The sequence below is a fragment of the Mytilus trossulus genome, chromosome 3 (assembly GCF_036588685.1).
Source record: "Mytilus trossulus isolate FHL-02 chromosome 3, PNRI_Mtr1.1.1.hap1, whole genome shotgun sequence".
Classification (NCBI taxonomy): domain Eukaryota; kingdom Metazoa; phylum Mollusca; class Bivalvia; order Mytilida; family Mytilidae; genus Mytilus; species Mytilus trossulus.
The window spans coordinates 77,638,508-77,710,596 of NC_086375.1; the positions used below are offsets into that span (position 1 = coordinate 77,638,508).

Here is a 72,089-nt window from a genome sequence, read left to right on the forward strand (position 1 = left end):
CAAAGACGATCACTAAGACGCTTGATGAACATAAATAGTGCAGGGATACAGGCGACCCCCTCTATCTGGCAAATGACGTCATAAAGGCGTGTATAATTGACGAGTTTTTGCCGGTGACGGATTTAACTGGCCACCCGCTGATTGATACTTCGACATTGTGTAGACAAGATTGAAACAACAGCAGGGGTCCAGTTAAGTGACGGATGAACTCGAAGGTTCCTTACCCAACTTTGCATTCCGGGTTTTTTTTTTATTTTTTTATTATTGTTACATTTCCATGTAACCGTAGCCAGTGTCTATATCTTTAAAATAAAAGTTAAAATTAAAAAGTTATAAAACAAAAAAATAAATTTCATAAAATTAAAAAAAATAAATGAGTAGACATCCTCACATGTGACCTTGTATTCATTTTCACAATAACACGTACGTTACAGTGCTTTAGCTTTTCTTAAAATAATTTGGTAACTTGCAGTAGTAATAAACGCATGTGGAAATCCTCGGGTGTTTACTTCAAACACATGGAAGCATTAAACTTAAAAGGCTGTAAAGGTCATACGTTGAAAATACAACAAAGTTCCTCTATTTTATACGTAAGAACAATCTAAAACTAAAGATTTGTTAGACTTATACAGCTGTAAGCTTTTAAAGCCTTCAGCCACATGGACTTGTCTTCAGGCTCTGTTTCATTTTAGTCACAGAAACAGGCATCCTCGTTCAAAAGGGTCCAAATCCATATACCCTTTTTCGAATCATTTAATTCACAGCATTTAAAGGTTTAAACTTCCTTTTCTAAAGAAGTTACTGTAATATTTTGTCTGTCTATGAAGAAATAACTTCAAAAACGTGATGCACATAGCGTCACTGACTTTTGCGGTATCTGGCCTCACGGTCATAAAACTTTCGAGCATGATTTTTGTTCTCAGACTCGAAATTCAACCAATCAAAATGCTGGATTTCATGTTTCGAGCATGATTTTTGTGCTCCGAGCACTGAGCAAAGTTTTATGCCTTCAAGGCCAGGTCTGTTAGTCTGAGATTTCTCTGACGTCCAACGTCTGTTATGCCAGACAAGCTGGGGCCGTGGGACGTCAGAGCATGTCCATATAAAAAAGTGGATATTTGCCCACCCAAAATGGATGTTCTTCATCGCCTCTGGAGCCGTCTGAGGCTGAGGGCCTTGGAATTATATAAATCGGGCATCAATCTCTTCATTTTTCATTTATCTTTTCATATATGTAAGTTTCACCTACCTGCCAACCTTTATTTTTCTATATTTTAACAGTTTTTACAGAGACCCATCGGTTTCGCGACATTGTTTGCACTCAATTTACTTTCGCACCCTACATGTTCACCCCTGAAGTCTGTTCGCACCCTACATGTTCATGCCCAATTTTTTTATTGGTTACAATGATAACAAACTATTCAACACATAATAAAACGCTGTAAGAATCCCAATTCCTTTTGAAACAATGAAAAAGAAATATTTATAGATACACTATTATACCAAAAAATGATTAAGGTTTTATAAACACATAAAAAATGTTGTCATAATCTCACTTTATTTTTGAAACAAAGAAGAAAAAATATATATATATATATAAGTCATGTAAGTATAGATTAATACACTAAACCTAAACTAATACCGAAACATGATTAAGATATAATTATCCAACACACAAAAAAGAAAAAAACTATACCAATACACTTACTATGTTTACCATTTATTCAAAAATGTTGTCAGATTTGCACTTAATTGACTAGAAACAATAAAAAAAAAACTATTTATTTCAATACACTAGCCAAAACATGATTAAGAATTATCCAACACATAAATAAAATACTTGAAATATTGTTGTCAGAATAACACTTAAATTAAAAACAATGATATTTTTTTTTAATAGCAATAAACTTGCCTTGATACAAAAAAAAACTTGTCAGAACTTCATATTATTTGTATATAATGATATATATATTTATAGCAAAACACTTACCAAAACTTGTTAGAATTGGGCACGAATGTGTAGGGTGCATACAGACTTTGGATGCGAACGTGTGACCGTGTAGGGTGTAAAGTGAAAGGGAGCGAACGTGGATGGGTGTGAACGTGATTGGGCGCGAACAGACCCGGATTCCACTTTTGCACCCTACACATTCTATCCTTTTAATTGGTTTTGTCTGAGACATATATAATACAGTATTAATATATAAATTATGTGTCTTTGGTTTTGTGTTTGATAATTTTGTAATGAAGTTTTAGTAAGTGTATTATATTTTTTTTTAATTGTTTTCAAAATATCAGGAAAATATGTAATGGAAATGGAGATACCTAATTGTGGCCGATTTTTATTGTCAGATTATAGTTGATAAAGAAACAATTTTGAAAGGGACATGTGTTAAATATGGACTGGCTAATATCGTAATATTTTTTTATAATAAATTAAATATCAATAAATGTAATTCAAACAAAGTTTTAAAGTGATTGTAGTGTATCCAACTTGTAATCTGTCACTTCAATTTTGTTATATTTCCATTCAATATATAACAGAAGGTTACTGAGTGCAAACAGTCTAGTAAAAAAATGGTGCAATTGCATTCCAAAATTCAAAACTATTATAGAACACTTCACATCAAATAAATCTCACTTATTTTGGTAAATTTATAAGACAAAATATACATTTACTTTTTGATATAACTGGGTAATTTATTGAGTAGTTCATATAGATTTTTCTATCAGACACTTCCAACATCCATAAATCTCACAAAGTTCAGAATTTTATCAATTTTATACTGAATTTTATACAAAAGTATCAGATTCATTTCCTGTTAGATATACTGTTCCCAGAAAATATTAAAGTGAGATTCACTCAGTCTTCACGCTTAACCACAAGTCTTACAGCATTGGCTTGTAAAACTGCTTTCCAGCTTGTTAAATTCTTCCCCACAAGCCAACAGGACCCAACTAATATGTTAAAAAAAATTGAGCTTCTAAATCTGGCTTGTGAACTCAAAAGTTAAGCTTGAGAGCTCAGATTGGGACAACGTATTTTTTGTGTTGAATAAATGTTAATCATGTTTTGGTTAATGTATTAAATTGAGAATCTCACAATGTGGTAGATTATTTATAAGTGCACCACAATTTGGAGGTTATTTCTTTCTAAAATGAAAAAATCCATAATTTATCATAATATGCAAACATTACTTTATGATGGACTTTTGAATTGGTACACCATATACTTTTTCATTATAAATTATTTTTCTTTATAATTATGAAACCCACTTTACAATTGTTACATCTTTTTCAATAATTTATTTATTCAAAAACATGCTGTTGGGAATGTATGTGTCATTTTGGTCTCTTTTGGACAGTTGTCTCATTGGCAATCATACCACATCTTCTTTTTAATATGTGTTGTGAAAAATCAGGGACCTTATGTCCCTGAATTAATACAGTACATCCTTTATCCAAATTTTATTTTTATCATGTAGAATGATGACAGAGGATTTAAAAGGAACGCCGCTTGGTAAACCAAGACAGCTGTACAGAGCAGTGTCATTTGAAGATATTCCAAAAGGGGCCATTCCACTTTCAAAGATTGAACTGCTAACAGTCATGAGAAGAAGAATCGCAAAGCATGAAAACAAATTACAAATGTACGTAAATATAGAAATGCATGATGAGTAATATGTAACTTACAATAAAGAGCACATAGTCTTTCAGAAAGGTTAAGGCAGCTCATATAATTTACAAGTAAAACTTTTTTGTCCCAGTTTTGCATTGATTTGTAAAAGTACATGGTTTATATTATTCCAAGGTTATGCTAATAATATTGTGAATAATGCGACTAAGTGAGATAACCAAATTACAATAATAAGAACTTGCATTCTGATATAAGATACATTGATTTGTCTGCAGATTTTTGTGGGATCGCAATAATTTATTTCCTATTTTTTTTATTTTTCAAAAATTACAATAATGATGGCACACATTTATTTCTGAACAGCAAAGGAAACAATTTAGAGTGGGGTGCCCATATTTACCGGGGACACAATTTCGCAGTTTTATGAATTTGAGGTGTAAAAGTTCAAAGGATGGCTGAAATGGAAGAAATATGCAGATAAATTATATTTTATTAACAAATATGTTAGATTTTTAAACTTAGACAAAATTTCGGCACTTACCACAAAGGACCGAAAAACTGACAATGATTTTCGTCCAAATTCCTGAATCAAAAATACGATTTCAAAGAAGTATTTCTTTGTTTTAAAATTCTTTAAAATTTGCCCTAAGTTCTTTACACCTTTGAAATGTCTGCTTTTCATCTATAACGAAATTGATTTAATAAATATTGTTAAAAGCTGCAGTTATCTGGTTTCAAATAGATGTGTATAAACGGCAAATAAGTGTAACCCTTCAACATTACAGCAAGAAATTTCAAATAGCCTTTAATCTAACTTTTCAGATGATTTTTTTTTCAAAGAAACATGTTTTCATGCTAAGGATATTGGGCTTTTTAGGTTTTCTTCATATAAAGTTATCATTAAACTTCAAAAACATAAAGACCTGAACATAAACTGCAGAAAACATGAAAAGTTATGGCGAAAATGAACACCCCACTCTACAAATAAGATAACATAGGAGATGAACACTGGCAAAGGTCCTGAAATGTCATTGACAATTCGTGGCTAATTCAAGGTGACTGTGCCCATGTTTGGTATGGGAGGACTGAAAACTCATTTGAATCACAGTACTGAGGAATATTCAAGTTCTATTGAAAGGTAGTAAATCATTCAGGAGGATTTGTAGTTGTAAAAGGCAAATGTACAGACAATCACAATACATATTAAATTCTTGTCAACCTGTGGAAAAAAGTTCACAGGACAATTTCGTTTTAAAATATACCACTAAAACTTTGAAAACTAAGTAAAAAATTCTGAATTTTATAACATGTAAACTGATAGATTTATATTCAAAGGGTGTGATAGTAGTCATTTACTAGAATAAGTCATATAGATATTCACATCTATTTATATGGGTTGCCTTCTACCCATTAGTCTTGCTATTTGCTTTCATAGATATCATATAGGCCTCTTGAAAATGTTACTCAAATCTGGTAACATTTTAAGAGGATTCCAAGTGCAGATGGCAAACAAAGTTAAAAATACATCAAAAAGCACTTTACAGTGTATACACCCCTGTTGAACTAAGCATTGGGATAACTCCCTCTACACTTCTCCTTCATGAATCATGGGTAAAATAACATGGCAACTGTGATTCCTACAAGTAGAGCAAGGGTTAACAATACTACATCATTCAATAATTTCTATTTCTTAGTATTCAATGTTGTATCTCACACACAAATCACTTCTAGTAATAAAAGATTTTTTTATTTTACCAAGGTATAGTTTAGAATGAGACCAAAACAATGAGAAAACATTGAATCAAGTAAGACAACTAAAATGTAAAAATTAAACTTAACAACACTGACTCCGGTTTTAATGTTTTATCACATGATGTTCTGAAAGGGAGGCAAATCCTGTTTCTGCATGCTGCTGCACTAATTTATAACTAGTTGTGTAAAAAGAACATTAAATTGGTAAAGGGTATACGTATGAATAAACATGTGAATTTTGCTAATTTTATCATTTCAGATGGCCATTAGCATTTAACCATATTGTTACTGGATCAACTGGACTTGCGTCTGCACTAGTTATCAATCACCATTACCGTAAAGTGTTCAGCCTAAAAAACTTATCCCTTGGACATACATATGGAATGACAGGTTTCATCGGAGCTGTGGTTCCCTATGCTTTACATAGTCAATTAGTTACTGAACCAATTCTCAAAGGCTATAATTCTTGCTCTTTATGTTTAGGCACACGTGCTGGAACCTTACAAATAGTAGGAGGTGTCTTGTACCCTATAGTTATATCATCATTATTATGCATTATACATGCTAGAAATCATTATACATATTCTGTGCCTAGTATCTCACAAGGATCTCTGGTGTTCAAAATGATTAAAACGACATTTCCATTTGGAGCCACATTAAGTGTGTTACTATTTTCTAATTTTTTAGTTGGTGTACTTTTAACTGAGAAGGAGATGGATGTATATGAACGAGTTTTTGGTCACAGTTTTGATCGTCCACCAGAGGAGGGAGAATTAGTGACTGATCTTAAAAAATAGATTTTTATAGTGTTAATGAATGTTAATGTATTTGTTTCAATAAACAGTTTACTTTTATAATGTTTACGATACGTTAGACCTATAAAAAAAGTGTTTGGCTCCTCTGAAAACCTCTAAACAAAAACTGTTATTGTATCTATCTGTAAAAGCTATTTAAGGAGGTTCGCGGGTATGAGATTTTCAGAAAAAAATTAAACTTCTATTTAACATTACAAATTTTATTAATTACCTTCAACAGTTGTTACTTTATCATATGGTACAAAAATTATTCCAAAAAATCAAATCGTGTTGACCCCAGGTGACTTTTAAAATGTTGTTATCATTGAAAAAACTCTAAATTATCTCCCTTTGGTTCAAAAATGCTATTTTTTGGCATTAAAATTGAAATATCTTTTTTAACTCATTGGTGACCTATATTTTTTATTGATGTTTTCAAAAAGCTGTACATAAACTAAATAATTGTAAAATTTAAGCGTTTTCCATAATTAAGTTTTTTTTTTATTTCGATATTACTGCTATTTCTCATATTAGTTCAACAGAAAAAAAGGACATTACAAAAATGTATGCTTCTTTCGACGGCAGATTGTTAACGTAAATGAACGGTGACCCCATTTTTTTGTTTCATTTTTCTATTAAGGATAAGATAAAGTTCATTTATAGAAAAATATAGCGAAATCTTATATTGAATAAAAAATTTCATTTAGACCCGCGAGCCCCCTTAAGGGTGCTCAATACAGACATATTTTTTTACCTCTTATTCAACAACTTACAACAATAGTAATTAATCTAATACAGCTAATAAAAAAATAATTATTAACAAGGAAAAATAGAAAAAAAAGATAATTCTTTCAATTGGTTATAATTTCTGCTTATGAACATGATGAAAATTATTATCAAATTTGTCATAAATCAATAAATTACTAGATTTTGATATACACATTTGAATGATCAGTTCAAGAATTTCACAAAATCCCTGATAACTTATTATAACATATACACCATACATGTGCATGTGCATGTTCTCCATACGACCTCTCAGAGAAATTATATAGATGTTTTCACGACCCAAGTGTCTTAATTGTTCAGAAACAACTCCTTTCATCAATCAAACTATTAACTTCCAGTGTTAATGATCTGTAGTATAATTGTCTAACAGTAACTTATGTTGGATTTTCAAACAGAATATGTTTGATATCTTCTGAATGGTTTGGCACATTTCCTTTATAGTTCTAGACATAACTGTCCATGCCCTTTATTTCATTGCCAATTCTACTGCACCAGATGTACATGTCAACAAATATGTATGGAATTTCTCGCTGCATTGAAGACCTATTTGGTGACCTTCTGCTGTTGTCTGCTCTGTGGTCGGGTTGTTGTGTCTTTGACACATTCCCCATTTCCATTTCCAATTTTTGTCTGAAGTGATACTCAAGGCTAAAATCGAAAAGCCAAAACCTCATACGAAATGCTGACTGAATAAAAAAGGACCAAAAGTATAGTCAAATAAGGTCATGTAATCCTAGATTTTCATGAGGGAGATATATTCCTTAATTCCTTAATTTAAAATGATGTCTAAAGTATTATTAAAGGCAGTGTCTGCGCGTACCCGCATGCGGGTACGAATAGTCAAATTGCCGTTTTAGGCTGCGCGTACCCACATCCGGTTTTCTAATAAAATGCCATCGAATCGGGAATGAAACGTGAAATATGTACAAAAATTATTGATAGTATGGGAATTTCGTGTAGAACGAGTGAAGAATATGAAAAAATAATATTTTCAAATTATATTTATTATTTAAAATTAAAAGCACAATGATGGAAAATTAAACTGTACAGTCCCTGAAAAGAAAAAAAAGAAAAAGAAAACTACTAAAATCAGAGACATATATATTATATGTCTCTGCTAAAATTAAAGCTGGAGTTTATAAAAATTCAAGAAGCTAGTTATAATATCAATTTAAACCAATTACAATAGATTCATGTCACTAATTAAGATTTGTAACATATGATTGTTTTGGCACAGATTTCAACCCCGGGCTGCACGTTTCAAATGTTGCCAGCCTACGTTCACGTTTCATTATTCATTATTACTTGCTTCTTTAATTTAAATTTTAATAAACTCATGCTTTAATTTTAGTAGTTTTATATATTTCAAAATTTCAGTTTCTGTTTTATATTTTACTTAAAGATTATTTTAAAATATCTTATGGGTATATTTTTAATTTATAACAAAATTAATCTTTAAATTTGCATTAAAATTTTATAATAGTATTAATTTCTATCATGTTTTTCTTTTACAGGGACTGTTTTCCATCATTGTGCATTTAAATTTGCAATGATTTCTATGTATCATTATTTAATAAATACAATTTGAAAATATTATTTTTCATACTTTTCACTCGTTCTACACGATAAGCCCATTCAATCGATAATTTCCGTAGATATTTCACGTTTTATACCCGATCCAATGGCATTTTATTAGAAAACCGGATGTGGGTACGCGCAGCCTAAAACGGCAATTTGACTATTCGTACCCGCATGCGGGTAAGCGCAGACACTGCCATTATTAAATGTCAGTTCGTTCATCAAAACTCTCTGATCGTTAAAATTTAAAACCATTTGTACCGTGGTAATGACACTTGATAGTACATGTATTTAGTTTAAACATATTTATTTATAGTGGATTGGGAAACAAGTTTTGCAACTTATATTAATCCCTTTCCACTTTGCGGGTGCGAGTGCTGCCTTGTAGCGGCATTAGCCTACTCTTTTTCGAAATCTACAAGGGTGTCTTTTACATGCAAGAGATATGGCTCTCTCTTAACACGGGTTAGCCATTTATCGTCCGCTTCCGACGGACTATCATCGTTTCCTTAAGACCATACTCGCAAATGGTGTCAAGGGAGAGCCGAAAATTCAGTACATGTATTCCACAGGCACTCGTCTCAGAAAATTATTCCTATATACTAGTACCTCTATATAACACTATATAACGGTAAATAGGATTATTTTTTTCTGAGACGAGTGCCTGTGATGTATTCCCAACTACTAGAAAATATGTGCCAACGAAATATGTTTGATATCGTTTGGATATATATCGCAAAGCTGGCAGATGTGGTCTGGGCATTCTATATTAAACTTGCACTATGTTGTTTGTGGCATACATATCACAGCGAGCATCTTAGCAGTTTTGAGTCCTATCTTTACTTCTGACACCATTTACTGATTTAGCATAAGATGTTAAGACTAAGTGGGCTGGTGGGACTTACAGATGACAAGTTTATTAAAAATTTTGTATTTGAGATGTAATTACTTATTGGCAACTTTGAATTCAGTTTCAAGCAGGTCTGTCCATGTCTTTTGAATTGTGCATTTGCACTGATGTTTGAATGCTCATCTTCATGGCTTTTCCTGCAATAAAATATAGAGTTTCGGTAACCTGTAAAGTTCAATTTCTTGATCACTAACAAGGAAAATTGTCATAGTTATCACTAACTCGAATAATTCTGCGCCCTCTAGCGGCATATAGCCTATCGAGCAATGTAGCAATCGGATTAGACGGAGATCAGCGGAATATAACGACTGACATTATTCGGGTTAAGTTATTACCTACACTGCTTGTTGTCTCAACAACAGATTCCCTGGTTTGTGACAGATAAATAAGTCCCGGTAAAAGCCACATACATATTCCGATTGCCTTAATAGTTCTATAAAACACGAGATCCATATCCTTTATAGTTCTAAATATATATGTACATGTCATTTATTTTACTAGGAAAATTCTGTGTACCAAGGACTTATATACGTCCCTGTGTGTACTGAAATAGATAATTTCTCGGATCATTTAAGAATTGAATGCTTCTATTTTGTAACTTCATTGGGGTGTAAAAGCGTTGACCGAAGTACATTTTGTATGAAGCGCGGAAACTAAAAATGTGCACACGGTCAACGCTTTTACAACCCTATGACATTACAAAAAGAAGCATTCAATACTTATAATTACATTTTTTATCAAGGATCATGAAAACACGATTTTATTCAAGTTTTTATTTAATTTACATGTGCACTTTATTGTGGGACCTCGTGTCATCATGAATGATAAATTTTATTGTGTAATGCAATTGCTTAAGGAATAACACGAGATTGCAGTGTAGCCTATCAGAATAACGTATTATATAATAAGATTTCAAGATTTTATTCATAACCTCAGACACATACTTGTGTACAAGAGGACAATATATACAAACATTTTAAGATAATACATAGCGAGACAGGACAAACGAAACACAAATACATAGTATAATATAAAAGACAATTGGTATAATTAGATTAAGTATTTTATAATTTACTTTGACACATATCAACAAAGGCAACAGTAATATACCGGTGTTCAAAAATCGATTAAGAAAAAACAAACCAAAAACTCCTAACCAATGGAATGTTCAATTGCTATGTTTCAACTGATTTTATCACAGTTATATTAATCTTTCATAATTTTATTAAAATATGGATGTTTTTACAAATAAATACACTAGACTTTTTTTCCTAGGAAAATTGATATCACATATTTTTATCTTGATTATTGCTTCAAATTCAATGTAACTCACACATGCACCAGCTCTTCTGAACCAGATGTACATTTCAACAAATTTGTATCTAAAGTGATACTCGAGTTTAAAATTTAAAATCCGAAACCATTACTGAAGAGCTGTCCTAACCAAAAAAGGACCAAAAATGTATGTTCAAATACAGAGCTTTGCATGAGGGAGATATATTCCTTAACAAAATATTCATTGACCTACAAACCATACATTTATGTGATTTTTGAGAATACAAATATCGATCCCCCAAGATATATTTGCTTTTAGAGCATTTTTTACATTTATGTAGGATTTGTTCAGAATAGCAATTTTCGGGAAATATTGTGCAACTAACCTTTTTATTTTTTGTTTCATTTGGGATAACTGTATGATGTCATTTAAGGTTCATATGATCTTTCTGATAATTTTATCGCACAAGAACCAGAAAATTGCTTTTTGTTTAATTATCGCAAAATTTAAAATGTTTATTCTTGACCGTCTTTGACCTGGCTTTAACGGAAATTGCACTGTACGATTTCTTTACGACAGGGTAAAACAGACAGTACGGATAATAAACTTTCGAATAATATATAATACAGCGGTGTGTTAGGTGGGTGCATTAAAGTCCTTAACCAAGAGGCTTTTTGAAAAATGTCACTCACCTATCTGACATGATCAATGAAACGTCTTTTTTGTGACCAGCGAGGCATTTAATGTTTAAATGTATATAAAAATCATGAATAAAATCATCACAGTTGGCTGAATACGTTGTATCGTTTTTACAATCGTCTTTATATATTTTTTTTTAAAATGCATTAAGTATGATATAAAAATTTGTCGCTTTCGATATACTAACATTGAGATCGGTCCATAAAGTCAATTACAGTAAGCTAGCATTCCAAATACTTTATAACATAATTAAGCATTATTTTTTCCATTTCGCGATGAATGGCGTGTATTACTGAACCTTTCGTATCACAGCGTAACAGCCCTGGATATTAGTGATGTATCAAGGAGGTAAGTGAATTTTTTAATCTGTACATGCAAATAAATCAATGACTATAGTTTATCTTTAAAGGACTTGAAGGTACTTTAAATCGTTTAATTGTTTGGACTATTTCATCACTTTGTGTTTGAAGTTTTTCTCTCACTGGCAGAACAGGATGAATTTTCAATAAACAAAATTGTTCAATTTAAAATTATTCCAAACAAAATGGAAAATGTCGTGCGTGACCCATCTTGTTTCTTTAAAATTTATTTGAGAGATGAAGTAGAAAAACTTTATGTTCTGACAGATACTATAGGGTCTTTTTCATAACAGGAGACGTTTCCTTCATTTTAGAGTTCAAGCAATTCCTCAGTTTTTGTCAAGCCTGTGATTTTATAGTATTTTTTTTTTTATTTTTTTTTCACAGAAAAAGATTTAATAGAATGATTACAGTACATTTATACAACAACACAAAAAATAAAACCACCGTGACACACATAAATACACATCCACGCTAATTACCCTGATATTATTAACCAAGTTATTGACAAAACGCAGTTGTTTTTTTTAATTTTTTTTTATCCAACATATATAATATACAACAGTACAGTTATCAAACAGAAAGTTCATATATACATGTATATATATGAATGTAATAAAATACAACCTATCAGAAAATGTATAGAACTTGAAAATAACATTTTGTTGGGATTTTATAATTGCATCTTATTAAAAAGGACATACAAAAAAAAGTATAGATAATTAATAAATAAAAGAATTAAAAGATGATTAAGAAAAAGATAAAAAACAAATATAAAAAACAAATATAAAAAAATTCAGTTTGATGTCTGCTAATTTTGTATAGTTGCTAATCCACCAAATTATCCTGTAAAGCCTCTTGGTAAATGCACCAAGCTTGATTAAACTTGTCAAAACATTTATTTTTGACTGATACCTTCTTCTCCAAAATATAATGATGCTTTATTTTTTCAATCAATGCTGTTAAACTTCATTCTCCTTTAAAATATCATGTGTTATATATATATTGTTTAATCCAGAGAAAAATATTGTTTTGAGGGTCACCTTTGTACATTCGTGATAAATTTCCAAACAAAATATATCCTGTGTAAATGGTATACTAATGGTATACTACTAAATTGTCTATTTTACTTACCAGCACACTTGGTACAATTAAAATCCTGATAATAAATTGTTCAAATAAGGCCTTCGAAAATAGTGGAATGAATTACTTTTGGAGTGTCAAGAACTCGTTGGAAGTACTTGATAAATTGCTTGCTTATATTGGTGATTTTGAATCTGTTCAAAGTTTTGATTTTTCTACCCTGTATACCACATTGCCTCACATTCTCATTAAGAAAAAATTCACACACCTAATCAAATGGGCATTTAGAAAATCAGAATGTGAATATATATGTTCAAACTCTTTTAGGTCATTTTTAGTAGCAATAAACAAAAAAACTATGTTAATTGGACATGCTTTGATACTATATATGCCCTTGGATTTTTACTAGATAACATTTTTGTTCGCTTTGGGGATTCCGTATATCGTCAGATTATCGGAATTCCAATGGGGACTAACTGTGCACCACTTATTGCAGACCTGTTTTTGTATTGTTATGAGTTACAATTTATGACAAAAATAAGCAAAGACCCATCGAAACAACATCTGATAAACAAATTTAATAATACTTTTAGATATTTGGATGATATTTTGGCTCTCAATAATGACGACTTCAGTATGTATATTAATGAAATTTATCCTGTTGAGCTTACTTTAAATAAAGCTAATACTGACAATGACCACTGGCCTTTCCTCGATCTTGATATCTTTATCACTAACGGAAAGCTGAATACTAAAATTTATGATAAAAGGGATGATTTTTCATTTCCCATCGTTAATTATCAATTTTTAGATGGTGACGTTCCCTTGTCACCATCTTACGGTGTTTATATATCTCAACTTGTACGATTCGCTCGTGTATGTAACAATGTTTTAGATTTTAACGAAAAAATTCATGTATTACTGAAAAATTATAACACCAGGGTTTTTGATATCACAAACTAGTCAAAACATTTGCTAAATTTTATCATCGGTATAAGGACATCATTCGTAAATATAGCTCAACATGCAGACTTCTTATACGTTCAGGTATTTCACATCCAATTTTTTATGGAAATATTCTTTATAAAGCACAAAGGTGTCAGTATTCACCTCAGAAACTAACAAAACCTTTGAATAGACCTATTAAGAAGGGATATTTACGATACTGTTGTCAAGTCATTAAAGATTGCATATTTTAGCGTTAATATTGAGTCACTGATAAGGTCTTTGAATCGGAACTAACCACATTTATTCTAAAACAGTTGTTGACATGACACGGGTTATGTTCTTCTCATATATGTTATGATGGTATGATACTAAACCCCTAACGGGAAGGATTGTGCCTGATGTTCATATGATGAAATCATAATCTTTCAGTCAGTTTAGTTGAAGTCTGGAGCTGGCATGTCAGTTAACTGCTAGTAGTCTGTTGTTATTTATGTATTATTGTCATTTTGTTTATTTTCTTTGGTTATATCTTTTGACATCAGACTCGGACTTCTCTTGAACTGAATTTTAATGTGCGTATTGTTATGCGTTTACTTTTCTACATTGGTTAGAGGTATAGGGGGAGGGTTGAGATCTCACAAACATGTTTAACCCCGCCGCATTTTTGCGCCGGTCCCAAGTCAGGAGCCTCTGGCCTTTGTTAGTCTTGTATTATTTTAATTTTAGTTTCTTGTGTACAATTTGGAAATAAGTATGGCGTTCATTATCACTGAACTAGTATATATTTGTTGAGGGGCCAGCTGAAGGACGCCTCCGGGTGCGGGGATTTCTCGCTGCATTGAAGACCTGTTGGTGACTGGGGTTGGTGACCTTCTGCTGTTGTTTTTTTATTTGGTCGGGTTGTTGTCTCTTTGACACATTCCCCATTTCCATTCTCAATTTAATACCATTCTGGAGAAACCACATTTCAGTTTGCTCAATAAAGTGTTGTACATAATAACAGTCCCACAGTATATGTTCAATTGATTCAAGTTCAATCTTACAAAAAGTACAATATGGGTTTTGCACTATCCCAATTTTGTTTAAAAACGTATTTGTTGCAAGAATTTTATGATTAATTCTATACTGAAGCCATTGTAGCTTAGTATTTTTTGTAATAGCAAATGGTAGTTGAAAAATCTTTTTCCAGTTTTGATTTTCTAAAACTAAAACTGCTTCCCATCTTTTTACTCCTGTAGGAACAGTGTTGTTTTTGTTTAGCACCAAATACATATCTTTATATCCCTTTTTGCTTTTGAGAATGGTCTTTATAACTGATGGTATGAGATTCTAATTTATAATCTCCCCTATTAATTTTTTTGGAAGTCTTAGTTAGCATAGAAATTATGCTATTATATTTCATGATGTCTATATCCATCTGAAAACACTCCTGAAATTGATAAAAATTTAGAAAGGTACCATTCTCCCCAACAATATAATTTACATGTAGAATACCCTTACTATGCCAGTCTTTGAAAAACACTGGTTTGTTGTCAATTTGGAATAGGTTATTCATCCAAATTGGACTGGAAAGAAAATATTCCCAGTCGTGCAAATTCATTTCTTTTTCAATTACCATTTGCCAAGCACCCAGTACATCTTTCCAAAATGTATTCTTAATACTTTGCTGTAGTTGCTTTACATAGCTATTACCACAACTAAATAATCTATCTTTATCAACATATGTACAGTAGTTGTCGTTTGTTTATGTAATATATACGTGTTTCTCGTTTTGTTTATATAGGTTAGACCGTTGGTTTTCCCGTTTGAATGGTTTAACACTAGTAATTTTGGGGCCCTTTATAGCTTGTTGTTCGGTGTGAGGCCGTACTTTAACCTATAATGGTTTAATTTTTAAATTGTTATTTGGATGGAGAGTTGTGTCATTGGCACTCACACCACATCTTCCTATATCTAAATATGACAAAAATATATTTCGCCATTTACAATCGTTTTTACAAATTCTTCTTATCCAAGTACATTTCAAAGCATTTATAAAAGCATGTGAATTAATCATTTTTAAGCCTCCATCACAATAATCTTTTTGTATTACATCTTTTTTCACTCTATGAACTGGTGAGTTCCAAATAAACTTATACATAAGTTCATTTATCTGTTTAATAATATCTTCACTTGGATTAGGTAGTGACAATATTAAATGATTTAAAATTGGCAACATGAGTGTCTTTACAACAGTAATTCGACCAATAACAGTAATGTTACGTCTATACCATTGTTTGACTAGTCTTTTTATTTTTACAATATTTTCATCATAATTGATTTTAACTAGTTTTTCTAAATCAACATCAAAATTAACACCCAATAATTTAAAGGATGTGCTTCCCCAAGTAAGATTTTGATATGTGCAAAGTGTCTCGTGCTGTACTTTTTACTTCCAATCCAAATTACATGAGTTTTGGAATTTTTTTTATTTAAACCAGAAATTTTAGCAAACCAATCTAGTTCCAATAATGCCTCATTTAAAGATTCTTCACTACCATCTAAAAGTAGTGATGTATCGTCAGCAAACTGCGAGGGTTTGTGTTCAACATGAAGAACTTTGATTCCATTTATATTTTTGTTATTTCTTATTTTTAACGCTAAAATTTCAGCACAAACAATGAAAAGATAAGGCGATAATGGATCACCTTGCCTACAACCCCGTTCAACAGTAAAAAAAGTCTGAAAGATTCCCTCCCAGAATGACTGCTGAATTAATGTTTTGATAGAGCACTTTCACCCAATTTATAATAGAATCGCCAAAATTAAAAAAAATCAATACATTTAAAAGAAATTCCCATGAAATGGAATCAAAGGCTTTTTCAAAATCTATCAACAATAAAAGGTCTGGTATATCATTATCTTCAGTATATTCCTGATATCATAGATCAATCTTAGATTTCCCCAATATATCTTCCACTCATAAAACCTGTCTGATCAGTATCAATAAGTTTAGTCAAAACTGTTCTAAATCTTCTTGCTATAACCCAAGAGCCAATTTTATATACAGTATTAAATGGATGTCTACGAGAAAACCATGCAAAATTAAAAAAAAAATTATGAAAGGGGTTGTGGAGTTTTCATTTTTAAAAGCAAAGATATAGGGCGCCAGTTTTTTTTAAAATGTCTAGGTTTGTTACCCTTTGGAAGACATGTAATTATCCCCTGTTTTTGAGTAACAGAAAGTGCCCCTTTATCATAACCTGTATTCAAGGATCTTACAACAACAAAAATTAAGTCGGGCCAGAAAAATTAAAAAAAATCACTTGAAAAACCATCTGATCCAGGCGTTTTATTGCTTTTCATTCTTTTTAAAGTTTCACCAGATTTTATAGTATTAGACATCAATTACTTTGTTAAATTTTCATGGAATTTTATGAAATTTAGACCGAAGTTTGTTTATAACCAAAAAACAGTATCCAGAGCAAACTTTTGAAAATATTTATTTTAATTTTCCCGTATTTTACTGATAAATGGACTTAGATTATTTTACAGTTAATATTCATAATCAGTCTGAGGTAATCGTTTCGCAGTCATCAATAACTTTGTCAAACCTTCATGGAATTTATGAAATTTGGACAGAAGCCTGATTATGTCATTAATGACCAAAATTCAGTATCCAGAGCCAAATTTTGAAAATATTTATTTTAATTTTTCCGTATTTTACTGATAAATGGACTTAGTGTTGGTTTCTTTTTACAGTTACAAGTACATACAGTTTGGGGTTAAAGTTTGTTACATATCAATTACTTTGTCAAACCTTCATTGAATTCTATGAAACTTTGGTAGAAGCTTTTTATGATTAATTAGAGATAATGTCTGAAACTTTTGAAAATATATTCTTTCATTTTCCGTATTTTGCTGTATATCATATTTGTTTTTCGTTCATTATTTTATACATAAATCGGGGCGTTAGTTTTTCTTTCTTTTTTATAGCTGACTGCGGTATGGGTTTTACTCATTGTTGAAGGCCGTACGGTGACCTAAATTTGTTAATGTCTATGTCATTTGGTCTCTTGTGGAATGTTGTCTCATTGGCAATAATACTAGATCTTCTTATTTTTATATTGAAACTTTCTAACCATATGGAATATTATTTTATATTATGTATGTCCATTAATTCTAATATTTGTCGGATTTGATCACCGTACTAGCAAGTTAATTTCCACAAATATCAAGATGGAATGTGTTTTCAAAACGTTAGCACTTTCGGTGGATAAACTAAGTTTTGTGATGTCAGAATTTCGGCTTCTATGATATTTCATGATATTTCCCTTCTTAAATTTACAGGAAGTTTGAAAGTTCTAAAGCTTGAATGCTCTTTCCAAAATAACGCATGGGGGAAATTAGGCAGTGAAAGCATGGTAGTTCGACTTGTAAAATCTGCAGATGATAGTTTTAATATTGATGAAAATGAACACTATGCGGAGGTATGTAAAAGTTCAAATGTAAGAAAGACTACAAGATGGAACTCATCCAATTTCGACTTATCAGGAGTCGAAATACATACATTTAAAATTGAATGGAAATGGTATGAATCAAAGTTCGGGACCGCAGGAAAATTTCGACTCATCCGAAATTTCGAGTCAACCGAGTTCGAGAGTATTTTTCACAGGCACTTGTTTCTATCCATTGGAAGAACCACTATCAACGTATATTTACGAGAAGGTACCCAACTACTTTTTTCACCTCTCCGCTTAAAACCCTTATTTCTCTGTCAATTCAGTCTCAAATTTTTTGTAACATACACCATTCGATTCATGAAAAGTTTATCTTTCAGATGATATGCATTGTATTTGCCCTTAGAGTACCCCTTACCCCCAGTACACAAGATTTGTCAATAAATTTTCATGTGATCGTTTTTAGTCCTCCTACAAAATACAACTATTTCCGTTTTAGATAATTTGCATAAAACAGTAAAGGATAAGTCTAAAGAGTCACAAATGATTAATGTAAAGTCTAGAGAGTGAATGACCCTATGAACTATGAACCGACCAATCACAAGCGGTTTTAAATCTTTCTGCTTTAAACCGGTTGTTGTTGTATTTTGTAGGAGGACTAAAATGAGAATATGAAAATTTATTGACAAATCTTGTGTACTGGGGATAAGGGGTACTCTTAGGGTAAATACAATGCATATCATCTGAAAGATAAACTTTTCATGAATCGAATGGTGTATGTTACAAAAAATTTGAGACTGAATTGACAGAGAAATAAGGGTTTTAAGCGGAGAGGTGAAAAAAGTAGTTGGGTACCTTCTCGTAAATATACGTTGATAGTGGTTCTTCCAATGGATAGAAACAAGTGCCTGTGGTATTTTTGACATCTTCACCATATTGATCTACAATAATGGCTTCCAATTATTTCTTGAAGAACTATTTTTTTCAGAAAGGTTTGGGATATTTTTTTTAATCTCTTTCTACATAGGATTTCATTATATTTTTAAGAAAGGATCGAGGCTATAGATACTACTAACGGGATATTCTAACGCATAAGTCGAAAAAACCTGATAATGCCATGACAATCTATAATAAATAAAACACGTTTGAGATGTTGATTTAAAGAGCTGCATGATTTGCTTTCTTTTTCTATTCCTTAACAAACGTTCTTTTATATATTAAATCCCGTAAATATCTTTCTTTTTTCTTAAATCGAAAACTTATTACGCGATATATTTCTACATAGAAAGAGCTGCATCAAACACGTGATAATTTGCTCTAGTTGTGGTACAATGAATTAGTAAACACATTAAAAACTAATCCGGCAATAAAGGTCAAGTACAAAAAGTAACTGACTGTCTGTGTCAACGATCGATGAGCACTGTTTCAGAAAGCAAATTACACCCAACATCATGACAGTGGTTACAAAGCTGCCTTCGGATTCGTTTGTTTAAATATGTTAACTCGTAAGAACCATGGTATATATAGTACTTGTCAATTTCAACTTTATTTTGAATTAGGATTAAACAACAGTGGCGGATCCAGAGGGGGGGGGTTCCGGGGGTGCGCACCCCCCTTTATTTTGGCCGATCAATGCATTTGAATCGGGACATATGTTTTGCACCCCCCCCCCCCCTTTTGCCCTGGGCTAGCATCCCCCCCCTTTCGAAAATTCCTGCATCCGCCACTGAACAATCTGATTATGTAGTAGCCCCTTTTGTTGTTTATACAACATTGTCATTTATTCATGACAATGTCATTTGATGTGTTTGAGCATCACCGCTCTTCAACACTTTGTACATAGGATACCAATGACCGTTTGTCCCGACTTCTTAAATTGATTGACAACCGTATTTTGAACGTCATATCGGACACTTTACATGGATTCAAAATAAATCTATTAAATTAAAAATAATTTTCAGTAGAAAATCCCAAAAAACTACTTTTTCCATTTCATTTCAAAACAAGCAATGTATTTTTCAAGACATTTAGTCAAACATTTCATTTAAAAAAAATGCATCCTCTTCCAAAAAAGGGGAAAAACTCGGTGCATAAGAAAGAAAATTTCAGCATGATATATTTAGTACCGATGTTTCAAATACTATTCAACTGTGAAAGCTATTCTGGAGTCGTAAATTTTACGAGATCCATTGATCTTATTTAAATATGAAAACAGAGGAGTGTGTACGAATGTAAGATTACATTGCACTTGCTTGAAAATATTGCGTATAAAGGGAAAGTTACCTTTTGCAATAAAAGTCAGTAAAACATGCCTCTCTTTGTCGATTGAAATTTATACATTTTCGCTTCGTGCGTGAAAATACTTTTGTAAAAGAGGCAATGCATTTCACACACTAGTCTTAAATGCTAATTTTTACTAAAAACTCACTATGTCTTTCATGAACAAAAATGTGATAGAAAAATACCGTATTCGTCGGATATTTAATGAATGGCTATTATCTATTTTGAATTTATTGAACCATAAAACTAATTTTTGACTCTTCACATTGAATAATCTGCGAAGCGGATTATGTAAAATGTGAAGAGTCAAAAATTGGTTTTATGGTTCAATAAAATCAAAATAAATTATTGCCATTCATTATAAATAAATTTCTATCAAAAATAAAGCTTAAAGAACTTTTTATATTATTTATATTAACAATAACAACGTACACACATGTTGGCGTATGAATACACAACGTCAGAGTTGGCGTGTCGCCATCAAAATTGACAACATTGAAAATAAAACTAATAATTTTAACCAATCAGAAAACAGTTAATACACCAAATTTATTTATTCTTCTTTGCAAGCTAAATATCTTAAATAATGCATCGCTTACCAAATTTAATTAGTTTGAATCCGAAAGACATTACATTAGGGAACAACCATTTAACTTCAAGGGGTTAGGGGGCCGGGGTATGTTTTGTTTTGTCTGAGTCAGAAAAAAAAGTTCTTCAACGCTACCAATCAAATTAATTTTTTATAATATTTTACACTATCAGGTATGGGGAAAATCTGGATTCAGAATATTTTTTTTGTCATCTGCTTGACCAGAATATTTTTTTCAGCTATTTGGGGATCAGAATATGTTTTTAGATATGTCTAGGCCTTTTATGGCTTGCTTATCGCGGTATGGGTTTTGCTTATTGATGAAGGCCGTACCGTGACCTATAGTTGATATAACATCTACGTTTTTTATTTGATATTTTTACGTTGAATGCAAACGATGTAAACCTACGAAGTCTTATATTATAGGACAAGGGATTGAGTGATTTTTTTTTATAAAACAATAAAATATACATAATTGAGTTTGAATCAAGTTGAAATGACAGCAGATTTCTACAAAGATAATATTTTTATTCAAATGCTACATACATTGTAGCTCGAACCCTTTAATCGTCATTTCTCTGTAGATCCTACATTGTTTAAGTCGGTGAGACATTATCCACCAGCAATATATGTCCACGAAACGAAACTTCGGGTACAGGAGACCTTCTTGCTTTAAGACGGTTCATATTTTCTTTATTGTGAGCTAGAGCTAGTTTCACTAGTGTCAAGCTATCCAGCAATTCTCATCCTGCAATTCTTTTGCAATAAAGCTATCCTGCAATTCGTCATCCTGCAATTGCGTTCGAAAAAACTACTTTAGTGACAATTTTATTTTTATTCAAAATCATGGTTTTTAACTTGTTTTGTTTATAATAAAATATAAAAAGAAATATATTTTTTTTCATATCCAATTCGCATTTCTAAATTTAGTTTACAAATTTCTAACTCATCTTCACAGTTTTATAACTAGAATTTACAATTAGAAAAATCATGACGATTCATAAAGAGTTATAAATTTTTACAGTCCTAGATATGATTCGTATGTACATGCATGCATGTTTAACAATTTCTTGTGTAAGCTTTCTAAAAGACCCAAAATTTCGTTCGAAACACGTAAAATAACAAATCAAAAAAATTCGAATACCCATTTTCCGTCTCCGGCATTGTTTTGGTAGTTCTTTATATTTTTTAGGAATAGGGATTAGAAACTCTGCTCTAATAGGCAGGTACTGGATAGCACTACAACGGGAGGGTGAAGAATTTCTTGGGTAATCATTCTTATAAAAGCCGAACATTTCGTCCGAAACTTGGAATTAAAGCCAAATTGTATAAAATACGCTCTGGGGGTAACTAACTTTCCAACCAATTGTCTCTGTAGTTCTTTATGGCTACGGATTATAAACTCTTATTCAATGCTTTTATAATATAAAGTAAGACATCGGTATAGTTAAGAATTTCTTGGGTAAGGTTTCTTAAAGGCCCAAAATTTCGTTCGAAACACAAAAATAAAGCCAAATTGTAAAAAATACACAGGGTTCCCACTTTCCGACCCTTATGGCTAAGGATTATAGACTGTGCGTATATAAATAGCCATTGGCTAGTACTGCATCTGGAGGGTAAAGAACTTCTAGCGTTAGCATTCTTACAGGCCAAAAATTTCGGCCGAAACATAGAAATAAAATCAAAATCTATAAAAAAAAAAAAAAAAAAAAAAAAAAAAAAAACGCTCTGGGGTCACCCACTTTCAAACCAATTGTCTGGGAAGTTCTAAGTGGTTAGATATTAGAGAGTCTGCTTCATTAAGAATATATTATGTTGTACTAAATCGTAAAAGTATTTAATTTTTGGGGGTAGCTTTCTTTAAGGCCGACGATTTCGTTCGAAACACAGGGAAAACAAATTAGATAAAATACGCTCTAGGGTCACCAATTTTCAAACCAATTGTCAGACTCTGTTTCACTGAATATCTTTTATATAGTGCTACATCTAGAGGGTAAATAATTTTGGGGATAAGTTTTTTAAAGGCCAAAAATATCGTTCGAAACACGGAATTAAAGTTAAATTCGATAAAATACGCGCTATGGATACCAACTTTCCAGCAAATTGTCTTGGTAGTTCTTAACGGCTACGGATTATATGCTATGATTTAATCAATAGCTATCATATTATACTACATCATGAAGGTAAATTATTTCTGGGGTAAGCTTTGTTTAAGGTCCAACATATCGTTCGAAACACGAAAATAAAGCCAAATTCGATAAAATACGCGCTAGCCTTTCCAGACAATTGTCTTGGTAGTTCTTAATGGCTACGGATTATATGCTCTGATTCAATCGATAGCTATTGTATAGCCTAATTTGCATTTACAGTACATCGTCTTACTATTCAAAGGTCACCTTTTAGTCCAAAAACAGTTTTATAAAACACAAATATTACCAGGTTACCTCAGGTCACCATTAAAATACTGTACATGTTCAGGTAAACTCTGGTCACCACTGTCATGACTTTAATACTATACATAGGCATACTACTCTAGGCAAGCTTTCACAAATATTTTCAGGTTATATTAGGTCAGCAATGTATTACTTCTGTGCGTGGTCAGGTTACCCCAGTTCAAACATTGGCTGATCCAGTCCAAATCCCCTTTCATGGGAAAACTGGTTTAGCGGAAATCACTTAAGCATGACTGTAGCGGGTCTATCAAGACAACCAGTAAACCCCATTTAAAAAAAAATGGTTCTGGATCAGCAGCTGTCATCACTCTATTACTGTGCATTGGCAGGTTTTCTCAGGTCACTATTGCATAACCCATACGGTCAGGTCATTTTTATTAGTTTAAACATATTTATTTATAGTGGATTGGGAAACAAGTTTTGCAACTTATATTAATCCGTTTCCACTTTGCGGGTGCGAGTAATGCCTTGTAGCGGCATTAGCCTACTCTTTTTCGAAATCTACAAGGGTGTCTTAAACGTGCAAGAGATGTGGCTCTCTCTTAACACGGGTCAACCATTTATCGTCCCTTTCCGACGGACTATCATCGTTTCCTGAAGACCATACTCGCAGATGGTGTCAAGGGAGAGCCGAAAATTGAGTTCCTGAAATTTCCATCCCAAACGGGAATCGAACCAGGAACCTTTGTGTTAGTAGTCCGATGCACTAACCACTACACCACGGCTCTCATTTTTATAATCCTATTTTCCCTGAAAATCCTATTTTCCCTGAAAATCCTATTTTCCCTGAAAATCCTATTTAATTTTACCATCCAACCCCAGTCAACACACACGTATATATTAAGATAAATGATCGTTGCAATAGGTAAAAAAATGATTAAATCGCCTGGCAATTTGGTTAATATCTTTGGTATTTAGCCAAATTAAAATTGTAATTAAGATTGAACAAAATAGGGAACTTATTAATTATATTAATTAATTGATGACAAATCCCCTATATTACCTAAGGGCGTCTATTACACGAGGACATAATTCAGCGGACCTTTTATCTATCTGCATTTAAAGGAGAAAGAATTTATTATAGATACAAACAAATCTGAACATTACTATTAGTTTAAACTTAAAATATATGTAAGACACTAAAATAAAAGACGTATTTAACAGGTCAGGACCACTACCTTATATGGAAATGCATAAATTAGCATACTTATGTTCTCGCACATGTAATTGTTTATTTACATGTGACGCAATTCATTTTTACCTAGGTTTTTGACCAATCCACTAAATGAGTCACAATGCATGATGGACTACTACGTGTTTACAATCAACCAAGAACACGTGTTATTTACTGAAATACAACACATTTTTTTGTGCAATGCGGGATTAACAATTTCGCTTAGTTTTTCATTTTATGTATCCTCATTCATAGTTCGTGATATAAAGTATGACTTCCATGCTCAGATTAAAGAAGAGTTGTTTCTATGCGAAGAAAAAAGGGTTTGAATTACCCGATATATAGCCATTACCATGTTTGATGATGGCACAGATATTTCATGTAGTTGTCTACCAGAGTGAGACAACAACGAAACAACAGCGAAAAAACACAATTACCCATGAGACAAACTCAATAGTGTAAAGTAAGCCGTGGATAACAGCCGGTGCTGATATTCACGAGTACAGAAATGCTCGTATAAATAATTAAAGCGGCAAATGTGGGATCCTTGAATTTTGTGTTCGTAAAAAAGGCGAAGAAATATTTACATACATGGCAGTGTTAACAAAATCTATAAGTATTTTTTTGTCACATTTCAGTATATGGGACTTCCAAACTGTCCCCTTTGATTTGAAGGTAGTGAAGTCAGCAACTGTAGTTTCAGTATGTTAGTTTTTTAACGGGCTCGGACATTTGCCAAACTGAATAAAAATATTACAGCTGATTTCTCATACCTGCGAAGTAAAACTTTTGTTGGCTTGCTTGCTTTGTTTGCATAGTTGTTTATACAAGCTTTGAAAATAAGATTAACATCTTTAAAAAATATATGTATAAAGGCATAATTTAACTTGTATATTTTATATTTTGTACAATATACAAACAAAGCAAGCAAGCTAACCAAAGTGTTGCTCTACATGCATTAGGAAATAAGCTGTAATGATTTTATCCATATGTATGTTCGACAAGGTGGAAATTTTGATATGTTTTGTGAAAATTGCGGCGTTGGATCTATAATAAAAAAGATGTGGTATGATTGCCAATGAGACAACTGTCCACAAGAGACCAAAGAGACACATAAATTAACATTTATAGACCACCGTACACCCATCAACAATGAGCAAAGCTTATACCGCATAGTCAGCTATAAAAAGCCCCGGTATGACAATGTAAAAAAATTCAAACGAGAAAACTAACGGCCTTAATTATATAAAAAAAATGAACGAAAAGCAAATATGTAACACTTAAACAAACAACAACCACTGAAATACAGGCTCCTGTACAATATATATTTTTTGATGGAATAGATTTCTTGTCCTTTTATATATTTGATTGGGCCGGTTTTTTTTTGTTTGGATTGTTTTACACAAGTAATTTTTGGGTCATTAATAGCTTACTTTTCAGCAAATCATCTATGACTGCTTACTTTACTAAATTATGTCTTTTTTGGAAAGATGTCTCATTTGGTACTCATATCTCATCTTCTTATTTCTATATTATACAAAGCACGTTTTAGAAAGAAAAAAATAATAGGTAATATGGCACCCACTATGATCCAGAGACTTTTAATATTGGAGATAATTTACATATGTCAACAGGACAGCAGCCGAACGACAAAAAAAACCGTCTGAAGTATATTTTGTGATAAAATTAGCAAAAAATGGATATTATCGATGGATGAAACTATAAAATATGTATTGAGCTATATACCGTACCCGCTCAGTGGCGGATCCAAAAGGGCGGGGGTTCCGGGGGATTGACCCCCTTTTTAGGACGATCAGTGCATTTGGATGGGGACATGTAGTTTGAACCCCCTCCCCTTTTGTCCAGGGTTAGGACACCTTTTTAAAAAAATGGCTGGATCCCCCCCTGCCGCTTTCATAACACATATTTTTTTTAGCATACTGAATATCGTGATGTTCTTACTATAAGTTCAGGTTCTGATAAAAAAAAAAACACATTCAGTACAGAAAAAAGTGTTTCAATGAAAGTTTCCGTGTTTTTCTAGGCAGAAATGATTTTGGAATGACATTATACAGGTTTAAAAGAGCTCAAATGATTTTCTTACTGGACAGTGGTTACTTCATTTGATATTATACTGTGTCACGTCGTGAAATTAATGCAGGTTCAATTCATAACAATGCACAAAACCGGTTCAACTACTCTTGCAAGACGAAAAAGAAAGTCAAATCGTGAAGCCAATAAACAATATTTTTTTAATCTGAGCATGCAAATTGAAGATTACGTTCTATATTTTACATTAAATATATTTGCAAAATAAAAACTTTGGTAATGAGAGTCCCAGACAATATATTAGTTGACTTTTTTCCCACTAATTCCACGTGTTTTAAGTAGTAGTTTACTCGTAGTAGCCCACAATGCATTGTAGTTCATTGAATCGATTGGTCAGTTTTTCAAGGCCAAATTGGCCTTGTGTTTTGGAAATTACTATGCAAATATATTCTGACGTCAGAAAATCTAGAGTTCTCGACCTGTTTAAAAGGAGAAAGCATTTATTTTTAAAAGAAGACCACATATCATACAGTACAAACATTTGGCACTGTTCATTGTTTCGTTGACAACAAACAGATTATTCCGATCGTGCGTTCCGTATCACTTAGACTACTTTAATGTCAATTAATGTGCTAGATCTTTATGAACACATGATAAATTTCAAAGATTCGCATGTTCGCATCCGATTATATTTAAATGTAGTGTTAATAAATAACTTGTTCAATATTATACATTTTGACACTCATACTGTGAAATGGCCCTCCATACTCTCGGCATCCTGTAAAGTAGTTCCTTAACAATAGGAATATGCCTGTGTTAGATGAATACCTGATGTTATCTGTATTATAGCATAAGTCTTGTAAAACAAAGCAGAAAAAGTGTTCCACGCATTTTTTGTGCAAGTTAATTGCGTTTAAATTCAATAAGACGGTGGGTTTATTTTTTGTAATCAATGTATGGCAAGCAAAGAAAAAAACTAAATTGATTAAGCACTATCCTGTTCTAGTTGTAAAGAGTTACCGAGACAATGGGTCGGAGCGTGGACGCCCCCAATGCGTATTTTATCGAATACAGGCTTATTTCCGTATTTCGGACGCAATTTTCGTCCTTTATGAATGCTTACCCCAAAAATTCTTTGCCCCCTGGTTGTAGTACTACCCAATAGCTGTTTATTAGAGCAGAGTGTATAATCCCTAGCCATAAAGAACTGCCGGGGCAATGGATTTGAACAAGTGAGGTGACCCCAGTGCATATCTTATCAAATTTGACTTTTTGTCCGTGTTACGGACGAAAAATTCGGCCTTTAAGAATGCTTACCCCAGAAATTCTTTACCCTCACGTTGTAGTACTGTCCAATAGCTATTCATAAGAGTAGCTGCTATAATGCCTAGCCATAAAGAACTACCGAGACAATGGGTCGGAAAGTGGACGCCCCCAATGCGTATTTTATCGAATACAGGCTTATTTCCGTATTTCGGACGCAATTTTCGTCCTTAATGAATGCTTACCCCAAAAATTCTTTGCCCCCTGGTTGTAGTACTACCCAATAGCTGTTTATTAGAGCAGAGTGTATAATCCCTAGCCATAAAGAACTGCCGGGGCAATGGATTTGAACAAGTGAGGTGACCCTGTTTAAAAAAAAGTTGTGTTGTGGGTACTAGTTAAGTATATCATGACCAATTTTTTTACATCAAAATTCTATTGTTGGTCGTTGATATGAGTTTTGAAAAACCACAAATTTGGATTAAACATGCGTTCATCACATCCTGAACTTAACAGATAATTGAATTGTCATCATGATATTATGGTAAATGCTAATTACAAAACTGTAAATATGAGTTAGAAATTTGCAAACTTAATTAAAAATTTTGTTAATGGGATATACAACTCTAATAATTTCTATATAAATCTTGCAGTGAACAAAAAAGTCAAAAACTATGATTTTAAAGAAAAAAAATTGTTGCTCAAGTAGTTTACCAAACGCAATTGCAGGATGACGAATTGCAGGATAGATTTTTATAAACAGAATTGCAGGATGAGAATTGCTGGGTAGCTTGACACTAGTGCTAGTTTCGACCCTGTCGTCTTATTTTTAAGATTTCTTCGTTGATGAACTTATCACTAAAAAGTACTTGCAAAATCGTCATTCCCGTGAAAACTAAGAGTTGTTTACATTTCAAATTTCACCAAGGTCTCTATGTGGAACTGTCTGATGGGCTTCAAAGTCGACAGGATAAGAGGTCAATGTATACAGGTTAATTTAAGTTATGTGGTACAATGGGTAAATGTTTTGTTAAAATATACCTTATTTTTGATATTCCGCATTAGCATTCCTATAAAGTAAGACAGTCCGTGCGTGACCCGTGACATACAATATTTTATGCATTTCATTGGCTTTTTTCGGCTAGTGTCTGAAGACGAATTAGTGTAAAATAATTTTGTATGATTTTAATCTCTGAAAATTTAAATAAACTGAACACTTGAACAGATCTTTTTGGGACATCGGGTTGGGCCTATATGTTTGTGTAAATTCGGGATTTACACTTATTGGGACTCGGGAATCAATGATTGATTTTCGGGATTCGGCCATCTTCGCTAGCCAAGGGTTACGGTCCAGTGGAGAGAAGGGGACTGGATCGTATCCCTTGGCTACCGAAGATGGGATTCGGCATAAAATGCTTTTTTTTCCGGATTTCGGTTTTCAGCTTGTTTTTTCTCTTGGAAATTCGGGCTTGACACCCATCCTTCACCTCTCTCACTCTCTTCAGCAGGCAATGTTGAGGAAATAGGAAAATCATCCTGTATGAGAATTTGAATTTGTTAAATATTTGCAATTCTTATAAAATCTCAAAACCCTGCAGATTTTTCTTTATGTGAAATGACTACAAAAAGGCGGTGTATACGACTTCCCAATTAGAGATATCAATAATTTTTTTTTTCAAATATCGAATACTGGTTCCCAACTAAATGTCTAAATATATCTGGAATATTTCCCCTCATATTGGGAGCTATCAGAAGTCAGTTCATAGTAGACTGGGATCCTGGCCCACTGCTCGACAGTAGACGAAGTATTAGATTGGTTCAGGAATGCTAGGATAAGTACATAGGACCTCAGTTTAATATAGGCGTGCATCACTTTTATCCAATCAACTTTCCTTTTATGATAAAGATTGGCGTGCGATTGTAGTCGAAATAATGACATTGTAATAGTTTTAGGACATTAAAAGTTATTGTGGAAGCTGTTGACTACTGGTTCAAAATAAAATTGATCTCGACAAGTTGCTTTGTAACCACTGTCATGATGTTGGGTGTAAAGTTCCGTTAACACGTGATTTTATAATTTATTTATACACTGTACTTTATGAGAATGTAAATATTATTACTTATAATATTTGATTACTTTTTACTGAGCTTTTTTCCTTGAAATTTAGGAACTAATAACAGGGATACTCGGACTAATGCTGTAATCCGAGTAAATTGTTAAAACAGCAGATATGCAGTAAAAGTTATATTCCCATAAAAAATTCTGATGCTGTTAACTTTTCTTTTTTCAGCTATGGATGGGGACGCACCCAACCTGTCCATCTGTTTGTTATTATAACGGTGAACGAAAAGAATCTCTAGAACATTGGCTGAGACTTAATCCTAGTGCTTTTGGGTCGGAGATGGACCAACATAGTGATGGACAGTTACCTTTTCTAATGAAAGTGCTTTCAATACGGAATACTCTTGCAATACAAATACATCCAGACAAGGTATTACTGAAAAGCAGGGATGAATATTCAGTTTCTATTAATTATGATAAACATTCTGAGGAATTTAAAAGCAGAGGATTCAAAATCCATTTAAAGGCGTATAACTTATGTTTGATGCAACGGTTGAACGAATATGATGTTTTTATTTGTTGTAATTTACATTTTTAACTTGTCACCGATTCAATGTGTTTAAAACACTTACTTACGAATAAATTTATTCTGTTTAATTTTAAATTATGGTAGTTGACACAAATTGAAAATAATGAAATATCGATCCACAAAATGATGAAGTTTGTAAATATTTTTCACGATTAAGGTTTCAGCACAGAAGTTACACCAGGAGAGACCAGACATCTACAAGGATCCAAATCATAAACCAGAAATGGCCATAGCTCTAACTCCATTCAAAGCGATGTGTGGATTCAGACCAATTCAAGAAGTAGCAAAATTCACAAGTATGTTGTGTTAATAGTATCTTCAATTAGATATAAATAGCGCAATGATCTGAAAACTTATAACTCGTTTATAACCACTGTTGATCATTTGTATGATTTAAATATAATAGTTCGTTTTTATCACCGCAGAAATAAAAGCCTTCAGAAGATTAATTGGAAGCAACAATGCCCTGAAGTTATCCAAGGTCAGTCAGACCGATGACCACGTGCTACACAACCAGGCTATGAAGGACTGTTTTACTGCTCTCATGAATCAAGACAAACATATGGTACAAAATCAGATTGGTATACTTTTAAAAACCATCCAGGACAAAGGTAGGCATGTGTACTATTTGGTTTGATACGCTATAGACAACTGTAGATTTCTACATAAGAAAATGCCTGTACCAAGTCAGGAATATGACAGTTGTTATCCATTCGTTTGATGTGCTTGAGCTTTTGATTTTGCCATTTGCATAGGGACTTTTCGTTTAGAATTTTCCTCGGAGTTCGGAATTTTTGTTATTTTACTTTTTACCGATGTTCAAATCTTACCAATTCATAAAAAGTAACATATCAAAAATACCGAACTCCAAGGAAGTTCAAAACGAAAAGTCCCTCAACAAATGGCAAAATCAAAAACTCAAACGAATAGAAGACAACTGTCATATTCCTGACTTCGTACAGACATTTCGTTCTATACATAAAGACAGGATGCCTCATGTTGGAAATTTTTAAAAAAATAATACAAGTTGAAACAAAAGCTTGTCTGCATATCAAATTATTTTCACGGCGAGTGTCTTGCAAGAAGCAAATTCTGTTCACCCTCTGACGTCGCCCCTGTTTTTTCGGGATCCATGTTTCTCATTTATTTTTAGTATTCAGTGTTGGCTGTCTATTGTTTGTCGTTATGTGTCTTATCTGTTTCTTGTTTTGTATTTTGTTCACTGATTGCCCTTCTTTATGACTTTTGTCTTAGTGTTGAATTTCATTTGTATATTAGTAATTTTGTTTTAAACGTGAGTTTTATTATATTTAAGGACCTTTTGTCTAATTTTAAAAACTACTTTAAATTTTAAAAATATTTGAAATTCGTAGACTTATGAGAAAGATCTACGATGACGTGTGAACGGTTGTGTGGTTTGGCAATGTTACATGTCCACCGATGTCCAGATATTGTTCGATAAAACTGTTTTGAGAGGATACGATGCTACCGGACATAGACAAATTGGTCGTTTTTTCATGGAAAATAATTTTATATTGAGAAATAGAAAACTGGCTCTCTTTTCTGTAAATAAAACTAATAAGCTGACATGGGTTAAATTAAAGTGAGACAACTCTTATCTCCCGGAACCAAATCATTTAAAAAGAAAAAGAATGTATTGCCATATGACCTTTTACATTGAAGGGCTAAACTTGCATTAAGCCGTGTTCAGGTACTTAAATAGAAAATAAACGGGGATATGGAGTAAATGTGCATAGACAAAACCGAACACACTAAACAGAAAAAAAATACAAATTATCAATGAACAGGGCTTATTCCTGTTCTTCATCTTCACAGTCATTGGAGGGTCTTCTACAATAAACGTATTATTCATACCCTACAACAAGGTCAAGATGGCCCCTATCGTCGACTTAAGCGGTATTTAAAGTATTGTACTGTGTATAAATTTCAAAGTCACAAAAAAAAATTACACCAAAAACATAACACAATACAAGACCAGAACAGACAGATTCGACCTGAATCAGTCGGTATACATATATATACATTTTAAACAGCACAAAAATGCAGCAATGAGGTCTAACAACAGATTTCCTGAATCTTCCCAGAGTTTACCCGTAACTATGTGAATTACAATTTTTGCTTTTTCCTTCATATCGGTCATACATAGCCGACACCCCGCATGTGGCGTTCTACACGGTGGTTTTGTGTACACTGAACCTACACAATGCCTACATCGACTATCGACTGCATGTAGACGAAACATGATTTAAACTACATGTAAACATTGAGTTTTATCAATGGGAACGTAACCATGTTTAGTTTATGTGTGAGTTACACTAACACAACACCGAGTTTAGGTCAATGTGAACACGGCCTAATACTACTCAGCGAATGTGAATTAAAATAAAAATTTTCAGTGTTTAAAACTAAACTGTTGTCAATTTAACTTATGACAAAACAATTGCTCCAAGAATAATATCTTACATTAAATCGCTCCCTTTCATTTAGCTACAACTGTGACCGGAAAGATTGAAAAAAAATCGATTTTCAATGCCGGCAACAACTTTTTCCTTGTTTAAAGTTCCAAAATGAGCAATTTAGATTTAATATAATTTTTTTATATTTTATCCTGTTTGAGAAATCTTACTTTGTAGTTTTCAACGGAAAATTATTTTTTAAATTAATTTTTGAATTAAAAACTTTTTGAAAACACTTGAGGTAGTAATAAAAGGATTGTATTTTAAGATAGATGTATAATTTTTTAGAATCAAAACTTTAATTTCCTTATATCTTAAATATTCAAAAATAATGAATTCACAAACTTGATGCAATAATTTCTATTAAAACGTTCGTCTTAGTCGGGAAAAATAATAGTATAATAATTTTATGTCCGTCTTTTAACGGTACCGAATGAGTTCGTTACGGCAAACTTCTGAAATTGACGCGAAAAAAAACCAAGCACATATATAGTCTGGTATAGTCAAATACTCTGCATCTTTCATTTCTTTTTTTTTATTTTCAATATTTCTCCTTCTGTGAGACAGAGGACAAAAACAGACTTTCAATACAAAAGCGGCGTGAAAGGTTATTTCAAACAATTTTCCATTCCGACGGATGTTGTTTCTGAAGGTTTATATAGTGCGGCAACATCATTAAGATCTGAAACTGATACATGCTTTATCTATAGTATTACCGGACAACACAGTAGGTGAATATAGTTGTTACTCTTGGAAATTTAAATGGGGGTTTCAAACGTCCAATTTGCGATTTCTTTTTTCAAATAGTGCGCCAGCAAGGAAAGTTTGTACTATGACGTCAGATGCAATGTTCTGAAGAAAGACAACTCTTTTCTTCAAAACGAACGAGAAAAAATCATGAAAATACTAACTTTTTTGAAAGGTCGGTGACATACACTTTTTTTTTGCTTTATTGTGAAGAGTTCATATGGCACTTTCCTTCTTTAGATTTTTATGACGAAATCACTGGTAGATATTTTTTAATACTGGAAACGTTTTTCAGTTTAACGTTTAATTTTTGGCGGGAATGAAACAAATCATATTTTTAAAGATCAAATCAATATGAGCCTCAAACTCTTGAACCTGTATTTGAAAGATACAAATCTACTGTTTAACTTGCATTAAGAATTATGCTTGTAGGTTTGATATAAAGTATTTTTTGAGAGTTTAGATAACAAGCAAATATTATGTTAATATTCGGGAAAACAGGAAACTGAGGTTGCTATATAGTGACAAAACTAAGTCGGTGACCCCCAATTTTTTTCATCATATTTTGTTCCTCAAATCATGAAATACATTCACACTAAATTTTAAGAGAAAATCACTGGTAGAAATGAATAGGCTGTTTGGTCTGTAAAAGTCCAAAAAAGACACAAAAACAATGCATAGGCTATTATGTCTTTGCATTTCGTATGCATTTTATACCATTACCTGCCTTCTCCTTTGATATTGGGTATGTTTTATATATATTTTTCACTGAATATCTTAAATTTTAGGTTAAACTCTCTGTTAATTGTCAGAAAAATTATAATTTTGAATGAGAAAACCTTAAACTTTTCTTTGACATAGAAATAAAACAAAAATCTACTTTGCCATTCAGTAGGACTATACAATTGATATACTAGTATAAGGAATCAGCTGTACAGAAATAGTAAATTTGAAGTTATAAACTGTTCTGATAGAATTGTAAATATGCTTTATTTTTTCATTTCCAATTCTAAACAGAAACATACCCCTGCCCCATTGTATTTCGTTTTAATATCTCATTCAGATCTCATCAACAGATGTGTTCTTTGGACACTAAAACTGCTTCAGCATGAGTTATATACATGCCAAATTCCTGTCTTCAAACTTGTTAGTGTGTAAGTGTTTGTGTGTAAATATATTGTAAAAAGTTAAAACACTATTTTTATGAATTCGTAGTCCAAAGTTTTAACGAATTTAAAGCGTATTGCATTTTGTATAGATTTTAATATTAATTCAATATACCTATCATTTTTTTCAGAATTATCTGGACAGAATGTGCAATATTATATTCCTGACATCATCAATAAGATAAACACAGAATACCCAGGCGATGTTGGAATATTCGCCATTTACTTCCTAAATATTGTAGATTTACAACCGGGAGAAGCAATATTCATTGATGCTAATATACCTCATGCTTACATATATGGTGGTGCGTATTCATAAATCATCCATCTCCATTTATCATACTTGCAAAAACACATGAAAAAAGTTTCCGTTCGATTACTTGGTTTTCCAAAAGTTATTTTACAAACGGGACAGCAGCATTATAAAATAATTTGCAAATTACCTTATTTTAAAAATTGTCTTGGGCGATAACATACAGAAGGTATGATGTTTTAGAGAGAGGTGTGTATAATGGAGTAGGAGATTTTGAGTTCATTAAAGATTTTGGTTATAGTTCGTGTTGCTCAGTCTCTTTTTTTCCCTCCTTTAACTTTAACTAAAAAGTTGAAAGTTAGATAAAGTTATCTTAATACATATGGCTGAAAATTACTTATTTCAGATTGCTTAGAGTGTATGGCATGTTCACACAATGTAATCAGAGCTGGATTGACCTTCAAGTATCGAGATGTTAATACTTTCTGTAATACTGTTAACTATACCGGGCGATCTGCTGAGGATATGAAACTACCGTCTAATCAAATACAATTAGAAATTGGAATATCTGAAACAAAATTTCAACCGCATGTTCCTGATTTTGCTGTTTCGGTTATAAAGGTAGATAACTGTATATGAGAAGCAAATAAAATGATGAAATATTTAATAAACATAATGCTTTAAATTAATGCAGAGTACGATTAACGATGCCCTTCATTTTACTCGGACGTAAATTACATTCTACAATTCAGAGAAGCTGTCACGAACAGCTCCTTCACAAACTAAACCCCTAAAAATACTACTTCACATTATAACATCCCTTTTCAAATTTATTGGCAATACCAAGATAATGTTGGTGAAAGAGAGAAAAAAAAACACGTTGACAAAATGTTCATACGTGTATGCAAGTTATTTTCTTCCTGGGCCTATTTGCAAAAAAAAAATGATGTGAATTCTTAAAAGTAAAATCGAATCGGGTTGAAGGTGTGAGAAAAAGAAATGTCTGAGATCAAATTTCATTCTATGTTTCTGTTTACTAATTCTTCTGTTGTGTGACCAAAAGCAGAGACATATATACACATATGTGTATATATGTCTCTGCCAAAAGGAACATAGAATTGGGCAAAAGCATGTAAAGTAAATCTGCCCTTGGAGCTGTAAATCTCGATTTGTAGTACATTTGGGAGATGTTAATTTCAAAACAAAAATAATGAGCAATGCAGAAATATTAAAAGGTTTTATTTCCGACAAATCAATGTGACCTTCGATTAATAATGATGCTTCTTGTATGTGCTTCAGTACTGCAATAGAGATAAATAATGCCTGGGACAAATCATTTGTGTATCTTCATTTTTCTACATCAGTCTTAAGTGACAATCGTACAGAAGCATATATAGGACTTCTTAAAAATATAATCACGAATTTAAAATTTCACGGAGCCGAATCGTTATTATAAATTGCATAATTCGTTATCACGAACAAAATTTTTGAAAACAAATCTGTGGTGTTATTTATCACATAGATATAAGAAGATGTGGTATGAGTGCCAATGAGACAACTCTCAATCCAACTCACAATTTGTAAAAGTAAACCATTATAGGTCACAGTACGGTCTTCAACACGAACAGCAAGCTATAAAGGGCCCAAAAAATGACTAGTGTAAAACCATTTAAATGGGGAAACCAACGGTCTAATCTATAACTAGAGGCTCTCAAGAGCCTGTATCGCTCACCTGACTCTCTTTGGGTTTTTGAATTCATATAAAAAAAGAAAAAAAAAATGGCTACAAAGTAACAACACTTGGTCAGCACCAGATAAGAAACATTCATGCTATGTTTGGTTTCATTCCATTCAGTGGTTCTCTAAAAGAAGACATTTGTATGTATTTCCCATAGGGTCCTATGTTAAACTAAGTCCCCCACTGGCGGCCATCTTGGATAATGGATCAACTACAAAGTAACAACACTTGGTCAGCACCTCATAAGGAACATTCATGCCATGTGTAGTCTCATTCCATTCAGTGGTTCTCTAAAAGAAGTCATTTGTATGCATTTCCCATAGGGTCCTATGTTAAACTAAGTCCCCTGCTGGCGTCCATCTTAGATGATGGATCGGCTACAAAGTAACAACACTTGGTCAGCACCTCATAAGGAACATTCCTGCCATGTTTGGTTCATTCCATTCAGTGGTTCTCTAAAAGAAGTCATTTGTATGCATTTCCCATAGGGTCCTATGTTAAACTAAGTCCCCCGCTGGCGGCCATCTTGGATGATGGATCGGCTACAAAGTAACAACACTTAGTCAGCACCTCATAAGGAACATTCATGCCATGTTTGGTTTCATTCCATTTAGTGGTTCTCTAGAAGAAGTTCAAAATGTAAAATGTTAACGACGACGACGGACGACGGACGCCAAGTGATGAGAAAAGCTCACTTGGAGCTTCGGGCCAGGTGAGCTAATAAAAAAACGAGAAACGAGAAACACTAATGAACCATATCATCAAACGAGAACCACTAAACATCAGGTTCCTGACTTAGGACTGGTGCAAACTAATGCAGCGGGTTTAAACGTTTTAATAGGTACAAACCTTTATCCTTACCTAAACAATAGTGTAACATCATAACATAGAAAGACACACTGTAAAATATCAATTGAAATGGCTTAACTTAATCAAAAGACATAGTAACACAAACAAGTGAATATACACTAAACGTATAAATTTGATCTATGACACAATGTAAATACAAAATCAATAAAATAAGGGGTGAGATGTTAAACAATTTCAGAAAGACAACCATAACCTTCAACAAAATGCCGCCAAATAGAATAATGCACACAGGTAAATGAAAATATTTTTGTTGTAAGGTATACATAATGGAGAACGGAAATATTTTTTACAAAATAAATAATTTTGTTGTTCATAATACGAGAACAGAAGTGAAAATTATAGTCATACCAAATACTTATTAAAGCTGGTTTATATCAAAAATAGAGAGACGAGATATAACACTAAATAAGTAAACTTTAAATAACCAAAAAAACATTACAAATTGTATCAACAGGTCAAATTAACACGAAAGTACGATTTGATAGTACTCGCAGTTACTGAAAGCTAGTTAAAAGCCAAAAACAATTTAAAATAAAAAATCATGCAGCAAAGACTAAAATCAACTAAAACACATCCCAGGGATTTAGTATTTTAAAGTCATGGACAGTCAAAAAAGACATGAATTGTGCAATGCCAAAAATAAAAGTATCGACAGGCAGTAGGATAGTTAGGAGTTAATCCCGTTTGAAAAGAATACAAATTTAGTTATGTTTTAATTTGCTGATGACAAAATCGATATTTTTGCCAATGTAAACTATATTCAAAGATCTAACTATAACATTGGTAAGATAAGTTTCGATGAGTTTACACGGATCGGATCACATAGTGATTTCCGCGCTTTTAGTACAATACTACAGTAAAATTAAGGATGTGAAATACCATTTTTAATAAGTTTTCTAAAGGTACGGTTAAATTTACTAATCAAATCTTTGTATCTATGAAAGAATTAAGTAAAAGTTTGAAGTAATTTATTGTAACGAAATCCCCGACTTTTATTAAAATAATTTACCAGTCTGTTATGTAATTCGTGATCACCGACTAAATTCGTTACTAGTATCACAAACTTTTGATTCGCAAGACACGCATATAAAGGAATAGAACATATTATTAACGTTGGACATTTCTGATTATTTTATACATATTATATCAAAATAAAATATTGAAACCTTTTTTTCATTTATTTCAGATATTATCGGGAAATAAAACTGTTCATCTTACTGCTATTGACAGTGCAAGCATATGTTTGGTATATACCGGCGAAGGTCAGGCATCCAGCAGTTCATTAACCGAACCCATAAAACTGAAGACGGGAATAGTTTTTTTCATTGCTGCTTGTCATACAGTCAGCGTTGATGTACAGTCAAACGACATGACGATATTCAGAGCTTGTTATAACACTTCAGAAACGTTTTCAAAAGTCGCCAGTGCCTTCTGAACGGAAGTGTGAATAATTACATTTTAGAAAATGTAATTTTTGTTTTGAGTTAAAAACTGTCAGTTAAATGCTTTACACTGCATTATACGGAAGCGTATTAGCGCCCCACATTTTCATTTTTTTTTATTTTTCTTCCTATCTTTGCGTTATAACGCAAACCTTTGCGTTATAATACAAACTTTGCGTTATAACGTAAACCTTTGCGATATAACGCAAACCTTTGCGCTGTAACGCAAACCTTTGTTTTATCTTATTTCTTATTTGAGATTCAAAGGAAACAGCAGTTATTAATGGAGGAGGCTGTATATATTAAAATTCATCACCTTTGTAGTCATTGCAAAGGAAATTGCTTGAATAATTAGAACATGTCATTGACTAATAATGAGCAGAATAATATAAGAAGATTTGGTATGAGTGCCAATAAGAAAACTCTCCATCTAATTCACTATTCGTAAAAGTAAACCATCATAGGCTAAAGTACGGTCTTCAGCACGGAGCATTGGCTCACACCGAACAGCAAACTATAAAGGCCCCAAAAATGATATCCATGTTACCGTACTAGTATATATATTACAAAGAAAATTGAGTAAATTGATATTATAACGAAGAAAAAAACCAACCCTGCTTATATAGCTATAACCGAATATAAATATACTTCCAAAGTAAGCTCTCGTTTGAGAACTGTGTAAAGTTGGTTAGATTCAAACAAGCTATCCTTTGGCAATACATGTATAGAATGAAGATGTTTTATTAATAAAATTATGTCCTCTCCATTCAAATTGCTACCAAAGCATCTTAAAAATACTTCACTATATTGACATGAAAATTCAATGAATTTCTATCAAAGAATCTTTATCATATTCTGAGATTTAAAAAACGATTTCTTGCCTTAAAATTAAAAAAAAAATGTTTCCTTATTAATAATTCATTTTAAAGCAGAAAGATCATTTTGTCTATTTGACTTTGAAGTTTCACAATTGTATGACATTATTTTTGATCTTTCAATTCAAATATGCCTATATACTATACTATATCTATTTTCTTGTTCAATTATATACTTTTCTGATGCATAAATCAGTCTTAATTTATGTATAATTACAGTTCCAAGTATTCCATTATTCCTATGCATATTTATTATAATGATTTGGCCTTGTATGTATGTTTCTTTTTTTATCGACTAGTAAATCACAACCGAAATGAATGACAGGCGGACATTTAATGAATAATTGAAATCAAGATAGGAATAAATTAAAAAAAAATGTGTGGCGCTAATAGGCTTCCAAAGTATTACATGCAATCTTTTTCACATGTATATATAGCCCAGGTGGTCGTGTGGTCTAGCGGGACGGCTGCAGTGCAGGCGATTTGGTGTCACGATATCACAGTAGCATGGGTTCGAATCCCGGCGAGGGAAGAACCAAAAATTTGCGAAAGCAAATTTACAGATCTCACATTGTTGGGTTGATGTTTAGACGAGTTGTATATATATAATATAAACGAGTCTATATATTATATATATACAACATCTCCATGCCTTATATATCATGTACTGTAGTACGCCGCTAGATTAAAACTGACGTGGAAAGGTAACACATGCCCACCGAAAGCTCTTTTTTTTTAGAGAGACCAGGTGGTCGTGTGGTCTAGCGGGACGGCTGCAGTGCAGGCGCTTTGGTGTCACGATATCACAGTAGCATGGGTTCGAATCCCGGCGAGGGAAGAACCAAAAATTTGCGAAAGCAAATTTACAGATCTAACATTGTTGGGTTGATGTTTAGACGAGTTGTATATGTTGATGTTTACGAGTTCAACTCGTCTAAACATCAACCCAACAATGTTAGATCTGTAAATTTGCTTTCGCAAATTTTTGGTTCTTCCCTCGCCGGGATATATATATATAACGACTTTTTATAATATGTCCTGCTTAAATTGATAAAAACTCTTTCAGACTTTGAACGATGTATAGCTTGTCATATTGTATACACACCTTTCTGTTGTTGAAGACTGTATGCTAACCTAGATGTCTCTTAGTAATTTGTGTTGCTAGATCGTGTCTCACTGACATATACCTCGCATCTTCTTTTATCCATGTACACATACACTATACATACTTTGAAAACATGACAGTAGAGATCTGTAAAACAGACAGAACATTATCATTTTTCAAGTTTGCAAGTTGAAAACAGTTTGCCAATTTCTTAAAAAAACAACGCAAAGGTTTGAGTTATAACGCAAAACGTTTTGCGTTATAACACAAATGTTTGTGTTAAAACGCAAATGTTTCCGGCAAAGATGGGAATAAAAAAAAATGTGTGGCGCTAATACGCTTCCGAAGTATAACATGCAATCATTTCACATGTATAGATATATATATATAACGACTTTCTATAATATGCCCTGTTTAAATTGATAAAAACTCTTTCAGACTTTGAACGATGTATAGCTTGTCATATTGTATACACACCTTTCTGTTGTTGAAGACTGTATGCTAACCTAGATGTCTCTTAGTAATTTGTGTTGCTAGATCGTGTCTCACTGACATATACTTCGCATCTTCTTTTATCCATGTACACATACACTATATATAGACTTTGAAAACATGACAGTAGAGATCTGTAAAACAGACAGAACATTATCATTTTTCAAGTTTGCCAATATCTTCAAAAAATATTTTAGACTTGTTATTAAACAAAACATCGTTGAATTTTCAATTATTTCCTCTGGATCTCTGTTTTACGTGTGTGGCTACTAAGTGACTTCTAGCTTCCGACAATATTATATTATAAGTTGTTAACAAATTACTCAAAAGTGCAATTTTTATAAATAAACTTTGATTCATTATCCGAAAATGAATAAATAAAATTTTATTAAAAGTAAATTAACATAATATTTTTCAGATTCAAAATAATTCAATTAGGTTTCGGGTGTATTTTGATGAAAATTACTAGTTTTTTTCAAAAACATAAAGTTTCCAGTAATTGTATCGAAGTTTTATATATGCTACAGCAATGCATCGCGTAATATCCAATTAAAAGGAAGCAAATACACGATTTTATGTCTCCTTTAGTTATTTATATATCTCTTTTAATATATCGAATAAACTCATCAAAGATACCACGTTATATGTTAACGGACGGACCCGTTAACGTCTCCTTTTAATTAACGTGTTCGTTAGTTAACGGATGCTTCGTGAATACAACTTATCGCTATTCCCAGCTGACCCGAGAATCTGTCCCGCTTGAACTATTGACGTCATACAACAATCACGTTACCATTGGGGCGTCAGATATTCTGTATTGTGACGTCAAAATTATACGGAAACCTGTGTGCTGTCCAGTAATGGCGGACAAATAGCGATAAGGTGTATAACACCCTTGACTAAAAATTTGGACGCCAGACGCGCGTTTCGTCCACAGAAAACGCACCAGTGACGCTCGAATCAAAAACGTTAAAAAGGCGAAAGAAGAAACGAAGTTGAAGAGCATTGACGACCCAAATTTCTAACTGTATATGTCACAACTTTTAGCCATCATTATGTTCCAAATGACGTTTATAATCAGAACAAAACTCATCGAGTTTTCAAAGTACGATCGGCATTTTTATATTAAAAAAAAATTAAAAATAAAAACTAACTCTAGGTATAAAATGCAAAGAGGGCGAAGTCCATAAAAAAAACTGACCAAATCAAACGCGAGACTTTATCAACTAACGGAACGAATAGAAAACAACCGTCATATTCCTGACTTATTATATATTATTGGCACATTCGTTTCCCGAAGATAACTGTGGATTAAACCTGGTTCATAGTTGGCTTATCTCCTACTTGTATGACAGTTGTTTACGTACCATCAGACTGGTACCATGCTAACTTTACACCAGTATTAACAAAAGCCTTAAAAGGTGACTAACAGCATCTTAGAAATAACAACCCCATATCTTGTGTTTGATTACTTGAACAAATATCTGCTAGTATGATTTCAAATTTAGTTTTAAACAAGAAGATTTTATTTCCAATTATGGGCCCCAAAGGGCATAAACATTACAACATCACTAATTTTCACAATACAATACAAACAACGAGATAAAAAAACAAAGTTCTTAAAGTAATGTAAAGATAAAGAACCCATAGTATAATTTTAAATATATAATAATGCAAGTGTAGTTGATATAGAGAACAAACAAACAGACAAAAATAGGTATCCATATAGCACATAATTAGTTTAGATAAACATAAAATCAACTAGCCAAAACAATAAAATATTACAAGATTTGATTTAAGCGGGTTCTAGTAGTAGTAACACAATGAGACAAATAAATTACTTCAAGAATCACAACACGGCTTCAGAGCAAAACCGATAATTTTTTATGTTAATATACTATACAAAGCACATTCGTCATTCGCATAAAAAGCTAACCAAACCGTTAAACAGACTTATTCAAAAGGGATATAGTTACGATACTGTTGTCAAGTCATTAAAGATGGCATTATTCTGAATTAATATTGATTCGTTCATAGGTTCATTGCATTGGAAATATACAAATGTATTTTAAAACCAGTTGTTGGCATGATACGGGTTGTATTCTTCTCATATAATTTATGATGGCATGATACTTAACCCCCAACGGGAAGGATAGTGGTTGATTTTCTAATGATGAAGACATAATCTTTCGATCAGTTTAAATGAGGTCTGGAATTGGCATGTCAGTAACTGCTAGTACTCCTTTGTTAATTTATGTTTATCGTTGTCATTTTGCTAAGTTTCATCTGTTACCTATTCTAACATCGGACTCGGACTTCTTTTTAACTGAGTTTTAATGTGCGTATTCTTCTACCATTACTAACGCCCATAGACTACCCAACTCTATACACATAACACTAATAAAAACCAAACTAAAGTTCAAATTAAATACCCATACGACAGTGCCATGCATGTGCTGATTTTAATTGCACATTATGATACATAATATCATGTCGACAAAATATAATAGTAATTTATAATTACTACTGAAATCAAAACATTTATCATATTACCATCAAATAAATTCACATAAGCTGGGACTATCATACTAACATATTACTAAGTATAATAGTCCCAGACATAAGCAAGATAAAAACTTTAACTGGGAAAACACGTCTAATCGAGTCGGCCCTGTCGTGCTGAATGGTTAATCCCATGAAGCGCGGGAATACAACTAACGGGCAGACAACTAGAAGAAATTAATTTCAATCTAATTCAGTTCCTTCAAACGGTTGAAATTACATATCTTCTACCATTACTAACGCCCATAGACTACTCAACTCTATACACATAACACTAATAAAAACCGAACTAAAGTTCAAATTGAATACCCACGCGACAGTGCCATGTGCTGAACTACAAAGAACGGGCAATACTTTTTTTTTTTTATCTTTCTTATAGAACTTAATCACTTAAAGTGTTTGAAAATAAAAAGTCAATGTCAGGTTATTAACCTAAATTTTCAGAAACAATTAATGTTTCTTTTCAAGAGTCTTTAATATAACCATCCTTGTCGGTCTCTGAACGCCATCTACCGTGTCTTTTGAACAATCGATCGGAAATGCCTAAATTAGCGCAAGTTGTAGCTCCACCAGAACGTAAACTATGCAATCCATACTTCTTAATATCAGACACAAATGGTTGAAAAGCTTCAATAACTAATTCTCGCATACGTGTGTAAGACAGTGGTTTATTATCCTTCCGAAGTACATATCGATCCTTGAATTTTGTTAGATTTCTAAAAGTAAATTCTTCTGAATCCGGCGAAATATCAGCCCACAATAAATACAACTTTAAATTCTTTACTGGACACATATCGGAATCCATACAGTCTTATTACTACAGAATTGCCATCACGATAAATATAAGTGTTACTTTTCGGAATAAATATAGATACATAACCTAATTCAAACTTGATATCACATATCCGTATATTTAATAGCTCGGATACTCTCAAAAATCCTCAATAAGCAAGTAAACACGCACAAATAATACGCTGGGACATAACATTATATTCCTTAAATAATGAACTATACATTTTAGATAAGAGCTCAGGAGTAACTGGTCCCTTTTTCTCCGTTCGTGTAGCTGAGCGCCGTTTTGCCCCTTCTAATACATTTTTCACAACTAAATCTTCGGAAGGAGACGATTTTCCAATCATATGATGTGCCCATTGAATACTATAAAATGCGGACTTGCAGTTTGACTGCTATGAACTAATGAAGATACATAAAGGGCAACGTGCAAAGGTTTTGCCGGTAAAATATCAACCATTTAAACCGTTATGAACGGCCCACTTTTTCCAACTAAATCCTGCATGGTAAGTTTTAACGGTACTGTCAGCTTTAGATTCGCAAAGTAAGTCCATAAGAACATCAACATTGGTACGCAGATTTGGTGGCAAAAAAATAATCTCAAATTCATAAGCCTGCAAAAACACATGTATAAACAATAATTAAACAATAGCAGCATCTTAAAAGATAGAAACTACCAACAGAAAAATATTTGTTAGTACATCTCACAAGACTATATATACAATAGTCCTAAATGCTGAACTTAAGCATTTTTTATTTGTTAGTATATTAGTTCTCAACAAGGCCAATTAAAGCCTTAATGCCAAAATCTGAAATTCAATTATGCATTGTAACGTTAGTGCACAAACAAGGCACTACTACCGCCTTTAAAATACCATCTGTAAAATACAGAAAAGTATAAACAGCTTAATAAACAAAATAGGCTTACAACCTTCATACATATCAGTATTATTTTCTGAAATCTAGCCTCAAAGCTAACATCTTAAATGTAAGATCAGTATTACCAAAAATGGCCTTCTTGGTTTTACCAGGAGTATAAAACTCCTTACCTCTTGGTAATTCTAAATATGCGATAACTTGATCTGTAAAATCGCCCCTATTTGGGCATAACATTTAGGCCAATAACTTGCGGATGGCCAACAAGGAACAATCAATGTACCTACAGCGTTGCATGTCTCGTGTAATTAAAAACACGTGGTATAAAAAATACAGGCCGTACAAAAATACCGTTAACCCCAAACCAATCTACTGTGAAAGCATCAATACCAGCAGAGTTTTCATTTCAAAATCTTGAATAAAATACCAGTGACTTGAAATTGTGGTCAGAACGCGGCAAACCAATCTACTTCATAAGGTCCCCATAAAGATTCTATCAATTGAAAAATTTAATGTGATATTCACCAATCATCATGATCAACGATGCGACTCATAAAATCTGCTTTTTCGTGTGTGTTCTAGGTATCCAAACTATATCAATGTTGACATTGTACTGCAAACATGCGCTAAATATGTCCAAGGCTAAATTCTGTAAAATAGTTTTAGTACTTCATTTGCTTACAATGCTCACAACATTTTGGTTATTTGTAAACCATTTGACCTTATTTCCAGATAACAAATCAATTAATGACAGCAAAACTTTCTTTACCGCTGAAAGTTCCTTTCAAGTTGAAAAATTACTACGTTCTGATTCAACCCACATACCATGTGCAATATTTTGTGGTGTTTCTACAATATAACCTCCAAAACCCTGTATCACTAGCGTCGCTAAAGATAATACCATGACATGATTCATCAACACTAAAATGTTATACATTAACTTCACTAATATACAGTTTCCAGAATTGTAACTATTCAACACTAGATTCAGAAAGTTTAATATAAGAATACCAAGACGCAGATGTGTTCACGTCTATAGTTAAATGTTTAGTCATTAAATAAACTAAATTACCAATAACTAAGTATGTACTAGATATTATCTGACCTACACCATATGCAACGTTTTCATGTACACGATTGTATGCCCTGTTAAAAAGATAAATTGTCATCAATATAATGTATCATCGTATCTATTCTATTATCTATTATTTTATAAAAGCCTTACTCTGTATTAAAAATTTGCCTAACCCAACCAAACGTTTAGTAGGTTCCCACAATGATTTTTCGGCATAAGGTACAAAGCCACTTTTAACTAAATCTATCCTAACTTGTTCTGACACAATCTTGCACATATCTAGATCTCGTTCAATTGAACAATAGTATAATCATAAGCACCAATAGTTATCCAAAATTTGGATATTTTCCTTCAGCCTACCCTTATCAATAATAGCAGTACCATCTTGCTCATATTCGAAATAATCATGTTTAAAAGTTGGTTCAAACAAATTTTCTAAAGAAATTGTGTCAAAATTATACACATCTTTTACAAAACTAGTTTCTTTTGTATGGAGCTGCTGTCTTGTTGTTTTGGAAGGGGTAGTTAACTTTCCAGTGCTTGTACGACCCACAGTTGAAGATTTTCCAGCGTACTGGTCTTGTGCATACGGTAAACCTCCATACCAAGACGGCTGGTCCCCTCGAAAGGGATGTTGGGGATTGAAGCTAGGATTGGCATTTGAAGGAATCTGTTGTTGTTTACCTGCTGGTTTGCTCTTCCTGATGGCCCTGTTTCAGCTCTGATATTCTTGGACTCATCTTCTGAATCACTAGCAATCGGGTTTGCCTCGTACTGGCGAGCGGTGTCACATTCCCCATCAGAAGTATCCGCAATCTTATTTAACTTATTTCTTTGTTTAAGCCTCTCGGTACACGAATAAATAATGTCTCTGGTATAGTCAGCTTTTGCCATTGTCAATAGCCCAAAGAGCTTGGGTTAAATCTTCTAAATTTTCAGTATTACCATTGAATTGAACTTTATTACCTTCAGAACGTCATTTCTACTGGGAGTCCGACTTCAACTTCTTGACTTCGGATTTCATACATTGGCTTGTGCCATAGATTTCGTCGCGCAAACTATTAATCTTTTCGCTGATTTTGGTGTTCACAAGAACTTCAATATCATTCTTTTGACGATTAACCGCGTCTAAAACTGTACGCAAAGATATTTCTTCAGAGGGTGTATCTGAATCCATGTTTACTGTTAACTGGGAAAACACGTCTTATCGAGTCGGCCCTGTCGTACTGAACTGTTTATCCCATGAAGCGCGGGAATACAACTAACGGTCTATGGGCAGAAAACTAGAAGAAATTAATTTCAATCTAATTCAGTTCCTTCAAACGGTTGAAATTACATTTCTTGTGTGTTTGTTTATTCAACGTCGGATAAAGGTATAGGGGATTGTTGTGTTCTCACAAGACAGGTTTAACTCTGTTCAATCTTTTGATTCATTTATATGTTTCGGAGATTTGTGTTGTGTCCATTTTGCTGAATAGTATACAATATTGTATAGGGGCCAGCTGAAGCCCGCCTCCGCTTGTGGGATTTTCTCGCTGCATTGTAGACCCATTGGTGGCATTGGGCTGTTTTCTGCTCTTTGGTTTGGTTGCTGTCTCTTTGACACATTCCCTGTTTCCATTCTCTATTCTTGTAATTATGAATTTTGCCAAAGCATTTGATAAAGTTCCCTACAACCGATTACTTTACACATTAAAACACTTCAGATCGGTCAACTAAATGGATTGAAATATTTATCTTCAAAAGAACTTGAATAGTTCTCTTTTAAAACATAACACCCGAGAAGAATACTAGTGTCATCAGGCGTTCATAATACCACAGTACTAGGACCAATACTTTTTCTCATTTACATAAATGACTTACCTAAAAGACAGTTAAATAGAGGTTTCTCGATTTTCTACGGGTCAGATACGACTGGAACGTATCTCAAGCGTTCGTGTATTTTTGGAAATAGTATTTAATGCTTGAATTTATCATATTCATGACGATATGAAATTAGACGAGAAGGTAATGACAGATGTAGAAATAGAAAGCTATTCTTTTATTTGATAGCGAATTGACTATTTCTAGAACGCCTTGTTAGTGGTAGTGTGTAAAATGATTGTGCATTTAGGATGCAAGTGCATGAATAAAATCCTTCTTACACAAATGTTATAAGTTATTTAAAATAGATATCTGTGGTTTTTTTCGGCGTGGATTTGGTTATCGTTTTCTTTTGAAATCATTTTTATAACAGCATGGCCCCGTACATGGAGCCCATGGACAATCTCAATACTTTTGTTGGAAATAATAAAGTGATTTTACGCTCACTTAGTCTGTAAGAGGCTTCCTTATGGGGAAAAATAGAATAAATCAGCCTAAGTACAGGTGCACGAGAGAATTTTTTTTTATAAGTATTCAACAATTAAATGAACAAAGGAGGTTAAGTCCTTTGCTATTTTTTCGTATTATTTGATATGCCTTTAAAACCTCTGACTAACAGTTTTGAATGTCTATAACATGTACCAAGTGGCCATTTTAGACAATTCAACGTTCACATATTCTGACCGAATCAATTGATAACCTGAGCACGCGCACAGAAATGGTCTTGTCCACGCTGTTATAAAAATGATTCTATATACATACAATTTATTTTAAAAATGAATATTAATTTCGTTTATAATATATTCTAATATGAATTATATATATCTAAACTCTACATTTTACTAGGCTGCAGTTGACGTGCTCGCAATTCTGTTTATTTCTTTTTTAATTTTTTTTGTTAGAATATTAAAAGCACCCAGTCTGTACTTTAAGAAACAGAAATCATATAGAGTCAGTAGTTTCGCGCAATCCACGAAATACAGATTGTTTTGCAACCGAATGTCTTCTTTCTTTCTAGAGATGCAAGCATTAAAAACGGTTAAATGCGAAGACATCTTTTAATACTCCATGGATGATCAAAACACATAAGTGCAGTAATATGTCCATAGGAAAACACAATTTTTAAAATTCAAGCCTCCAGTTTCTCCCTTTAGTTTGAACATATACAATAGAGGCGGACACAGTTTTTTCCAACTTAAAAAGGTCACAGGCTCTATGGTTGATAAACAAAAATAAAAGTTCACCTGCATTGGTAATACTTTATATTGAACGATTGTCCCTTTCACAGAGCACTTTTATGCTATTTCGTGGCGGACAGTTTTTAATTGAAGGTAGAAGAAATGCCCACAGAGGATCAGAGATAACCACCGACCTTCGCCGGTTAAACTGGCAATCATTGTCAATTAAAACTAAATGTAACTGTTTTCAAGTTATTTAGAAAACATGGAAAACAACGCATTAAAATTTGAAGTTCTTACAGTGAATGTGATTGTTTGCTTAAAGGTGTATAACAAGTGTCACTTCTTGGTCCAGTTCTTTCCAATGTCTCATATTTCAATTTGTACAAACAGGTACTATCTACAATTATGCTAATGATAACACTGTATCATTATAGTGATCATGATTATAGATAAATTTGTTGAAAGTTTAGAAACTGATAGTTAAATCTAATAAACTGGTTTTCTATAAATTTAATTAAGACTAATCCAGACAAATTCAAGTCTATAGCCATTGAAAACAGCAGCTGACTCCCGAGAGACAGAACACTAGGTTTGGTTTAAGCCGGTGATTGTTTTGCCAAGGATATTGCTGCGCAGTTCTGGAATGAGCTGCCAAACTATTGTCGAATGGAAACATCTTTTGACCAATTTAAAAAAAAATGTATGACTATTTGATTTGTGCAATCTTGTTAATATTAAACTTGTGCTATGTTTTTAGTGTACTATCTTTTAATAAGTTTATTAGAACTAACGCATTGACAATAAATGATTATTTGGGGCCCTTTATAGCTTGTTGTTCGGTGTGAGCCAAGGCTCCGTGTTGAAGGCCGTACTTTAACCTATAATGGTTTACTTTTTAAATTGTTATTTGGATGGAGAGTTGTCTCATTGGCACTCACACCACATCTTCCTATATCTATGGCAACGCAACAAATTAAAGACAGACTACTATAACATATATACAATGAAGGAGTGACAGTGGATAATTATGAAAGAAATAGTAAAAATAAAAGAGAATGATATACATTATTACAGAAATCAAGTACCTTGTAATAATGGGTTTCTCACCAACAAGCATTCATTCAAATAGTTGACAACAAATTAATGAAAACGTTAATTAAATCCAAAAAAGGTTCAGAAACCATACCCCCTCTCCAAAATATTATAAATGATAATGAACTGAATGATACTGTATATGAAGATGAGGAGAAATGTCATTTGTTAAATAAATATTTTAGTATGATTTCAAAACTAGATGAAGATCATGTTGATTTGCCCGAATTTGATACAAAAAACTAATAGTAAGATTTCAGATATCCAAGTAAATATACAAGAAATAATAGATATTATTCAGATATTAGATCCAAACAAAGCATCTGGTCCTGATGTGATCAGTCATAAGATGCTAAAGCTGTGTCCAGAAAAGGTAGCAGTTCCACTCCATATTATATTTAATAAATCGTTAAGAGAGGGAATATACCTAACTAGCTGGAAGATAGCAAATCTAATACCCATTTTCAAAAAGGGAGATTCATCTTTGCCATCAAATTATAGACCGATATTTGTGTAGGAGAAGTTATGGAAAGAGTGGTGTTTAAACACTTATACAATCATTCAAAAGCTAATACTAGTAAATCAATTTATGAGTATCAATCAGGATTTCTCCCTAAAAATTCAACTGTCCATCAACTCTTTAGAAATATACAATTGCATATTAAACTCCTTGGAAAAAAAAAGATATAAATTGTTTTGTATTCTGTGACTTCTCTAAAGCTTTCAACAAAGTTTGGCATAGGGGTCTTATATATAAAATGAAAGCTTATGGTGTTGACGGAAACGTATTGAATTGGTTTCAGGATTATCTACACGACAGAAAACAGAGAGTAGTATTAAATAACTTGTCCTCTTCCTTTTGTAATGTCTCAGCTGGTGTTCCCCAGGGATCAGTTATGAGCCCTCTTCTCTTTGTCTTATATATAAATGATATTGCTGATAAGCTTACTTCACTGTGTCGGCTATTTGCTGACGACACATCATTCAATTATTCTGGTTACGGCGGAGAACAGATTAAATCTGTTATCGATTGCGACTTGAAAGAGCTGGATGTTTGGTCTTCTAAATGGCTTATGTCATTTAACCCAGATAAAACCGAAATTATGATTTTCTCAAATATTGAGACTCCAGACCTTAGCTTTTCTTTAAATGGTAAAAATATACCCTTAAGTACATCTCATAAGCACCTGAGAGTTAATTTCAGTAGTGACGCAAAATGGAACAATCATATTGAAAGTATAATTACAAGTGTAAAGAAGCAACCTTAAATACCGATTATCTCGCAATATCTTAGAAAAACTATACTTAGTTTTTATTCGACCCATTTTTGAATATGCCACAGAAGTGTGGGATAATTGTGGAATAGGCTACTCACCTAAATTAGAAAATTTGCAATTAGAGGCCGCAAGAATAGTAACAGGTCTACCAATTTTTACAAAAACAGAAACTTTATATTCTGAGGTTGGCTGGTAAAAAGAAAGAAGACGGAGAAAAAAATTACAGATGTTTTATAACATGAACCAAAAGCATGCACCAGAATATCTATGTAATCTTGTACCTCCTTGTGTACAAAGTACAACCAACTACCCGTTGAGAAATGGTTATGATATTATTGTTCCATTTTGTAGACTTTCCCTTACTACTGAATCGTTTATTCCCTCTACTATACGTGAATGGAATAAACTTGATCCAAAAATTCGCAGTGTCAACTCTATTTCTAAATTTAAGAAAGAATTAAAAAACGATAATCTATAATGTAAAATTGAAACGTTTTATTTGTACGGCCCAAGGAAATTAAATATTATCTTAACGCAATTGTCATGTTCCGCTTCATTCTTAAACAATGACCTATTTAGAGCTAACATTATAAATGATCCTTCTTGCCATTGTGAATCCGATATTGAGGATGTCTACCATTACTTCTTCGTTTGCCCAAATTACACACTATGTAGAAAAACCTTATTACTTAACCTTAACTGGCTATCTGAAAACTTTGTCTTAGATACAAAACTATTAATTTGCGGACACTTGGAACTTTCGAACGAACAAAATATTCAAATTTTCTAACACGTTCAAAATTTCATAAAAAGGTCAAACAGATTTCTTATGCCTTAATAGAGAGTTATTATTGCTGACACGGAACGTCATCGTTGTCATCAATTCACACGTCATCGTCACAGAACTTGATTATAAGATTTTTCAAACTTTTCTCTTTTTACTTTCTATCCTCTTTGTTTACCTATGAAAGCTAGTATTATATTGTATAAACTGTTTGTTTTATATGCATGTCCATTATATTATACTATTATTGTAAATTTATATTGTATTATGGAGAAGACTTCATAAGTATGATTTACTTGTGTCTAATCCATTTTGCTTTGATTCAGCAAATAAAATATGTTTAAACTAGAACAATTTTAAATATTGTTTGGGAATTACTATTTAGAAATGATATAAGCAAGTTATATGATAAAGAAGGTAATTTGTTGTTTAATAGAATATAAAGTAATATGTTATTCTTATCGCAGTGTTACACATAATTTTGTTTTAGTCGTGAGACGCAATTTTTAAACTTGGTGTATTTAACATTCTAATGCAACAACGTTTGTAGCGTTCATTTTGATTGGATAACGTCATTTATTTACATGGCATCAATTGACAATTGATACTATGGGACGTTGGTGTAAGCGCAGACGGCATTTTACAAATTTTAAATACATGTTTTAACGTTGATTTCTATCAGTTTCATTAGAATGGAGATAACAATATTGTATTTTTAAGCTCCGACGGCATCAATTGGGTATTTGATGGTCGCAAATTAAGTTTACTGGCGACGCGTTAGCGGACCATATGAGTATTTGGACCATACGCGTATGGTCATGACCATATGCGTATACTCATATGGTCCGACCGTACGCGTATGGTCGGACCATATGAGTATAATACTCGTTTGGTTATTAACGGGCCGGACCATATGAGTATTTGGACCATATAGGTATTTATTTCCAAATTACATTATACACGTTTTATACGATTAAAACGATTATACAAAAACTATCTAAAAAAGCAATAATGGTTACAAATGTACGTGACAATGTATTAATTTTATAACTCAAAGACTACGTAAAAATTCAATATTGATGCCCTAGTTAGTTTTCATCGCTAATTACATTCTTGCATGTAGGCTTGAGGTGGCAGTTAATTCCACACGGTATCATAGCTTTTTTGCATGTACTAGTCCTTGTATTGAACGATCCTTTTCATTTACATCTTTTGTTTGCGAATGAAAAGTTAGCCTTTTGCAGCTGCGTACAGTGATACCGAGGTCTTAGGCCATTCCGATATATCTACGAAGTTTTAAAGAAGCTCTAGATCTCAAATATCGTAACACGGCTGCAATACACCATATTCACAAGACAACTTAAATAAAATGTGTTACTTTCAATTGACTTCTTGTGTAGCAGTTCATTGAGAAATTTTTGGAAATATAAGTCGACAAATTGCCATTCACTCGTTATTACAAATCGGTAATAACCATCGGTAATGACCATCTGCAATGACCATTGGTATAAAATGTGTTTATTTATATAGTTTTGACAAGTTAATAAAATTAACTATTTGAAACTTCTAATTTTTTTTAGCTTATCTTTTTGTAATGATTATATAAATTAATATAAAATTACCTATATGATAGCGTCTTTTTAATGAACAGTCATACCATATGAAGAGTTGAGACGAGAGTGTTAATTACCCCGACCATACGCGTACGGTCGGACCATATGAGTATATACCCATATGGTCATGACCATACGCGTATGGTCCAAATACTCATATGGTCCGGAACATGTATATAACAGTGTCTCATAAGTCTTTTTAGGCTGGGTGTTAATGCTTTTTTTTGTGATTGTACTTGTGTAAATATTTTACTATTGTGTAAGATCACTGAATACGGTGACACTTTAATAAAATAAATTTATCTTATCTTATCCGTTATCTTATTATTTAATTTTTTAATGAGGTCATCTCTCACATAGTTATAGGAGGAACATTTTAAAAGAAATTGTAGTTCATCTTCAATGTCTCCATTGTTGCAGCAAAGACATACCCTACTCTGCTTGGTATTTTTAGATATCGCCCTCTTTCGATAGATAAACTAAAAGTATGAGCAGTTACACATTTGGATTTGCATTGATCAACATACGAGGGTCTTTTATTTTGTTTATATAGTATATTAAAAAAGTTAAGGTTTTTATTTTGACTCTTGCTTTTCAGTGGAAGCTGCCTGGTAGAAGGCTATAATATCGTTGATTCTCTCTTGAATGGGTTTTAAATCAGTACATTTTTATATCAATAAGATTTATATAAATAAAATGAACTCCAAGTCTTTTAATAAGATTTTTCATGTTTATTATCCATGAGTTATTTTTTTTTTAATTTATATATGTCATCTATGGTATTTTACTATGCACTTTGATTTCCACCAGAGACATATATATTGTATTATATGAATGTCTCTGTTTCCACTATGTTGTAAAGTCAGACAGTCATGAGTCGACTTTTGTATGTGTGTATTATAGAAGCTCGCTAGTCTAGAGCTTGTGTATTAGATTTTAATAAAAGGAAAACATGTTGGTCCGAGTACACAGTTATCGTCCTTTGATTTTCGTTGTCCGCGACAAATATAGTCCTTAATGTGGACAGTGTGTTACTTGCCAATTTTTGTTATACCCCTTCCAAATTTAATTCTCCATGTTTTATGCCTCATATAGCAAGTTGGGGGGTGAAATGACACTGTAAAAAAATTTGGGTCATAAATATTTAGGTAAAGTAGTGATTAGGTCCAGCTGAAAAAGGTCAAAAATTAGCACTTCGGAAGCTGTCAAAAGATTTCAAGACACCCTTAACACAAAATTGTCCATATTTTGAGTTAGAGCTGATGAAGTTTTCTATAAATTTGATATGATTTGTCCCAAAAGTAGTACAACATACTGTAAAAATGTTATTGAGAAAGCGCAGGTGGGATTTTTTTTATTTACATTTATTGTCTAAAAGAAATGCACTACGAAATAACTGTGTACTCGGACCTGTTGCTTTTATAAAGTCTATTTGTATCGTTCAAAAATAGAAGATGATCATAGAAATAGACTGCTCAAAGATAAATTGGCGGGAAAATATCTAAAAAGGACTGTATAACACAGAGCTACGATAAAGTCAACTAGCACCCGAATAGAGTGTTTTCCTCTTCGGACGTTTACTAGACACGATGGGAGACACTGAAAAAGGTATTTATGAATGTATTTCTACACATGTCTGGTTATATTTGGAATCTGGTCGATTGTAATCGACCAATACATAGTCCAGAATGAGTGGATACGACAAAGAAATCGTTTATTTAGAAAACCAAGGACACAACAAGAACAGGATTTTCCAATTTTGATATAAAACTCAGATCGAGTAAGGAAATCACTCAAAATCCGCGTGCGTGTATACATGAAGGACTGTATACATGCGTGTATACATGAAGGACACACATCTGTGTTTACCCTAGTTCAAGTAGTTGTGCTAAAAAACCATCATAAACACTCCTTTTTATCACAGGCAAATGTGATGGTTGCCATCTAACTGGATGAAAAGCAATATTAATTATTATATGTATGTACTGGTAAATTCCTCCGTTATTTGGAGCACCCCTCAAGAGATGCGAGGGTACAGGGGAATCCCTATACACTCCCTTTTGGCATTAATAGATTTGTGTCACTAACATATTTACAACACTATTAACAAGGACAATCCCAAAGCCAACACAAAAGGACTGTTATGACACTGCAAAGTCTGTTATTATGGTGGAGGATGCTGAAGTACAGGACAGTGAGGACACTTGTAGGGAACAGACAAACCCAAGATTGATCAGCATATTGATCAGATCTCCAGGTAAAAAAAGGGTGCATTTTTCACCAACCGAGCCCCTCAAAGTAGTTGGTACCTATTCCATTCTAGTTAAAACTCTGTTTGGATACCAAACTATTCCTTACGACTAGGAATGCTTTTAACTGTAACATTATTTAATAATTGTATTGATATACATGTATACGTATTGAACTTTTTTTTCAGTTTTTGAAATTAGATGCTCTGTACAGAATTATGCATGGGGAAAACATGGATCATCAAGTGCTGTAGCACAGCTTGCTGCATCGGCTGATAAAAATTTGAAAATTGATGAAAATAAACCATATGCAGAGGTAACCTTAAAGTTTGATGACATTCAAATGAAGTTTCTATACCAGTACTTATTGAATGGGTGGGATGCTGTATTTTAATGGGTCACTATTTTGTTCCTCAATTCCATTGATGCAATAAAGCTTCCAAATAATACACCAATTGGCAAATGTTATTCAGTTTAAACAATAAAGATTAGTATATAGAGAGATTTAACATGCATCTAACTTGTATTCAAAAATAGAATGAAGATGATTTCAAACATTGGACTTCTCTACCTTTTACACACAGTCCTTATGATTACCATGATTAGGGTAAAAACTGATGAAAAGTATAAGTAAAAGTTTGCTCATAAAATTTTTATTTTTTATGTCAAACCCAATGTTTCATTTTTTATTTATTTAAACAGTATTATAGACAAATTATACTGGTTAATTAAGTTATAATTAAAAACAAAAAGGTAAGAACTGTGAAACTGACATTAATATGCCTCAATTCATGAGGAAGATTTCATAGTTCATAAATTTATTATGTGCACATGTATCTACATTTATACTGCACTCGAGAGCCGTGGTGTAGTGGTTAGTGCATCGGACTACTAGCACAAAGGTTCCTGGTTCGATTCCCGTTTGGGATGAAAATTTCAGGAACTCAATTTTCGGCTCTCCCTTGACACCATTTGCGAGTATGGTCTTGAGGAAACGATGATAGTCCGTCGGAAGGGGACAATAAATGGCTGACCCGTGTTAAGAGAGAGCCATATTTGAGCAGTCAAAATGCGTTGACCGTATATTTCTATGTCATATTACAGTTACTGACCCGATATAACTTTTTCTCATGAATATTTAAATAGAATTTGTCGAAATTATATTTAATTATTCATACAACTTCTTCAACCTGTTCTGGTTTCCAATGTAAACAACGAAGCGTTTTAACGACTCAAACTTGTTTTTTTTATACATTTTTTGGGAAAATATATTTCACTTATTATTATTTTTTGTTTGCAACTTATAAATCATTATGTTTTCTGTTAATTGTTAATATTTTAGTCTGTAAACAAACTAATTCGTTCACCATTGCTTGCGGTTTTCAACAGGTAATGATGTACATTTCATAGTGTTGTAGTGTTGTATATTTCTCCGCCTGTAAGATATGAGGCTTTTTTAAAAGGGGATTTTTCCAAATATTTATATCAAATAAATAATATTAACACACTAAACAACAATAGAAAATGTTTTTTTAGATTGCAGTATAAAGACAATAATAGTGCATTGACTTGACATATCAACGATATAAGGATTCGACCCGAAACGGGGACAATGCTCGGCACAGCCTCGCCTTTCCCCATTTCTAAGCCTCATCCTTATATCTTTGATATGTCAAGTCAATGCACTATTATTGTCTATGTATGCATCTTGCCAAAACTCTTCATATTTCGGTCGTCACACTGTCTATATCACTCTGTTCAGCTCTTAATATAATTCCGTATCATGTCTTTTGACATCAAATACGTTGACCCGGCCTTAATAACTTTGACCCCGGACATATCAGCGACGTCATAATGTTTGAACCGACGTTAATAACTTTGACCCGAACTTATCAAGTCATCTTTTGTGTTCTGGTGAAACAAAGAAAACACTTCCGAAACACGCAAATATAGCCTGATAATCGGTACATAATACACACAAAGCTGACCACCCGATCTGTACAAACATGTGTTTAAAGGTGATTTTGATTCCATCAGTGTGTGATCAGATACTATTAATACTGAGAATTATTTTTTTAACCAGCAGTTTCATTCAATATTGATTTAATGCAGTTACAGTCTATAGATTTATAACTTATTTGTTCATGTCCTGAAACCTGGAAACAACAATTAATCATGATAAAATCAGGATAAAAATTCCATGTCTGAAAAAAAATTTCATTGATAAAGAACTTTCTGCCTGTGTCACAAAAAATAAAATAAATCCACAGCCTCTTTAAGAAAATTAAATGAACAAACAAACAAGTTCCACTGGTCATATTATAGATCAAAAGAAAAGGAAAATAGAAAGTAAGAAAGAAAATCAACAAACCCTCAAGATTAAAAGATTGTTAATGATGATTCCAACAATTCATAACATACATATTATTCCCAATACATGCCCATGAATTATAAAAAATAGATTTGCATGGTACATGTACATCATTTACATCTTAGCATGATAAACCCCTGATAAATATAGATATTTAAAACATAAATCTTTTTCATTTTCTTTTGAAGAAGTATATTTTGTCATAGCGATAGTGAGTTGTTATAATTTTACTTAAAAAATCATTATTAATAAATACAATAACTTAATTCTTGACAGTTATGGATGGGAACCCATCCCAATGGACCTTCAGAGATATACAAAGATGGTCAGTGTAAAGGAAAGTTAAAGGATTGGATAAAACAGAATGCAGATTGTTTGGGTTCACAGGTCAGAGAGTATTTTAATGGGCGCCTTCCATTCTTATTCAAGGTGTTGTCTGTCAATAACTCCTTGTCGATACAGGCACATCCAAATAAGGTAAGCTGACCTTTATTTTACTGATAAATACTAATTTTATAAAATATCTTACAGCCTCTTTTTATTTTTATGACAACAAAATAAAAGCACTTTAAGTCAATGACACTTCTGCAAATTCTGTAGTTCATTAGGTTATGTATTTATTTATTGAAAAATTGAACAAATAAATAATGAAAAAAAAAGATGTATGTGTGTGTATATCCATTCTTCTGTATCACTCTTTCTGCAACATAGTGGTCCAAATTGGTTTATTTAGAAAACTTATCTGGTATTATAATATTGTTAATATATACAAGTTCATTCTGTATTTTTATTTTGTTTAATTGATGTTGTAAATGCGCACATGTTCAAGCAGAAGAGTTATCTCTTATAATGATTTAGTTAATCAATTCGGGTTCATTTAGAAAAGTTTGAACAATAATTTTGTTAATCCATACAGATTCATTCCGAAAAGTTATCTTGTATAATAATTTTTGTTAATCCACACAGGTTCATTCTGAAAAGCTACACAAAGAGAGACCAGACATCTACAAAGATCCTAATCATAAACCAGAAATGGCCATTGCTTTGACCCCATTTAAAGCAATGTGTGGATTCAGACCAATTCAAGAAGTGGCAGACTTTTTAACAAGTGAGCATCAATTGAAGATTTTAGGGTCATGTGCTTCAGAGGAAATATTTTTATGCTTTCAGTTAGACATCTTTGATAAATAACAGTGCATCAAATTAACAATTGTTATATGTTGAACTAAAAGGATTGAAATTCAAATGGAATGTTATTGACTTCAAAATATTGGTCAAGTCTGATTTTCAGCGTTGCATTACTTTACAATTGCAATTTTCAGATCAAGATAAATTATTGCTGATATCTCTTTAACATAAGGTGGTACAGAAATATTTTGCTTTCAATAATGGTTATCTGCTGGATATGACTTTCAATTTCTAGTAAACTATCTAGATATTGTATATATCTATCTGTGTCCATATCTATCATGTCTATAGAAAAAAAGCATTAAAATAAGACGTGAAAACCCAAAGTTAACCTTTTGAAAGTGCTGCACAAACATAGAAGAGTTCTGGCCAACACACTAACATCATACTTAAATTTTGCAATTGGGTAATTTAATAAGCAACAGCCAACAGTAAAAGTTTGGTGTAAGTAAGTATTCAGACAGTACAGTATTCCTGAAGTTGTATTTATTGAACTGTCCTTTACAATCATGGCAATTGCTAATAACAGTTACATTTATTTGTAGAAATAGAACCATTTAGAACAGCAGTTGGTAGTAAGAATGCCATTAAGTTAATAACAGCAAGTAAAACTAATGACATGCCACTACACAGAGAAGCTATGAAATACTGCTTTACAGGACTAATGCAACAAGGAACAGATATTGTAAAGAGGGAATTAAAGAAGTTATTTATGCTTGTTGAACAATTCAGTAAGATCATATAATAGCATGTTAAAAAAATACTTTAGTTGAATTACCAAGAATATGAGAGATCTTTTCTTACCGCATAGACTCGAAGATTTTTAAAGTTTTCAATGACGGCACATAATAAAGCTTAAACGTTTTTTGTGTCCTCTTTAAATCTTGGAACTGTAGTCGCCCTATGTCCCCCTTGGGACGAAGTGGATTAAGTCAAGTTAAATCTTGGAAGAGTGCATATATACTATTTTGTCCATTTGTATATATGTCAGAAGTGAATTATGTTCAGGCATCTTTTATTTAATTACTCCAACACACATCTTTCTACCATGAGAAAACAATAACAACTGAAGCAAATTAAATAGCACAATATTCAATAATCAATTTACTAACATCTGGTCAGGCAATAAAAATTTCCCTGAAAAATATTTGAGAAATATCTGGCACATAAATATTATGTAGAAAAATTGGTAAAAATTGTCTCATATTTCGTCAAACAATTGACACTACTTGTCTGACTGAACTGAAATTTGTCTGACATGGTAGGCAATCAGGAATATTTCAGGATAAAAACAAAAAAACAATCAGTAAGAGAGCTGTTTACTTGGGACAGTCCTATAGATTTGAAGCAGGATTACATTGCTTTGGGTTTTAAATTAAAGATTGCAGTCTTACTATCATAACCCTAATGTGTCAGGTCTATTAATAATTATCAATTCCCAGATTTTATTATTACTTTTGATATACACGTGACAAAACCTAGTGCATTGAGTACATTCTAGCTATGAGCATTTCTGAGATATATCAGACAAGAGTTATCTTCCTTTATTCATTATTGTAGTTGAATTTACTGTTTCATTTCAAATTCATAGTATTGCCTTCTAATGTCTAATACAATGCAATGTTAAGTTTTAGTTTCCTCTACAAAATTAATGGAATCAATGCCTTCAGTTTTCACTTGCACTTTTTAGATCCTATCTCACTCTCTTTGGAAGGAAAGGAAATTGTCCTTCTATGTTCAATATTTTGGGGAAATATGGGTGAGAAATTCAATTGATTCTTTTTTTGTAGACACAGAGGGCAAGGATGCAAGTATTTTGATACCAGATATGTTACAGAAACTAAATACAGAATTTCCTGGAGATGTTGGTATTTTTGCTATTTACTTCCTCAACATTATAACTCTGAAGCCAGGAGAAGCCATCTTTCTTGAGGCTGATTATCCTCATGCTTATTTATCAGGAGGTAATGAAAGACTTTGTATAACATTTACTGATTGTTTTAACTTTTAATTAAAATAAGTCATATGTGGTACCTGCACTACATCAATCAGCAAACCTTGCGTTCTGACATGTGTGTAGAAACATGGTATCACACACTATGCAATGGTAGAATCTATTTCAAAATATAAAATAATCTGTCACTCTAAGTTTTTCCCTATTACATTGATGGTGATTGGTTATTATTTTAAGCTTGCTAACTAAAAGTTCTTCTTTTAAGAATTATTTATTTTTCATTTACAGATTGTATGGAATGTATGGCATGTTCTGATAATGTAGTGAGAGCAGGACTTACACCAAAGTTTAGAGATGTTCATACACTGTGTGAAATGTTAGATTATACTGGCCGTCAAATATCCAGAACAAAACTAAAACCATCAAAAGTAGATAATTCCCAACCAGGAATAGAGGAGATCCACTTTACACCACCTATATATGATTTTGCAGTCAATGTTATAGAGGTAAACTCCTGTTATCTAGAAGTATTTTATAATGGAGTTAAATTTGTACCAAAGAAAATAAGAATTATACCAGTTTAAATTCTCCTAAACAAAGCTAAATTTTTCTTAGTCCTTTTGATAACCTTTCATAGAACATTATTTCTTTTTTAAATGATCACATGGCTAGTTATGGTCAAGACACATGATTGATGTTGTCCATCACAAAGGTATTAACAGATTGAAGGAAAAAATTACCTTGGTTGAGATTCTTTGATTCAAACATTGTTCCTGTCTGTTAATTTTTTTTTTTTGGTAAGTTGTATTGCTATAAGACATGTAAGACATGCCATTGGTTTTCTGATTAGAATTGTAGGTTTTGCCCATTGTTACAAAATGAACAAATGTTGTTTTCAAAGTCTTTCTTTTACCATACCTGCCAACTTTCACGATTTAGGCGTGTACTACACGAACACGATTTGGTGAAAATCTACACGAAAAATATTGTTGTTCCCAATTTTGAACTGTGTCCAATGGAGGAAAATCGTGTTCAGCCAATCAAATTGCGTGTTTCTCATGATCAAATTAATCAGCCAATCAAAAACGTTTTCTCTCAAGATTATTTTAACATGCTAGATATTAAACTTGTGTTGTATTCCCCTGTTTGTTGGTCAGAATTGTAAAAACGTGAACATGGCAAATGATTTTTCAACTGCAAGGAGGTTCTTACACAGAATAAGAATAAAAGCATGGCTGATTGACAAACTTCAATGATGCAGTACTACCATGAAGATAATAAATAGTAGTTTATTCACTAATTTATTGACATTACATTTACACTTGCTGTAACATAATTTTATTTATGTATTTAATCATTTAAAGTATAATGTACTATTCATTATTTTTCACATGGACCCCCCTCCCCCATCAACATGAGGAATCCCTTAAATGAGGGACTACCCTTAGTCAAGGGTCACTCTTGTAAAAAATAAAATAGAAAAATGTAGATTTATTAACTTAAAAATGGGAAATTCTGATATTATATTTGGAACAGCTTTTCTAAATGAAGAGTCCTATTATTTTGAATAATAAAGAAGATATAAGGCCAAGAACATATCAAAATTCTTGGACATGTGTTGACCATATAATACCAGATAGATCATAAGATGTATAGTTCTTTAAGAAAAGTTTCTTCAAATAATATGAATGTGTGCTCATTTGTACTTAAGAAAGTGGTGTTTAATGTCCTAACATTGAGGGGGGGAGGGGGTCCCTAGGTGTTGTCCCTAACCTGATAAAGGTCTTTCTTTGTGTATAATTTTAAATTGGAAAAGTCAACAACTATTTAGTATCCTTAGTTACACATGAAAATAATTCCTGGTCTTACAGCTACATGTTCATATGTTCTGCTGATATAATAACTAGAATCATGCAAATAAACTTAAGAAAAAGGCATGTAAGCTCATCTTACAAATATGACAGTTTTTGTAGACTACAAAACCGCACACGCAAAAAAGTCGTCACAAAGAATTGTAACCTTTGAAATTGTTGTCACGCTAAAACCCCCATGGGCATTTTCAAAAGTTGGCAGGTATGTTTTACAGGGAGGCAAAAATGGTGTCCATATTAAAAAAAGATTAATTTCATGGATTGTCAATTATTCCAAATTATAATCATCACTTATTACTATATTTTACTATGATGGTGGTCCAACTTAGAACTTTTGAATGCCTTGAAGGATATATTAACAATAGTTGATATTATTGTTGACCACCACCAGAAGTTTGTTGAAAATTAGGTTGAAATGTCTGGTTTTTTTTGGAAAGATTAGAACTTGTTCTAAATCTTTACTTAGGCACCACCCTCCCTAACAACAGGACAGGTTAGCTACTGTTACTAAATGTATTCACACTAAAATATAGTTCCCTATGGGTCTCATGTATGTGCACATAATACACATATAAACTGAAAAAAATGGATATATTATTAGAGCAGTTCATTCAAGAATGTATGTCATTAAGGTGTGTTGATGTGCAGGTTTTTTTAATAAAATTTAGATTAGGTAAGTGGGTATTGATTCAACTAGTATGATTGACAACTGTCATTATCAAACAATCTAAACAATCAGAGACAAGGTGGACCTTTAATTACAATTCCCCACCTTCTAAACTGCTAATCAAACTGACCACATTACCTATCAACCTCAGTCTTACATAATTATACAGACCACTCCTATATGCATCTAATTCTTAATACACAAGTATTTGACCTCATAATTAAATACACTGATGTGTATATTAGATGTTTGATGTAAGGATGATAGATTTATTTATTGCAAATTACTTTTGATCTACATTACATAAAGTGATTCTGTAAATTATATCTGAAAGATAAATGATTAATGGATTAACAAGATCTTAAAAAAATGAAATATGAATATAAATATGAATATATAAAAGGTATTCAAGTATGGCCTATAATGTACTTGATAAATTTCCAATAATCATCTGTAATTAATTAACAATTTAGATTAGTGCACTTTTTTTTATCAGGAATAAGCTTGAAACAGTTTTAAAATTTTAAAACTTTTAATTATAACAAACCATTGTTTATTAGTTTATTTCCCATCAATCATTATGTCTATTTTAGTCATTTGAATTTTTATTAGAAATAAATATAGATTTTTGCAATCAAGAAAGAATCCACATTTCAATAAAATAAGTTTTTTTTGATTGGTTTACGTTGAAAAATAAAATTGAAAATGCCCTGTGTTGAAAAATACTTTAAAATTTGATCAAAAGACACTCTTAAAATTTTAATCTTCAATGCCATATAACCTCTGTTTCAACTTACAAAATGCCCTTCAACAACATTTTTAGATTATTTTTGTTGGCACTTTAAAGCTTTTATCTGCTGGTCTAAATTTATGTCTTACAAGGATAGTTGGTAGCATTTACTAGAAGAATTTTTGCATTTTTTTTTTTTTGAAACATGTTCAGAAACGGCAACATAATTTCGATTAGATATAAACTGCAGTTTAAATGAAATTGTGCAAATTTAGAGACCCATATTATTTAATTTGAGCTCATTTTATCCTCATACTGGAAAAGCAAGTTTCCTTCTAAAGACTTGCTGTAAATGCAATAATGCTTTATAAATGTTCATTTTTCAACACCATATCTTAATATGAAATAATGCAAACTACTGTTCTAATCTTTCCATGAGTGATATCCATCACTTTGATTTAGAATGTCAGTAAATTGTATATAAATATGAGTACAGGCTTGTATTATTTGGTTAAGCAACCAACAATCAATGGTATTATTTGGAAGCTTTGCTCTTTTATGGTTTCATTGTTCAAATGTTTACAAGACTTTGTTATTGCAGGTATCAAGTGGATGTACTAAAGCAACCCTGCGACCTTTAGACAGTGCTAGTATTGTTATAGTACAGAGTGGTGAAGGCATTGCCACTAATTCTACATTAAGCTCACCTCTTGGTGTCCGGGCAGGATCTACCCTGTTTATATCTGCTAATGAGACAGTAAATCTAGATATACACTCACAAGGAATGTTGATATTCAGAGCATTAGCTGGTCTTTAACCAATATTTCAGGGAATTTTAACAATAGAGGGCTTTATATGATTATTTTGGGCTTATTTTTTGTTAGTTTTGATAAAAGCATAGGTGTCAGCTTTCCAGATTCAGTGGCCTGACTGGGAGTCTTTCAATATATTTTTAAGAATTTAAAAAATATTCCTTTGAAGTAAGGCCTCTTGAAATGAAAATCTATTTTCTCTCAAACGTTAATTTAAAAATAAAATGACAAATTGTTTATGAATAACTGTTGGATTATATGATTATATGATTTACAGCCCCCAAACTACCAGACATGTTGCTTTAGCTGAGGAACCAGTGATTTGAATCAGGTTCCATGGGAAATTCAGACAAAACACATCGATCATTAAACTGCAAAAATTTGATCAGATATGGAAAACAATGTGACAAAGATTCAATTAAAAATCTCACCCTGTTCCCCATGTTAAAATATGGAAAGTTGACACTTGATTTGTAGCCATTCTTTTAAGTTACAAATTGTACCTCAGTCTTATATCTTATATAATGGGATTGATTGAATTGTTATTTTATGTGATGTAACGTCCAAGACCCTACAATTATATTATTCATGCTGAAACCAATTTCAATCTGGAGAAAACTACATTTTCATGGGAAACTTTGGATCATTTGATTCTCTTATCAGTGTTTTGCCCAGGTTTGCAATTGATTGGTGAATATCACTCATTGAATCATTTATTTTATTGAAAATCCAGTCAGTGGGTGATTTTATTTCTCAGCAGCAAACAGGTTGGAAGTAATCATTGAAATGTGATATAATAATATTATTGGGGGAATAATATCCCAAATAGGATATTTATTTACTGTACATTTTTTTTCGTTTTCATTTTAGGGACAATATTACAATGCATATTATCTGGATCAGTGCTAGGACTTTTTGGTGAAAGACTTTCTTTTAAGACTTTTTATAAATTGATCCTATACACCTAATCGCTATTTATTCCATTCTGGATAAGTTCTAAAATTACACAACTTTTTCATCCAATTGAAGCAATCTGTGACCCTGTTTAAACAATGCACCATTCATGATATCTCTCTATCAAATGGTCGCTTTCTAAAGTATTTCCTCCCTCAGCTCACTACTGATGACCTCTATTTTCGGCTGCATGACCCAAACAGGAAGTTGTGTAAATGGCTGTTTTTCTCGGATTGAACTAAATAGCGATAAGATGAATTTCTCAGTGTATTGAAAACTTTTTTTAGATTTGGTTTTAACGTTCCAATTGGGTGATTGGTTTTCAATCATGTAGATGCGATAATGTTTAATATATATATTAAATTATCAGGAGAAATATCACTTTGACAAGTGATTTTAATATTTGTTTTAAGTTAAAATTTATCATATTTTACACCTCTGAAGCAGACACTCAACTCATAAACGTATGCTTGCTAGCCTGTTGCTCCATACATTTTGGAAATTTTAACACAAAATTGTATTTTTTTAAACAATTTTGAAAAAATGTGTGATAAATGCAAAATTTGGCCTGGGCAGAACACTGCCATAGGTGTGAGTAACATGTTTTATTAACAACAATTTAAAATGTTTGCATGGATTGTTTGGACATTTAAAGGATTGTATAATGTATTTTCTGTTTTATTTGACATTTTTGTCAGGTTGTTCATATGTCATTTGTTCAATATCTTGTGATTTGAACTTTGTTTATATTTAAGATTGCCACATCCATGTAACTAAGTAATATTGGCAGCTTTGGTGCATTTTATGTAATTTTTTTTAATCTATATGTAAAATACTCTTTGATTTTCTCAGATTAAATCTTAAATTTTGAGTTAATATGAGATATGTTTGATATTCCTTATCAGCCTAATTAATTGAGTGATTAAGTTTGATTTTCTATTTGATTTTCTATTTGTCATAAAATTAGAATATGTTCCTTTTTATGATAAGAGTATTGCAAAAGCTTTAAAATATAAAATATTTTTAAACTTAAAATATTACTTGTTTAAGTTTCATCTTTAAAAATTTTTCTAGGGTGATGTTTGTTATGGTTTACATATTACTTACTTTTTACAGAAGGGGACTACCAAAGTTTCATATGAAATAAGTTTTGTCTACATTTGTAAGTTTTTCCTACAGATAATGAGCTTATATTAGGTTGTATTATGAGTAGTTGCACATCTTATGAGTTAATTTTTTGTTTACCATGGGACTTTACTTTAAGGCTTCTAATTTGTTGTTTCAAGTTTTATTACTTCTTAGTAAAATGAAGTCTGGTAAGAATCATTATCAGTAAATCAGCTAACCTCTGTCTTAATTCTTCGGTAGTGTTAATCAGACTTTTCACTGAAAATACAATCAAATTTTTTTCCAGTTTGGGTGATCCTAAACTTTTCTTTTTGTTTAAGAAAGATACCAACAAATGGAATGTTACAACTTTATAACAGTATGATAAATAATCAATAGTTTTATTCATACTATGCACTTAGTTGTGTAAATCCTAATTTAGATGATCTTCATGCATGATATATAGCTGTTATAGATGTAATGATTCAACTTTAACTTTTGAATTACACCCTAATGAATTGATCTGTAAATTAAACATCAAAGTTAAAACTCAATTATATTCGTACGGTTTTAAATAAAGATGTATCTCTAAAATGTCAAATTAAGTGGGAGGAAATATATGGACAAATTTACCTTGGAAAAATATGTGGTCGGGACTAAAATTTTTGAAAATTGAAAATAAAGTAAAAGAATTTCAATGGAAATCCTTGCACAATATTTTATATACTGAAGAAAGATTAAAAAATATGAAGATATCAGATGGAAAATGCCACATTTGTCAAAATGACAATAATATAGAAACCCTGCAACACTTATTTTTCAGTTGTAGTACATCACAGTTAATTTTAAAAAAGCTCCAAAAAATACTTATTAAGTCAAAAATAGGAATAAGTAATCCTTTTGGTGAAAAGGAGGTTCTATTGGGTATAAACACAGAACAACTAAAATATGATAATTTTTTAAACATAATAATCATATATTTTAAATGGACACTATGGAAAATTAGGAATTCAATAAAATTTAATAAAACGCCTAAAACACCACAAGATATTTATAAAATCTGGAAACAAAACTTGAAATATAATCTAAAATTTGTTCTTCTTTTGAAAGGCGTTGATATCATTGATAAGACAAAATTGGAGTCTGTAATAATGAAAATTTAGACATTTTTTATACAGCTTGAGTCAAAGTACATTTTTTATGGTTTATAGTATTAGAATAATAATTGTGTCAAAAACAAATGATAAAAAAAGTATTAGCCTATCATGGTTATTGTAGTAAATGCACATCTTTTATGTGGGTATCTTATAATTATTTACTTACTATTTTGAAATTTAAGTGTAGAACTGTTAGATGCTTCTAACATTATATGGATATTATATTTTTTACACTAAATGTATTCCAAGGTTAAAAGTGGATAACTTTTTTTTTATTGCCTTCTATTTCCCCTGGATAGATGGTTTCTTTTTGTAAACAGGGACCCTTAGCCTGATCCTGGACGACTAAGGTAATTGTACACAGGAAATATTTAGAAATTAAAACGTTTGTATGTCTTAAAAAAAACAAAAAAACATTGGAGAAGAATGATTAAGGAATAAGATGTATTTTTTCAGTATTTTTTCAATGAATAAGACTAAATATGAATATATTTAAAAAAAAAATGAAATGCAGTATGTTTTACCTACACAATCAGTGCCATAATCATGTTCAATTAATCTATTATTGATGTTACAATTATAGATGAATTTCTCAAAACAGTATTCAGGAAAATTTCAATCTGAGCAAGCTACATTAAAAGGAGTAAGTTCAGTAAGTGCCATATTTGGCCCCATTTATAAAGTTCATGGTTACAAGACAATTATTGTTTTAAATTGCCTCAAAGACATGTGAGAAAGTTAAACAGAGCTGTTTTTGTCAAAGTTTAATTCTAACACGTTGATTTTTACATCCCAAGAAGGTCAAGATAAGGGATTTTGGTGAAACTTGACAAAATCAGCTGGATTTCAACCAAATAAAGGACCAGGAAATATAGAGCGCAGGCATCGACAAGCTTAATATTCAAATAAGAATTGTTCAATGTCTTCACAAACATTATTTTCAAAGATCTTTGCTGTCAACGTATGCGCTCTATGTTTCCTGTCAAATAATCTTTGGAAATTTACCCATTTTCATTGATTTTTTCGTGAAAAATCAAAATGAGTACAACTTGTGACGTCATAATCAAACGCAGAAACGTAAAATTTTCAACAACATGGCTTATATAGTATCTTGTCAATGCATTAGCTATAATTTATCGTGATGTTGGTAAATAAATTCGAGTATGAAATTAACGCTAAAAAAGGAGGCCATTTTAAGACCTTATCGAATATACTCCTTTACGTTTTTTTTTCTCATGATATTTCTTTTAAGGTGTCAAGTATTTGTATATTTGAACATAGGAAAAGGTATTAATCTAAAAAATTTATAAAAGAAGATGGAAAAAATAATTACTTACTTCTTTTTGTTAATTTTTTTGTAAGGAAACTTTATTTTGTGATTTCTTCAGTTTCCAAACATTTATTGCTCAAACTTTTTAATTACAATGTACTATGAACATATGGATAAACATATTAAAATTACAATTATAAGAAATTTTTTATGTGATTAAGTGATGCAGATTAAGTGATGCAGATTAAGTATATTTGTCTTTCAAAAGATATATAAAAGTGTTTTATTAGAAAAATAATGTCAACCACCTTACAATGTAAGGCTAAACATAAATGAAATTATGCAAACACATCTTATAAAATTTGTGCCAGTGAACTTGATCACTTTAAGTGTTTTAACCATGAAAATGTACATTTTTGTCTTTATAAAGTTATGTACTACTGTGAAAGGGAACTTCAGATTTGCTGGGCAGACGCTTTTAGTGCGATTATATTTAGAATTTATATGATACCAACTGAACATGGAATTTTTTGTAGGTATTCCTCAGCTTTTGTATTAAGGAATGATAAGATATTTGATCTTGAACTTTGTAATTATGTTTTGTACCATGTTCCCTATTTTCAGAGAACACGTTTTTAGAATAACTTTTCTCTCAATATATGATAATAAGTAGATGTATTTTTTTTCATGACAAACCTGCAATTCCTAGTTGCCTAAACCTTCAAAAAGTCATGCCAATATTGCATTTTATCGGAA

At 32.2% G+C, this 72,089-nt stretch overlaps 3 protein-coding genes across 5 annotated transcripts in view; all 3 read left to right on the top strand.

The window, feature by feature from the left end:
* The first annotated feature begins 471 nt into the window (after window positions 1-471).
* LOC134712492 (uncharacterized) lies at window positions 472-6,246 on the top strand. The gene is made up of 3 exons (XM_063574093.1): window positions 472-590; window positions 3,486-3,650; window positions 5,649-6,246. The coding sequence occupies exons 2-3, from the start codon at window positions 3,487-3,489 to the stop codon at window positions 6,184-6,186; spliced, it is 702 nt and encodes a 233-aa protein (XP_063430163.1). The 5' UTR covers window positions 472-590; window position 3,486; the 3' UTR covers window positions 6,187-6,246.
* Window positions 6,247-11,591: 5,345 nt separating this feature from the next.
* On the top strand, window positions 11,592-39,464 carry LOC134709742 (mannose-6-phosphate isomerase-like). 2 transcript variants are annotated; one of them, XM_063569889.1, is made up of 8 exons: window positions 11,592-11,783; window positions 18,155-18,294; window positions 30,364-30,564; window positions 30,881-31,019; window positions 31,149-31,334; window positions 35,245-35,418; window positions 35,773-35,987; window positions 39,161-39,464. In XM_063569889.1, the coding sequence occupies exons 1-8, from the start codon at window positions 11,771-11,773 to the stop codon at window positions 39,407-39,409; spliced, it is 1,317 nt and encodes a 438-aa protein (XP_063425959.1). In that variant the 5' UTR covers window positions 11,592-11,770; the 3' UTR covers window positions 39,410-39,464. The 2 variants fall into 2 exon arrangements, with proteins under 2 accessions (XP_063425959.1, XP_063425960.1); XM_063569890.1 differs by lacking the exon at window positions 18,155-18,294.
* A 17,011-nt stretch (window positions 39,465-56,475) lies between these two features.
* Window positions 56,476-72,089, top strand: part of LOC134712493 (mannose-6-phosphate isomerase-like) — a 15,767-nt gene continuing 153 nt past the window's right edge. Inside the window, exons 1-8 of one of the 2 annotated variants that reach the window (XM_063574094.1) lie at window positions 56,476-56,611; window positions 57,441-57,568; window positions 59,900-60,100; window positions 60,590-60,731; window positions 61,357-61,542; window positions 62,602-62,775; window positions 63,054-63,271; window positions 66,635-72,089. The exon at window positions 66,635-72,089 is cut by the window's right edge and continues 153 nt beyond it. In XM_063574094.1, the coding sequence (XP_063430164.1) occupies window positions 56,593-56,611; window positions 57,441-57,568; window positions 59,900-60,100; window positions 60,590-60,731; window positions 61,357-61,542; window positions 62,602-62,775; window positions 63,054-63,271; window positions 66,635-66,850 (1,284 nt within the window). In that variant the 5' untranslated portion in view covers window positions 56,476-56,592 and the 3' untranslated portion in view covers window positions 66,851-72,089. Of the gene's footprint in view, window positions 56,612-56,963; window positions 56,982-57,440; window positions 57,569-59,899; window positions 60,101-60,589; window positions 60,732-61,356; window positions 61,543-62,601; window positions 62,776-63,053; window positions 63,272-66,634 lie in introns of those variants that run through there. The other variant, XM_063574095.1, reaches the window with a different exon arrangement.

Excerpts from the sequence above, each read along its gene's own strand:
- LOC134709742 (XM_063569889.1), top strand. Across the intron at positions 31,020-31,148 it reads AGAAGTAGCAAAATTCACAA|AAATAAAAGCCTTCAGAAGA; the intron begins GTATGTTGTGTT and ends TTATCACCGCAG. Across the intron at positions 35,419-35,772 it reads TCATGCTTACATATATGGTG|ATTGCTTAGAGTGTATGGCA; the intron begins GTGCGTATTCAT and ends TACTTATTTCAG.
- LOC134712492 (XM_063574093.1), top strand. The coding sequence starts at position 3,487 with ATGATGACAGAGGATTTAAAAGGAACGCCGCTTGGTAAACCAAGACAG. Across the intron at positions 3,651-5,648 it reads CATGAAAACAAATTACAAAT|ATGGCCATTAGCATTTAACC; the intron begins GTACGTAAATAT and ends TTATCATTTCAG.